Consider the following 63873-nt stretch of genomic DNA (forward strand, 5'->3'; position numbering starts at 1 on the left):
CCGCTACCCAATGGACCAATTTATCAGGGCTCCATTCTGGAGAACGATGAAATCAAGAGGCAGATTTAGGAGCTCGTGCAGAAGGGTCACATCCGTCTGAGTTCATCGCCTTTTGGGAGCCTGATCGTGTTGGTATAGAAGAAGGATGGGACTTGGAGACTCTGTATTGACTATCGAGTACTGAACAAGATCACTGTCCGTAATAGGTACCCGATCCCGCAGATTGATGACCTCCTGGACCAACTAAAGGGGCGAAATATTTCAGCAAGATCGATCTGAAATCAGGATATCACCAGGTACCAATCGAACCCTTTGATGTGTGGAAGACTGCCTTCAAAGCCAAGGAGGGCCTTTTCGAATGGTTGGTTATGCCTTTCAGATTGACGAATGCTTCTGCAACCTTCATGAGGCTAATGGATGACATCTTGCGGCCATTCACCAACACATTTGTAGTGGTATACTTGGATGACATTTTGATCTTCAGCCAGAGTTGGGAAGAGCACCTCCACCACATCCGACAGGTTCTCCAAACACTGCGGCAACACAAGATATGTGCCAATTTGGAGAAATGCACTTTTGGCATGACCCAGGTTCAGTATTTGGGATACATTATTGATGAACAGGGGGTGCATGTGGATCCAGCCAAGATCCAAGTCATTCGAGATTGGCCATCTCCAACCACTCTGGTAAAGTTCCACAGCTTTCTAGGTATTGCCAACTTCTATCGCAGGTTTGTGTTGGGGTTTTCTCATATCACTTGGCCCTTGAGTCAAGTCACCAAGGGAGGAGCGAAAGCAAAATTCTTTTGGTCTGAATCTCAACAAAAGGTATTCATAGAGTTGAAAGATCGCCTCTGCACGGAACTAGTGTTCGCGTTACCAGATTTACAACAACCATTTGAGGTCGAGACAGATGCCTCTGACTATGCTATTGGGGCAATCCTTACTCAACATGGGCATCCAGTGGCATATCACAGTGAAACACTTTTAGACACAGTCCAGAAGTATCCCACTTATGATAAAGATATGTATTCCATTGTGCATGCCTACCGACAATGGAAACATTACATTTTTGGGAAGGAAACGATCATCCACACAGACCACCGACCCCTACAGTTCATACAGACACAAGGGAAATTGCAAAATGATCGCCATCAGAAGTGGTCTACATACCTGCAACAATTCCACTTGAATATCAAGTATAAGAAGGGCAGCAGCAATAATGTTGCAGATTACCTCAGTCGACCACCGATCATGGAGTTAACCACCATGCTCAACTCTTGTGGGCACGAGACTTCTGATTGGCCACTTCTCTACAAAAGCGACCCAGAATTTGGCCACACATACCAAACACTCTTGGAGGGTCGACATGTTCCAGATTTTCACCTCTAAGATGCCCTGTTATGCCACCTGGGTCACCTTTGTGTTTCTTCAAGTGAGCGTGCCAAGATGATTTGGGAAGCACACTACAGTCGGGCTGCTAGGCATTTTGGGGTCGAGAAAACAATGGCAGTACTGCAAAAGTATTTCTATTGGCTGAATCTTCGACGGGATGTTGGGAAGTACATCAGATCATGTATTGCCTGTGACATTTCCAAACCGACCATCAAGAAGCAAGGCCTCTATGCCCCACTGTCTACCCCTATTCAACCTTGGGAATCCATCTCCATGGATTACATGTCAGACGTTCCTTCCACTAAGAATGGAAATGACTATGTTTTTGTGGTCGTCGACAGGTTCTCGAAGATGGCCATTATGGCAGCCTGCAAGAACAATATCACAGCAGAAGCCACTGCTAAACTCTTCTTTGAACGAGTTTGGGTGCACTTTTGGATCCCACGGTCTATCATCTCAAATCGGGATAGTTAGTTCCTCAGTACATTTTGGTCTAGTCTCTGGTCAATGTTGGACACCAAACTCACTAAGTCCAAAACCTTCCATCCTCAAATTGATGGCCAGACAGAGGTTGTCAATAGGATGATTGTGCACATTCTGCCCATGTAAAACTCAAAGCATCCATGCACATGGGACGAGAGCCTCCCCTATGTTCATCACAGCTATGACCGAGCTCTTCACAGCTTGACTAGCCACAGACCTTTTCAGGTGGGCTTGGGATTCCAACCACTATGCCCCATTGATGTGGCCATGCCACTTGCAACTACTCACATAGATTCGGCTCATGTCCAACCAGAAATAGACAAGGCTACTAGATTCATTGAGCACATCCAACATATTCGCTAGCAGGTCCATGACATTTTGGAGAAATCAAATGCCAAGTACAAGCAGCGACATGATCAACATCAGGTGCCACACAAGTTTCAGGTGGGTGACAAAGTTTGGTTGCATTTGCAAAAGGAACGCCTTACTGGAGCCTATCGGAAACTAAGACCACTCCAATATGGTCCTTACACCATTACTAAGGTTGTGGGAGATAATGCATTTGAGTTCAACATTCCCCCATTCCTTGGCCTACACCCAGTGTTCAATGTGGATCGCCTTCGGCCATACTTTCCACCAATGCCAAACACATCTGACATTGCAGAACAACTCACACCCATAGAATTAAATCCAGATTGCATGGAACAAGCTGCAACTGATCAGATCATGGACACACAGATCAAGAACACTCGCCAACATAATATGCAACTGTATCGAGTTGTCAAAGTAGGCCAACTCCTTCACCAGCGCAAGTGGCTCACCAGGGACCAAGTTCAACAAAAGTTTCTTCATCTCATGGAGGAACTCAACGCAATGGGGACCATTGCTTCCTAAGGGGGGAGGAATGATCCAGGTGGATCTTGGTGGCCACCTGCCAAGTCCACCTGGACCCCCACCATTGTTTCTCTCAGCGTTTTCAATTTCCTTAATTGTAGCACGACTTACTATTTTTAGAAGTTTTTCAGGTCCTGAACTTCCGGAGCCGTTTTGAGGCCATAAATGACGTTTTTTGGGAAATCTGGCTGCAACATGGGTCCATGGATTGATTTTTCCCTTCCCAAAGTGGTAGTGCTTAGATAGATCTTTCTAATGAGCTATTTTACGCTTCAAATGGAGATCGTATGCCAAAGTTACGACCCTGGGAAGTTGATGTACCAGTTTACCCAAATAGGGCCCACAATTTGGTGTTTCATCTTCTAGGGTTAGGTTTTGGAATGTGTTGAGGCCTCGAAAATCGGTGCAACAACATTGGGGGATAACCACCCAGTCCGGACCTTAAAAGCAGCTCCTTTTCCGTTTGCTGTGGTGGCTCCGACTGTTCATCTAGGTCCAGTTACCTTCTCCCTATTGCTATTGGTTTATAATGTATCTTTAACTACCAATAGACAGGGACATCAGATCACTTCTCCTTGCTGATCAGGCAAGAGAATGACCCTTAAGCTGATTTGGGCTCAGCCAAGCCACAACTAAAGTTTTGCCTCTTTGAGGAGAGGACTTAAAAGAATGTAAAATTACTCTAAATGCAAGCTTATTCTATGATGCAGGCAAAAGAAACTAATCTAAATCCTATCTTAATTAGGCAGATATAGATCTAACCCAACTAAGAGCAAGATAATTAAAATATTAGGATTTAAACATGTCTTGTTTATAATGAATATCAAGTTAATGAAGTAGTTCAATTAACTGATATTATGGTTACCAAAACACATTCTATCGAGACCTTAAAACTGAAATAATAAATCAACAACATTCAGGAAGTAGTTCTCAAAATGATATTGATTATTAAATCAATAAATCTAATAATTAAACAGTAATATGTGGAAATAGTTCACAACATATTACCACTCAATAAATCAGTTTTAATAAGGCAGATTTCTGAGTAAATAGTTACTCAGAAATCAGAAATTAATCCATAAGAACAGAGATACATAATAACAAGATTGAGACAAATTATCCATATTGACAATAGTGCACAAACATGAATAAAATGACACATTCATATCACCATAAAATTAAAATTGATATTTGAAACAGTAGTATTAGAAATACCAATTTATTGCATCCATTTCTCTGTCCTTGGTCTCCAACAGCCCTTTACATTGCTTGAACTTCTGTTTTCAAAACTAGAACCACAATAGTGCAAGCTTTGTTCTTCATGCATAATTCAATATACAAAGGGAAAATCCTCAATAATCCCCAGATCTGAGATTTTTCACTCCTCCCTCCTACAACTCTAAATTCCAATTACAATAGTGCTTTCAGCAGTCTAAAATTGCAGAGGAGAGCAGCCCCTATTCCATTTTGCAATTTGTTATTTATAATGTTGCCCAAGGAATTGTTGGAGAAGAGAGTTTGTTGAAGAGAAATCTGCCAAATATAATTTTAATTGCTCCTAATTCTGATCTTCAATTGCTAGAGCATTCTCATTGCCTGAAATCATTTTCTCCATATCTTTTCCACTGTTTTCCTGCAAAAGAAATCGAAATAAATTAAAATGCAATCAAAATATCATTTCTGGCAATTAAATCCAATCCAATCAAATTCTATTTAAATAAATAATTAAAAACAAAATATAAGCTCTGTATTGATGCTTGGAATGGTTCGATTGGTAAATGATATCATTGACCAATGGATCTGCAATTAGAAGAGGCTTTGGACAAATGAAATTCAAAACAATAACTCAGAAAATTGATTTTGTTTTCAAAATTCGGAGCCTGATCTTCTGCCTGATTTTTGGCCCAATAAATGATCAAATCTGTTGGTGAAACCTCCTTCAAAATGTTCTCCTTGATTTTCTCTTTCCAATGAGCCGTCCTGGGCCTCATTTGGCCAAGTAGAACTCAATTTATGAGCTTCCAAAGTTGATGGGTCAAATCTGATGTAAATCTGGAAATTCTGTTGCTGGGCTAAAAAAATGAGAATTTAAATTAAAAATTAAATCCTAAATTAGTCCCTAATTAATTCTAATTTAATTCCTAATTATAAACTAAACTATTTATTAATTTAACTAACTAATGATTTATAAACAAATCCATTCTTAATTAAAAACTAATCAATATTAATCTAATTAAAAACTAATTAATATTAATCTAACTGATATTTAAATTAATTAAATATTACATATAATTAATTAATTTAATTAATATAATATATTATAGATTAATTAATTTAATTAATACAATATAATATTATATATTATATAAACTAATTAATATATATTAACTAACCTACACCACTTCTTCATACGTATGAGTAGAAACTCAAAACAAACTTGAAAGATAACCTAAGTTAATGCCCCCTATGCTATTTGACTTTTTACAATCGGGAAATCGGATCAGCAAGGTGTCGGGGTTATGAAAATCATTACATTACAAAATCTCCGATCCGATATAGGGAGGAGTGTTTAACTTGATTTACATAAAGCTCCGATGCGATAGAGACCTATAACGAAACTTTATATTTTGGTGATCGGCAATCGGTATCGGGGATGGGAGGTTATCGGGGGTTAATAAACTTGCACATATGAAAACTTCCGATGCGATCAATGTTTCCGATGCGATCATAATTTATTTTTATTTATTTATTTTTTATATATTAAATTCCAATTTAATTAAATTAATTATATATTAATATAATTAAATTAAGATTTAATATCATTTTTTTTTATTTTGGTTTTATTTCTATGAAGTTAGTTATTTATAAACTACAGCCACTTTAAAAAATGAAAATTAAACTATAGCTATTTTGAAAATAAATGAAAAAATAAATTACAGCCACTTTGAAATTATGATTTTCGATATTAGTAATTTATTGGAGTAGATTACTAAAATCCCGCTGCTTAATGATTTGGCCGCATAACTAAAAATGAAAAAATGTTAGTAAAAACTCGCTATGGGTTAATATTTAAAATGACTGCCTTATTGAACTAATTTATTTACAAAATGCAATATTGTACATTTTATGCATTTTTAACCCAGGCTAGATAAATGATGAGACTTCAAAGGAGTGCCATTTTCAAACCGATTAACCAAATGAGGCGAAACAAGCGTCAATGGGAAGCTTATAAAAAATCGATTCTAACAAAGCAATCAAAACAAGAATCCAAAGAAAACTAAAAATTAACGAAAGCGTAGGGCAATCAATTAAAATAAAAATCAAAAAGGTGCCTAGCCCAAATTTTTATAAAAAGGGTCCCCATTATTCGAAGCGGACGCATCAAATAATGGGGGGTGTTGTGTTTTTACCACAACAATTGGCGACACACGGGAGAAGAACCAGTTATCTCTGTTATGAATGAGATTTTCTTAAAATTAAAGCAAAAATAATTAAAGAAGAGAAGATTATGCTTGAAATGCTTGACTTAGTTCATTAGTCTGAATAAAAACCAGAATCATCTAACTGTAATTTTTCTTAAAATTCCTCATAAATTAAAATATTTCGAAACTCTATATCAGTCATTAATTAGCTGAAGGGATAGAGCAGGGGTCACTTTACAGCTTAGCTTTCAAAATATACTCATTTGTCACAAGTAGAGCCATTGCTGCCCGCAAACATCTATAGTCTCGGCAGGGTTACTTTTTCAATCATCAATGATTCAGAATCCCATCTTTTCAAGAATTATAGACCTAGAGATAAATCCATTTATATATGTATTACTTTTTATTTTATTTTTTTATTATTTTTATTTTATTTTATTTTTTATTATTTTTTTTTATTAAATCTTAAAAGCCATTGTCCTAGTATGGTAGCCAGATAGTTGACAATGCCATTCACTGGTTAAAATTGGGCTGATCAAGCTGGCTCGTGATGAGACCCCTTGTTTTATAATTGTTTGCAATCATAAGCCATTACCCTGGTTTGTTTAGCAGTGTTGGTAATGTCAGCCTATTTTCCCCTATGATCATGGTAAGCAGGCTCACGATGAGACCTCTTATCTTTTAAGTTTAAATATATTTCTGGATTATTCTCTAGAAAAATAAGACTCTTTGAGACAGGGGAAATCATTGACTCCTTAAGAGTTAAGAATGACAATTTCAGAGTTAAAGGTGCTTTGCTGTAAAGTGTCTTTACTTGGTTAAAAATAAATTTTCTTGACTGATAATAGAACTCTGAAAGATCTTAATAAAATTTTGAAATCTCAAAATGATTACAATTTGGTGAAAAAGAAATTTTTCAGATTTTATGATACTTTGCCAACTTCTCTTGATTGGTAATCTCTTCCTTAAGTATGTCTACTTTTATAATAAGAAAATCAAACTTTACTAAGAGATTTAAGAAAAAGCTAATAGGTGACTATTAACAATTTTTCTCCATGTATGTTGACCATTGTTAGGTAACCAATAGGCCTTTCATATAAATCACAGCAAAGTCACCAAAATCAAAACCAAAAGAAAATAAGTCTTATGCTAAAATGGGAAAAGAAATCAGCGAGCAAAAATCAAAACCAAGAAATCTCTAAAAATGGAAAAGAAAATCCAAGTCTCGTAAGATAAACTCAAACAAGAATGTTTATACCAATGTCTCCAACAATATGAAGAAAAAGAAAATAAGCATGTAATCATTCCTTCTTATGTTGAGCTCTAAAAAAACATACCTTGCAGAGTTGTGAATGCTTTAGGCTTTAAGATAACAGTGATTGTAAAATTCAGCCACAATGAATACTTTCTGTCTGATATGAATCTTCTTGTTTCCAAGCATCAACTTAATCATTTTCTAAAAAAAAGGATTGCTTAGAGAAACAGATTAAAGGTTTAGAAACTTCCTGGTGTAGCTGTTTCGATGAAGATTATCGCTGCTTATTGAAATAAAGCCAGAAGAAGAGTATGGACTTTGAAAATATGATTCAGCAGAAGATTGAAAAATTTTGTGAAGAGCTGCAAAACAGAGTTTTGTATCAGCATAAAAAAAACAAAAGTTGAAACTAGAGTGATGAAATGAGAATTAATAAAAGTGGGCACATGAATCTTACCATTGGATAATTGTTTTTGATCTTACCTGAAAGGTGTCAATTTCTCCAAACTAACTGACTTCTTATTTTAATTAACATTAAAAACATGAAGAAGTCACACTAACCAAAATCTTGTAACCCAAAATCATTATTTATTTTATTTACACTAAAGCAAGCAGTAAAACGTAAAAATGAAATGCCTAGTGTTCAAGGGAGTTGAAATTAAAGCAAATGCATCAAAAATGAGAATGAGAATTTGCAGCAATGACTGTTTCTCAAAATATCACAAGTTTCATATAAATTCCATGATTTTATAAATAGTTCGGAATCAAGACCAAATCTACGATAATAAAATTTAAATATGAAGATAGAGAGGTCTTTGAATTCCATTTTTAATTATGGAATTATATATTTAAACTAAAATGTATGAGAAATTGAAATCGTTTGAATATGCTGCAAATTGGTCATTAACTGCTTTCTTACCATAGTGGTTACCCAAGCTCGCTTTTAAAATAACACGTTGCCGTATCGGATGATTCACATAACATGTTTCTTCACCATGCTTCAAATTTAATTTGCAGAACTTTACCTTTATTGCTATGCCATATTTCGATTAAATGTTAATGGCTCATAGGCATGCATTGGAAGCTATTGCATCGGAGATTGCAATGGCAAATTACCGATAAGAACATGTGCAATGAAATGAAGCGATCGCATCATTAAAGAAATATTATATCGGGGATCAGAGAATAAATTGCATCGTGCTTCCCATATTGCAAAATACACATTGTAGATTCAGAGAGGTGATGTGAGCGTAAGAATGTGATGAAATGATTGCAATATCGGCGATGCGATGGAAGTCGTAGCTAATCGGAAATCGGCAAATTTTGGGTACCCGATGTAACACAATATATTTTTTGCGATGCCGATATGCGATGAAGAGCGGACCCGATAACTTTTTATGATGGGATTTTAATAACATATCGGATCCGAGATATCGGCCATAAATAAAACTACAAGGAAGCGATTGCGATATCGGCGATACGATGGATGACGTAAATCGGCGATCGGCAATCTTAAGCACCCGATGTAACACAATATGATTGCTGCGATGCCGATATGCGATGAATGACGTGGCTAATCGGTGATCGCGATCGGCAATGTTATGCGCACGATTTAACAATTCTCAATACGCCGATATGTGATGAAGAATGGACCCGATAATTTTATGATGAAAATTTAATAACATATCGGATCCGGAACATCAGTCCTTTTAAAGTTATGTTCTTACCATTATTGCGATTGAACAGACGCGATATTTTATGAATTTGATTTGAGTTTCATATCGGGTCCGGAATTATGTAGTCATCGCAATATCGGTAAAGTCGATTATCGGAGATCGGCGATTCATATTCATGGAAGTATACTTCACTTAGAAAGCTCCGATATGCGAAATGCAATATGGCATATGAGTATGATAATACATCGGAGGTCTTCGATGAAAAATTTATCAAAAGAAATACTAAAAACTAATTTCAATGAAATCTTATGATGCGAATGGTCTTATGATATTTCTTGAAATTTCAATTGGGTTTTCTAATGAATGAAAGCAAAGCTACAAAAATGCTTGAATTCTAATAAATCAGAATTAAATTTCCCTGAACCTGTCTGCAAATTTGAAATGAGTTCACTGCTTACTTCAAGTTTTGAAAAGAAATAAAAACCTACAAATAAAACAGAACACAAATCAAAAATAAACTAAGGAAAAGAGAAACTAATAAGAGATGAGAACAAAGTTGTAAATGCGTACCTGGAAGGAATTTGTTTGTAAATTTTACCTGATAATCTTCAAATTCTTCCTTTGATTAAAATCATCTCATTATTTATTCTAAATCTAAGTGTGCAATCAGCCTAAATGAAATCAATCATTCATGTTCATGGAATATAAAATTTACCAGAAATAAATATGAAACTATGCTTCCCTTTCGAAGTGAAGTAACAATTTATTACCTCTGCTCATTCCGGATTAATCTTGAGAAAAATCTGAATTGTTATAGTGACTTTTTAATAATGTCTTTAGTAAATAAACATGATGCATTTTGCAGCATCAGATAATAAACTAAAGATTAGAATGAGATTAAGTCACTTAATTGTAGAAAAATATCAAAACAGATTTAAATGTGTGCACTTGGAAAAATGGGCATTCTTAAGATCAACTTTTGGCAAATTCCGAGGAAGATAATATGAACTTCATATGATTACCGTGACAGGTTAGACTGACTAATAATGATTAGAATTAGGCTTATCATAGTCAATCACACATCTCATGGGATAATGGGATCATGAAGTTTTTATATCCTCAAATCCTCACCATATAAATTTCAAGAGAAAATCTTAGAAGGAAAACCTGAAATGAAGAAAAGTAGCTTTGAGGCAATTGATACCAAGTGCAACTTTAATTGAATTTAATCAAGACATTATTCAAAATAGGCAGAGTAGAGATATCGCTATAAGAAGTTTCAAAAAGGAAAGCAAGAATTAAAATTTTCTGATAAGGAAAAATGTTCCCATTGATCATGTATGAGAAGGCTGATTGCTTTGTTTTATTTTTTAATCTACAGAGCTGTTGTAAATAAATTAATTACAGAAAACAAACTAACTAAATTAATTCTACTCCTATTCTAACCATATACATGAAAATGACTAGGTATAGTCATATTTCCAGTGTAGCCATTTTCTCATTTTTATTCCCGCGTTTATGTACAGTTCAAATGTTAGTAATAAAAATACAGATTTGAATAAACTAAGGAAAATAAATATGAAATCAGAATGTACAGTTATTGTTAGTAACTTAATTAAAATCTCTTTCTCTTGAAATTTCCTTTCCAATTGATAGTCAATTGGATCATAAAAATATGGATGGATTTCTATTAAGGATTGAGAAATATTCAAAAGAGGAGATGACAGGCCAGATTGTGAAGATGAGCTTTTGGATTCTTTGACCTGAAAAAGTTTGTTAGTGTTATGTACAAATGTTAAATCATTGACAATTTTACTTGAAGGAAAAATTTCCAAACAATTTTCAAATGAGTCAATGAAAAATGGATGGAAACCTTTCAAATAAAATGAGAATTTATTAATTAAATTGGATTGCTGGCAGATTTCTAAAAATACATTCTCTTGTCGATATTTCCTTTGAGAAGACAGAAGCTTTTGATAAGTAATGAGCATCAATTGACATTGATCTTTTAACGGCTCTTGATGTTCATGGTTATAATATGAAACTTCAATTTCCCAATAAGGCAATTCATCAATTGAGTGTTTGATAATAAAGTGTTTAATATGCCAGCAGAAAGTGTGAAAATTTTGCAAAATAAAATCAGAAAGTAAATCTAGATTTAAACAAAATAGCTGTAAAAGAAAAACTAACATGAAGTCACTATTTGTACAACTAATGTTACAGCACATTTGGGATCGATTTGAAATGATTTCATTTTCACAAGGATTGGCCAGAATTATGGAATTTGAAAAATTTGGAATTCCAACTTGTGAATTAAAAAACGAATTATGGTCATGAATAGGAATGGGAGTTTGATCCTCATATGAATCATAAATTGGATTGTTTTCAAGAATAATGAAATCATGAAGATAATTAGCTACTCTAAAATGAGGATTAGTTGGGATAATTCCTAAATTGAAGCGTTCCTCATTTTCAGATGTTATTTGAATTTTATTAAGAGGATTCTCTTGAGAAAAATTGAAATCAACATCCTCAATATCAGAGTAATCATCATAAATGACCTCACAAGATTCTCTAGAATTCCCTCCAATCTCATCCAATATATCAAAACAAGGAGGGACAAGAATTTCATGTTCATTAGTGGCAAAAGAATGATCAATTATTGTTTCTTTATCTTGATAAAAACTTAATGGTAATTCATTTAGATCAGCCTCTTTAATTTCTGGAATATCATTAACATCAAGAGGAAAATTGTTACCATTATTGAAAATATCAGGATAAAGGGAAAAGTGTGAACCTGAAACAATGCATTTAAAATTGTCTCTGTTTGAGAGCTCTTGTTCATTATGCTCATTGTAAATTTCAGATTGCAGATCATTCCTTTGCGTGCATATGCTTTCTTGAAGAACACTGCTTTGCTGCTCTGATTTCGGCATTTGTTCATCATGGAGAAATTCAGAAATTTGTACAGCAGTTTGCATTTTATTTGCTTTGATTGCTGCTTGTACTTGCTGATTTGCGATTTGATTTTCCGAATTTACTTCAAAGTAGCTTTCAGATTTCAAGGCGGCTTTTTCTCCAAAATTGCTATTGTTGTCTTCTTGCATTTGAATGGAAATATTTTCCAAGCTTTGTGAAACCGCTTCATCAGCATTTATTTGCACATCCGTGTTGGGATTTTCATTTATGTTGGAAGGGGATGAAACAAAACTTGAACTAATTTCATATGGATTGGGAATGGGTGGAAGAGAACAAATATATTTAAACCAATGTAATGATTCTTCTTCTGTAGGTTTATCTTCGTCCTTAAATCTTAAACAATTCAAGTGAAATCGAATATGAAAATCATTAACAGACTCATTTTTAAACCTTCGTAGATTTTCAATTTCTTCACATACCTGTTCATAATCGTAGCCGTCAAATTTACAAATGAAAATTGTCACAAATTGATCCCAGCTATGGATTGAGGCAACTGGAAGAGTTTTGCACCAGTTTCTGGCTTTTGCCGCAAATGTGAGAGTAAAAATTCTGCATAAAATGCCTTTATCAATTCCTTGAAAATCGTAATTTGAAACATTTTGAATAAATTGAAAGACATGATTAAAAGCAGAAGAATTCCCCTTACCATTAAACTTTACCTGAGACAAGAGTCTTACCACTTCGGGTGGAGTATTGGAGGATGCCCGTCCATGGATACAACTCCAAATTGGAAGTTTAAGAGGAGCCATCACAATAAATAAAATATTAAAATTGAAAAGACTCAAAAATCTCAGGCCCTCCTTCTAGCGCCATTTTGTTGAGGCCTCGAAAATCGCTGCAACAACATTGGGGGATAACCACCCAGTCCGGACCTTAAAAGCAGCTCCTTTTCCGTTTGGTGTGGTGGCTCCGACTGTTCATCTAGGTTCAGTTACCTTCTCCCTATTGCTATTGGTTTATAATGTATCTTTAACTACCAATAGACAGGGACATCAGATCACTTCTCCTTGCTGATCAGGCAAGAGAATGACCCTTAAGCTGATTTGGGCTCAGCCAAGCCACAACTAAAGTTTTGCCTCTTTGAGGAGAGGACTTAAAAGAATGTAAAATTACTCTAAATGCAAGCTTATTCTATGATGCAGGCAAAAGAAACTAATCTAAATCCTATCTTAATTAGGCAGATATAGATCTAACCCAACTAAGAGCAAGATAATTAAAATATTAGGATTTAAACATGTCTTGTTTATAATGAATATCAGGTTAATGAAGTAGTTCAATTAACTGATATTATGGTTACCAAAACACATTCTATTGAGACCTTAAAACTGAAATAATAAATCAACAACATTCAGGAAGTAGTTCTCAAAATGATATTGATTATTAAATCAATAAATCTAATAATTAAACAGTAATATGTGGAAATAGTTCACAACATATTACCACTCAATAAATCAGTTTTAATAAGGCAGATTTCTGAGTAAATAGTTACTCAGAAATCAGAAATTAATCCATAAGAACAGAGATACATAATAACAAGATTGAGACAAATTATCCATATTGACAATAGTGCACAAACATGAATAAAATGACACATTCATATCACCATAAAATTAAAACTGATATTTGAAACAGTAGTATTAGAAATACCAATTTATTGCATCCATTTCTCTGTCCTTGGTCTCCAACAGCCCTTTACATTGCTTGAACTTCTGCTTTCAAAACTAGAGCCACAATAGTGCAAGCTTTGTTCTTCATGCATAATTCAATATACAAAGGGAAAATCCTCAATAATCCCCAGATCTGAGATTTTTCACTCCTCCCTCCTACAACTCTAAATTCCAATTACAATAGTGCTTTTAGAAGCTCTAAAATTGCAGAGGAGAGCAGCCCCTATTCCATTTTGCAATTTGTTATTTATAATGTTGCCCAAGGAATTGTTGGAGAAGAGAGTTTGTTGAAGAGAAATCTGCCAAATATAATTTTAATTGCTCCTAATTCTGATCTTCAATTGCTGGAGCATTCTCATTGCTTGAAATCCTTTTCTCCATATCTTTTCCACTGTTTTCCTGCAAAAGAAATCAAAATAAATTAAAATGCAATCAAAATATCATTTCTGGCAATTAAATCCAATCCAATCAAATTCTATTTAAATAAATAATTAAAAACAAAATATAAGCTCTGTATTGATGCTTGGAATGGTTCGATTGGTAAATGATATCATTGACCAATGGATCTGCAATTAGAAGAGGCTTTGGACAAATGAAATTCAAAACAATAACTCAGAAAATTGATTTTGTTTTCAAAATTCGGAGCCTGATCTTCTGCCTGATTTTTGGCCCAATAAATGATCAAATCTGTTGGTGAAACCTCCTTCAAAATGTTCTCCTTGATTTTCTCTTTCCAATGAGCCGTCCTGGGCCTCATTTGGCCAAGTAGAACTCAATTTATGAGCTTCCAAAGTTGATGGGTCAAATCTGATGTAAATCTGGAAATTCTGTTGCTGGGCTAAAAAAATGAGAATTTAAATTAAAAATTAAATCCTAAATTAGCCCCTAATTAATTCTAATTTAATTCCTAATTATAAACTAAACTATTTATTAATTTAACTAACTAATGATTTATAAACAAATCCATTCTTAATTAAAAACTAATCAATATTAATCTAATTAAAAACTAATTAATATTAATCTAACTGATATTTAAATTAATTAAATATTACATATAATTAATTAATTTAATTAATATAATATATTACAGATTAATTAATTTAATTAATACAATATAATATTATATATTATATAAACTAATTAATATATATTAACTAACCTACACCACTTCTTCATACGTATGAGTTGAAACTCAAAACAAACTTGAAAGATAACCTAAGTTAATGCCCCCTATGCTATTTGACTTTTTACAATCGGGAAATCGGATCGGCAAGGTGTCGGGGTTATGAAAATCATTACATTACAAAATCTCCGATCCGATATAGGGAGGAGTGTTTAACTTGATTCACATAAAGCTCCGATGCGATAGAGACCTATAACGAAACTTTATATTTTGGTGATCGGCAATCGGTATCGGGGATGGGAGGTTATCGGGGGTTAATAAACTTGCACATATGAAAACTCCCGATGCGATCAATGTTTCCGATGCGATCATAATTTATTTTTATTTATTTATTTTTTATATATTAAATTCCAATTTAATTAAATTAATTATATATTAATATAATTAAATTAAGATTTAATATCATTTTTTTTTATTTTGGTTTTATTTCTATGAAGTTAGTTATTTATAAACTACAGCCACTTTAAAAAATGAAAATTAAACTATAGCTATTTTGAAAATAAATGAAAAAATAAATTACAGCCACTTTGAAATTATGATTTTCGATATTAGTAATTTATTGGAGTAGATTACTAAAATCCCGCTGCTTAATGATTTGACCGCATAATTAAAAATGAAAAAATGTTAGTAAAAACTCGCTATGGGTTAATATTTAAAATGACTGCCTTATTGAACTAATTTATTTACAAAATGCAATATTGTACATTTTATGCATTTTTAACCCAGGCTAGATAAATGATGAGACTTCAAAGGAGTGCCATTTTCAAACCGATTAACCAAATGAGGTGAAACAAGCGTCAATGGGAAGCTTATAAAAAATCGATTCTAACAAAGCAATCAAAACAAGAATCCAAAGAAAACTAAAAATTAACGAAAGCGTAGGGCAATCAATTAAAATAAAAATCAAAAAGGTGCCTAGCCCAAATTTTTATAAAAAGGGTCCCCATTATTCGAAGCGGACGCATCAATAATGGGGGGTGTTGTATTTTTACCACAACAGAATGTTAAGGGTTTTCCATTGTTTCTCAACAATAAATAGGCCTTCGAGCCTCATTGTAACACAGTCCAGAGGCATGTAGCGACCACATCTCTTCTCAGAGATAAGTTACCATTGCCCTAGCTGGTTTATTTCCATTACTATTTGTAAGAATGTTTCAGTATTTTACATTAATGAAATGAAGTATTATTTCTGCTGCATATCTGTGTTAATGGTTATCTCTGTAATTTGTTGTGTTCTTGTTTAAGTCTGGATCAATAACTATGTAATTAATTCTATAAATGTAAGTCTGCATATGATGATAGATAGGATAGAGAGGATAGGGAGAAGTAGCAATAGAGTAAAAGACAGAGATGGGTGTGAGGAAATGTGTGAGGGCCATTTTGATGCAGGAGCATCCAACTAGGGCATCATGACCGGGTGTTGGTCTCCGCCGAGGTGGAAGGTTTTAACAATGATTGGTTTCTTTATGTTTAAAAAGTCAAAGTAGGAGGTATGAATTTGTTTTTTTTTAATTTCAGTTTCAGTTAGGGTCACTGTCTTGTCTTTCTTTAATAAACAATAGTTATATCACTATTTCTTTCATTTTAGGAAAAACGACAAACATGTCAAGTATGAAATCTTGTAATGCAAATAGAACTGAATGCATAAGCAGTTGCATAACTAATAGAATATAAACTGAAAGTAACTACACACAGTTCAGGCAACTGTGAACAAATAGTATAAAGGGAAGATTGTAAATCATTCAAAAAGTTCAGCATACAAGTATCCATAATAAAAAGAGCAGACAACTTATTCATTCGAATCCATCTGTAACAGCCATAATATTTCTTTATTGTTTCCTATTCATTAAACAACCAGAATAGTCGATATGGTGCATGTAGACTATCTTGTTTATTTTCTTTTCTAAAGGAACTGAACTCAAACAACAAGGACTATACGCGAATTCCCAGAACGAGGGTTGGTAACCCATTAAGAGAAATCATGACCGAAATAGACAAGAACAATTGCAAGCAGTTCGAGCAAAATGAGCATATGCACACAGTCATAAAAGACAGAGAATACTTTCTAATTTTCGAATCCGTCCACCCGAACGAACACTGGTATGTCTACTATGCTTCCTAGTCATTGAAGTAACTACGAGTAATAACCACAGTGCAGGCACAGTGCTATCGTTTTCCTCTTTAAAATCATTAAAAACAGTCAAGGAAACTGCACAAGAATTCCTAGCACAAAAGCTGGCCCTTAAGGGACAAAAAACCATAATCAAAATAACCAGGCACAATTCGAGGGAGTTCAAACTAGAACGAGAGAAATAATAGTCGACCGACCACATTTCGAACAGAGGCAACTCAAAGCAAACAAATTCTCTACAAATTCTTTCAATTATAAAATGAAATGCCCGTATATACATAACAGTGTCCGAGCATAACCCTACAAGCAGTCACAAAGCCTAACGACCAACAAACCCTAGATGAGGGTTTTGGGATGGCTTCTATTATATATGAATTTATAGATAACAAGTAGCGAAACCCAAGAAATACTACATTAATTCAACCCAGGACACTTGACTATAGCAGAGGGACATCAACAAACAAGTATTGAGGAAACCGAACCATTAGAACCTACAAGCCCTAACTTTAAGAACAAAATTGATGACGGTGATAGAGCCTACCAAGCAAAAGCCAAGGTGACTATGCCAGGCATGCCCATTTGCAAACCCTCAACTTGCAAGAGAACGAGGACAAGATTGTGAGCATAGTTGTCAACCATGAAAGGAGAAAATAGCAAATAAGTGCAGACACAGAAATAGATTCTTTTCCTTACCTGGAGGGTTTGAAGCATAGACAGAGCGCAGGCCATTGAGCCACAAATCTCGGATACCGACTGAGACAAAGTAGCTAGTTCATTTAGAGACATAACAACAAAGGGAATGGAGTAAAACATGGACAGATGAAGTTACCTGAAGTGAAGTCGAAAACAGAAGAGTGCCACCGCTTTGCAACCTAGATGCATGCACAAAACCACTGAATTTAACCAGCAAAATGACCTCATAACGAACAATGACCATGGAATGAATACAAGTTAAGCAACTGCACGAGAATTATAAGCGTATACTCACATAGGCGACAGAACTACCATTTTGTGCACAAAGAGCCAAGACCACAAGTTACCCAGGTGAATGCAGATGCCAATCTCTCAGGCAGAGTAGCCAATGACCGGCGCGCACATAGTTTCAGCGTAGCATCATACACAGGCAGCATAAGAATTATCAAAACAAACCCTCAGCACCAAGAAACGAAGAGAAGAAATGACTGAGCAAAAATAGGAGGAAAGGTTTTGGCAAGAACCGAGGAGCGGGAAACGCAAACCAAGGCACCAGTACAAAGATAATAATTATAGTCATAATTGCCACCTTACCAAAGTCCAGAAATATCCAAAATTAAGTCACAAACCACAACTATTTAATCCACAACTTAACCATTGTTCAAATCATCTAATCATTGGTTAACATAATACTGTGTTAATTCAAATCTTTATTGTGCGGAGTGTTGGGCTAGTCCCATCACATTTCAAATGTAGAAATCGGGCCAAGTATTTTATGTATATAGTTTGATTAATGAAAGAAATTTTTCATTATGTTATTTCATCTTGGATGATTGTTGATTGATTGAATTCCTATTGAAGTCTTGGATAAGAGCTTAGCTCCTTTAATGTTTTGTGTTGAAGCAATTCTATCATTCTAAAATACCTTTGTAATAAGTTGAATCTTTGGATCTAAAAATATGCATTGAAGAAGCCTGTGATGCCGAGCTGAAGTTATCAATGTAGAAGGTATTTGCAGAGGTCATGAAATTTGACCAGATATTACGAGATCTCTTAGTGATTGGAGCAGCGTAAAGTGTTTTAAGAATTTAGAGTGCGTATGTGTAATTCTTTACAACATTTAAGGAGGTATCTTGCTTGTCCATGAAGATCGAGTCACATCCATGAAGGAGAACTTTGTTTTATGCAGAGTAAGAAGGTGAAATCAAGTTAGGAGTTTGACAATCAAATAAAGTATCATCTATGTATGACATGTCAATTTTCTGATTGGGTAAGGTTAGTAGATGAATCTGTGTCTATGTGAAGTTCAGTGTGAATCATTAGTCGAGAGTTCCATACAGGAATCCAGTGGAACGAGAGGGAGAAATCGTGATCATCATGATAATATGATTGAAGTTAAAGTATTTATGTGTATATTAAGTCATTGAATCCATTTGTTATAGTGATCTTTGAATCGGGAGGATCAAAGATTTGGATCTGATCAAGCTAGGAGAACTATGTCCCACACAATACGTAATTGGGTAAATTCGAACAAGAATGGAATACAGCTAACTATAGTATTAGGCCTGTAATTAACCCGCGTGCTAGTTTAAGACCCGTAGGTCGTAGATTTGATGACCATGTGTTATCCAACGGATATCAGCCATAAAGTGATCTAGCGTTAATTGCGATTGTTGTTCAATTCCCAATTGATGTTCAATTGTGATTGTTGTTCAATTGCGATTTTTGTTCAATTGCGATTGTTGTTCAATTGCGATTTGAGATCCGGTCTTGCATGCATTTAGGTGGGACCGGCGTTCGTCGGTGGATTATGTGTAGAAATGTTGTTTGGTGGTTGGTCGGGTTTTTGTTAAAACCCACCAATAGAAACGCTTCCAATTTGTATAGGTGGGCCCATAACCCATATGTTTACGTAAGGTGATTATGGAAACTAGGGAAATTGCCTTTAGGCGGTTTTTCATGCGTCAAAGTGGTATCAGAGCAAGGATGTTCTTGCTTATGGAGATTTATGATTACAAAGGTATGAAAGTTCGCAGCAATTTAATGAATGGAAAAGTTTGGAACAAGACTACAACAGTGAGACTATAGGAAGAACTTTTGGAAGTTCTTAGAGATTGTAGTAGAACCTCATTCCAGCTGAGGCTTGGAATAGACAGGGACAAAGGAGTCCTTAAGAGAAATGAGTGTAGCAACCAGAGAGAGATCAAGATTGCTCAGTGCAAGTTCTAAGGAAAAGAAGACTTGGAAACTAGGCATAGGAGAAGCTTGGTGAGAAGATCAATTTAGAAGGAAGTTGATTGGTTGCAAGTGTAGAAGCTCACACAGAAGAGAAGATGGCTATGGAAAGTCATATGGAAGGTTCAGAAGAAGGCTACAAGATGAACGAAAAGGGTGCTAAAACAATCCGCAGGAAATGGATGAGTAAAGCAGAGCTTGACAAGGAGATGGCTGAGATAAGAGAAGAACTCGATGTGTTAACAATGCTGCTAGAGGAAAACCAAAGACTAGGTTGGGTATTAAAGAAGAAGCCAGTGAAGTGGCATAAGTTAGAGAGAAGGCTATGACAGATACAAGTGAAGCGATTGATGGAAAACCTCAGAGAAGCAGAGTCAGAAATGAAAGTTTCCATTTGTGAACCGGAACAGGGTGAAATTTTGGGTGAAGAGGATAATGGGAGATCAGTTGAAGATCTCATGGACTAGGGGTGATTTTAGGGGCGAATGTTCGCCCTTTGGCAAAATTAAGGGGTTTTAAATTTTTAGTGGGCGATTATTTTGTATCATAGTACATTTTTACAAGTCACCTCAAATAGCCCACCTTCTTTTAAGGGAGAGGGTAAAAAAGGTAAATTTAGCCCTTGAAATTAGGAGTTACAACCTTCCATTCGCCCATTTTCAAGAATAGGTTTTATTTAAGTGAATCCTATGGGCCAAAGGCCCAAATACCATATTTATAAAAGAGGTATGGTAAATTAATAAAAATATAAATAAATGAGAAGTATGGTAAATAAATAAAACATTTTTTATATTTACTCCATAAGTCACCTTATATAGATGCAAGCGTGTAAACAAATAAAAATATAAGTAAAGTGGAGGTATGGTAAATAAATAAAACGTTTTTTTATACTTACTCAAAATGTATGGTAAATAAATATAAATATAAATAAACTAGACGCATGGTAAATAAATAAAAGCTCTTTTTATATTTAGTCCATAACCCTCGTTCTATTTATGAAGGCTCAAGAAAGAGGTTTTATTTAAGTGAATCCTATGGGCCAAATACCATATTTGTAAAAGAGGTATGGTAAATTAATAAAAATATAAATAAACGAGAGGTATGGTAAACAAATAAAACATTTTTTTATATTTACTCCATAAGTCACCTTATATTTACGAACACTCAAAAAATGCGTTATATTTAGGTGAAACCTATGGGAAAAATACTATGGGACAAATACCATGGACTAGATTGTTATTAATACCATGCAAAAAAACATTATTAACCCTAATATTAGTATTAATAAAAATAAAAATGGCACATGGTATTGACCCATGGTATTCACCAAAATGGCACATGGTATTGACCCATGGTAATCACCTGGAATGTAGCCTATTTAAATGGGGGAATTAAACCAGCATAGATCCATCTTTACTCTGGATCTACTAACCCCCGAGAGGTATCAAATATCGTGATATGCAAACTAGCATAGAGTGAAAAAATATTTGATCCGATCAAGAGTAAAAATGGATGTTGTAATTTAATGTATGTTAAACATTTTAGCTTGGTTAAAATAAAAATCAACTATTAATTTTATTAATTTTTATAAATTACTAATAGTAATTTTTAAGCTCCAGGTTTATGATAACCCATGGTATTGACCCATGGTAATACCATGGTATTCATGTGAGAATAGACTATTTAAAGGGGAAATTCTATCATCTTAGATCCATCTTAATTCTGGGTCTACCAAGTGCTCAGAGGGATAAATAGATTTCATCGCCCTAAGAGTGGTAGATGTGGAGTTAAGATGGATATAGGTTGGTTTTTATGATAATAAAGATATTAAATAGACTTAGGAAATTATATTGTAAAAACATCTTAAGGTGAATGGTTAAAGCATAGACATTGGACAAGTATATTTGTATGGATTGATTACACTAGTCATCCTTCTATAACTTTCCAACATATGCTGGAGTAAACAGATTGTGATTTGGGTAATTTTTCTAATTGCAAACAGGAACACACTTGTGTATTGGCAGGGTGGTTACGAGTTCCCTAGAAGTGATGAATTTGAATTTTTCTTGGTTTTATATATAGTATTAGGTTTTTTCTCATGCTTTCTGTGAATGGCACGGGTGAATTTTATCCTACACCTACTAGGTTATCGATATGTAATTTCGGTAATTTTGATTTCAAAAGATATTTTAAAGAAATGCAATGATTTCATTTGTGTATTCAATAAACACAAGATTTTATAATTGAGTAAAATATTCGTCATGCCTGGTGAGAGATTCGCCAAAAAATTATATATACATATCATATTATTGGTAAAATCACCTTCCATTTTTCCTATATACCATGGAGATTCACCCGTTTATTATACATGTAAATTTAGGGGGGGTTCTTAAAATTTTCCCTGTCATGGACTATTGGAATAGTTTAGAACAATTCAAAGATATGCTGACAAGGGAAGCATATAATGCTATGAAGCCTTGTGTTTTTAAATCTCATTGTTTGTATGTGTTTGCAAGATGTGTAGAGGATGATGGGAAGTCTGGTGAAACTATCACAAAGATGAATAAAGCTATTGAGGAAAAGTATTATGGAGAATTCCTTTTAGAGGAGAAAGGTGATGATTTATTGTAGCAGAAGAATTCATAGATGAATTTCTGTTTGGTGTAAGACAATCATTTGACATTGTTATGAACCAGAAGTATAATGAAAATTCTATAGTGGTATTCCAAGGAGGTAAACAATTGAATTTGTTTAATGAAATTGATGAAAGAATTTTGCAATGTGACGATACAGAAAATAGGATAACTCGGAAGGATTGCCAGAAGAAGAATGAAGCTGAGAATGAAGGTTGTGATGGAATGCTGGAAAGATTTCACATGGAAATAGAGTTCTTGTAAATATTGCTCAAGGAACCTGAAGGAGAAACGAAGCTTTCAGAACCTGATAAAGAAGAGATTGCGGTTACCATGCATGATAAGGATGAAATGTCTCTAACATTTATAGAGTTAAGTAAATGTTTTGACTCTTCAATTAATAATGTGGTTGTAGGTACACAGGACATCATTAATAAATATGATGTTGAAATTAGAGAAATTGAACAGAGATTATTTGAAGATGAGATGAAAGATTAGAAGCAGCAAGAAGTTATGTCCTTAGAGACATGAAGGAAACAGAGGTATTAATCCAGTAGGATAAAGATGGAAGAAACCAGCAATTTAAAAGAGATGATCAGCGACATGAGAGTAAATTTGAGAAAGGTAGTAGATTGTGGGAGTATAGCAATTGGTAGCGGAATGAAGAGTGTGAGATTAGTCTAGCAGTAATGAGAGTAAAAGTAGATATATTAACGAAGTGGCTACAAAGAAAGACAAATGAAGACCGAAGATACAAATGGAGAATGAAGAAACGGGTCAAGTGGAAGCTATTGCTACAAAAGTGGAATGGAAAGCTGATAAATGAGTTCAGAGAACTTGAACAAATTCATATTGATTTGTTAGAGAAGGAGAGACTCAAGGAATGGAGTCACAACAAAGAGGATCTGCTGAAATCTAGAAGGTCTATGATGGGAGATTGGTGTTTGAAGCATCAAAAGAGGACAAAAGGTCTTGTATTTTTAAAACTAGTAATTTGTTGATGAATGCAGGTACAATATCGGATGAGAAATTTGTTACTATAAGGACAGTGAATGACTATAGCTATGATCAAGAAGAAGTTCTTGATTATTCTTCATTACAGAAAGTTGAGTGTCCAGCGCAATTGGAGAAGGAAGCAGCAGACAAAGAGCCAGAGGCCGAAGAAGATAAGACCAGAGAAATTGCAATGGAAGGAGGAGAAGACACTACAGAAAACATCAATCGTATTGATGTAATTGACAAAGAGGAATTACTCTGAGGAATTGGCAGAAGTAATTGCTGTAAAAACCGACGAAATCCGGTTGACAGAGTGAGTGATGCTAGTGATGGTGAGCTTTCAGATTTAGCTCTTATTAATTTCAGTACTACCGAGTCAGTTGATAAAACTATAAGTGTTGATGTAGAGCTAGTTCGAAACCCATTCGAAATTCAAAGACCAGAAAAGTGGGCATTTGAGTTTCCACTTGTAGTTCACAAGCCTATATTTCCAAAGGTAAAGATGATGTGGCATGGAAAGTTGAGAATCGTGTTCAATAATTCTTTGAAAATACTATTCTGGGAATTCTGTGCAAAATTATAGAAAGGAGTTGATACTTTAAAGGATCGGTGGCAAAACAAAGTTTGGAATCTTGGAGGTAGCAAGTCACTGAGACTTGTGGCTATCACATTATTACAGAAAAGTGACTGACATCATAGGCACGAGTCTATGGAAACTTTTCTACATGGGGAGCCTGATGGAGGAGCATCCTACTCAAATGTCATTGTTTATTTGGTTGATTTAGGGGGTGATGTTTTTCTTAATTATTTTATAAATTATGTACATTTTAAGAGAAAAATCTGAGTGTGTGGTTTATTGTAAATATTCTCTTATAATTGAGAATATGAGAGGAGTTGGGTTGTATAGATATGTTAGGGATTATGAGCTCCTTGAATAGAAATTACTTGAGTCAAAAGAGGGATAAGATATTTTAGGGATTTAGTTGAGTGACCTATGGAGGAAATCATGGATGTAGAATAATCCATAACTATGTAATTAATTCTATAGATGTAAGTCTGCGTATGAGGATAGGCAGGATAGAGAGGATATGGAGAAGTAGTGATAGAGGAAAAGACAGAGATGGGTGTCAGGAAATGTGTGAGGGCCATTTCAAATGTAGAAATTGGGCCAAGTATTTTATGTATATAGTTTGATTAATGAAAGAAAGTTTTCATTACTTTATTTCATCTTGGATGTTTGTTGATTGATTGAATTCTTGTTGAAGTCTTGGATAAGAGCTTAGCTCCTTTAATGTTCTATGTTGAAGCAATTCTATCATTCTAAAATACCATTGTAATAAGTTGAATCTTTAGATATGAAAATATGCATTGAAGAAGCCTGTGATGTTGAGCTGAAGTTATGAACATAGAAGGTATTTGCAGAGTTCATGAAATTAGACTAGCTATTACGAGATCTCTTAGTGATTGGAGCAGCGTAAAGTGTTTTAAGAATTTGGAGTGTGTATGTGTAGTTTCTTTATAGCATTGAAGGAGGTATCTTGCTTGTCCACGAAGATCAAGTCACATCCAGGATGGAGAACTTTGTTTTATGCAGAGTAAGAAGCTGAAATCAAGTTAGGAGTTGGTTGGGTTTTTGTTAAAACCCACCAATAGAAACGCTTCCAATTTGTATAGGTGGGCCCATAACCCACGGGTTTACGTAAGGTGATTGTGGATACTAAGGAAATTTCCTTTTGGTGGTTTTTCCTACGTCACATAGTATTATAACAAAATCTATTTAGAAAATAAAAATCTTCATAATAAAGTGAGAGTAAATCTCCATGATTAATAATCTTGTTTCTTATTTTTTCAAATATATTTGTCTAACTTATACACTAAGACATATTTTATCATATATTTCATATTATATTTTTTTAACTTTAAATATGAAATATATGGAATAAATTTTTTTTAAATTTGTTGAGCTGAATTTGTAAATGAGTGAATTTCTCAATCACGTGGACCAAACCAAGGTAGTTAGAGAATCTTGGCTACCTCTTAAGTGAATATCGAATATAAATATGGCATTGATGTAATGAAAAAAGATTTTTTTGTGATATTATAATAAAGTGCTTATGGATGGTTTGTCTTACTTTGTATTCTCTATGTCTATTCTCTATGTGTGGGTATATTTTTGTATAATATTGTATATGGCTTTGTGTAAAGATAAAAGTAATAACATTTATTTTCAAATCTATAAATTACTATAAATCTTATCATTTAGAATTAGTTAATTATAATTGATTATAATTGACATATCAATATTTGCACCAACTATATTTGTATCATCAATATTTGATTACAGTGAACCTATCATCACTAATCATCAATTACAATGTAAACTCTAAGTAATGTTCTTCCAGATTTATACAAAACAAAAAAACCTATCTGATGGCACCTTGTCCAATTAAATGTTAACAACTGCAATTAAAATGAACAATAAATTCAAAATATCTAATCTTGTTATTTACATTGCATACAAATTCATTCCAAAGTGACTAATACACTGATATTATAGTATAATATTAGCTCCCATCAGATATAAAAGAAATCATGTAACACTAGCTTTTTTTTCCCTTCCCGTACCCCAAATAAAACCTAAAGCAACTAGTCTGCGTACACAAATAAAACATAAAGCAGATAGATGAATAGAGTAGATTTAGTAGTAGCATATCACAATTACAGACAGCACACCCCAAACATGTGAAACCCTTGCCAATTACAAACACCACACCCCAGACATGTGAAACCTTAGTTCAGCAAATGGTCCCATGCTTGGGTAAATCCGAAAGGAAGACTATTTGAAAATCATGAAGAATGTAGCACTCTAAACACCATAAATCAATTCAACGACCTTTCTCTAGATTTTCGATCTTGAACTGATCCAACACAGTCTTACCATGTAATGGCTTGTTCGAAAAAACGTTGAAGAACTCGCCATACTTTGAAGAGTTGGTTACTGCTCGATGCAAAACGCTCCTGAATCTCCCATTGCTCACAACCTGTTCATTTTACACAAACAATTAGAAGCTTTATTTATGAATACCATCAAGGTAGAAGCTTTATTAATGAATACCATGAAGGAATTAAATGAAGTATGATAGACTGTCTGACCTGCAGTTGATCTCCCAAATTGACAACAAAGGCGTTAGGTATGGGTTCTACAGCGACCCACTTTCCATCTTCTTTTAGGACTTGCAGGCCGTTCACATCCCCCTGCATCAGAACTGTGATTCCACCTGGATCTGAATGGCCTGCAATTCCAAGGGTAAGATCTGGGCTTGGGCATGGAGGATAGTAATTTATAACCAAGAGTTGGCTGCATTTTCCAAAAATTGTGTTCAAGGAATCAGAACCGAGCCCTAGAGCTTCAGAAATCGCTGCCAGTAGCTTGACGCATAGTGCTTTCAACTCTGTTGTGTATTTTCTTGCAATCTCCCTGTAACAAGTGAACGAGTTAGATTGTTGATACTTGTTTGGCCAATTATTGTACCAAAAAAACGCCAAGCGCTCGAAGCATGCCCTGAAATCAACTAGAGAATAAAAACATGTAATGACATCTTTAATGAGAGTAAGAACTCTGACCAAGATAGAACACACCAGACCCAAGATAGCAACACCAAACAGGGAGCAAAATGGCCCCCAAAATAGGAAACAGAAGAACCAAGAAGGAGGAGGGAATAAGTAGACAAACAAAAAAAAGAGGCAGGAAACCTAATGGGGAACACAGGAAGAAAATCATCAACGCTTATATGGAAGGAAATCCACCGGAAGTCAGAGCTCAGATTGCGAGTTGGGAGAGAGATTTAAACGCCAATTACAAATACCAAGATATCCCCATGGATGAATGGGAAAGCATGGTTCCAGACCTAAGTTCCACTCGAAGGAGGCACTCACTGTTCAAGTAAACCATGCAACAATACTATATTATGAAGAACGTGGTGGCTCGGGCCATGACCCTACGCCAAGAGCATGCAGTGGGAGAAGAAACAGAGGCACAGAATTAGAACAAAGAAAAGGACGCAGTCTGTACAGAACTATTACGGGAGATAGCGGCAATCCATATCCAGACATACAGGAACAATCTAGTACTGGGTAGAATTGAACAGACTTTGATAGACTTGAAATGGAGAATTGAGCAGCGACGTGAGATGCCAGGATCTAGTGCAAAGGCACCTGCACCAGTAACATCCTCTGATGAGGTGTGACACAGTGAACTAGTTGGATTCAAAAATGGTTTTGACTATGAACAATATAATTATGTTTATTTTGATAAGTAGAGTCAGTAGAATAGACAACGAATACAATGTTGCTAGATGGATAGCAATGAACTTATTTAAATTTTGGACAGGATTTAAAGTTGACAGGTGGATACCTGGTTTCCATCGGGAGGAAAATCACCTGCAACAGCAAATGGTTGTGAAAAATTCTTATGAAAATAGAAATAAATAGAGATATGCCAGTTTACAAAAAAAAAAAAAAATACAAACTATTAAAGTTGTAAGTAGGGTATAGCGGGCACTAGGAGAACACATAGGGACTATGCCACATGCAATGGAACAATGACTCCAAAGTGGCATCAAACTCAGGGCATGTCTTATCATTTTTTTTAAATGATTCGAAATATAAGGATGCAAGCTAGTAATTAATTCCATATGCAAACTAGTAAAACAATGACTCCAAAATGGCATCAAACACAGGGCATGTCTTATCATTTTTTTAAATGATGCCAAATATAAGGATGCACCCAAGTAATTAATTCCATATGCAAACTCATAAATACATATGCAAACATACAATATTGGTAGCGCAAATGGTGAGTAATGCTATCCGTACTGTCATACCAGTACTATGAAATCATTGCAAAATAAGAGCCTAACCAATAGATGACCAGAAAACTCAAAAAAAAAAATTCAAAACATAAAATAAAAAATGTTTTTATAAAGTTAACTTTGGACAAAGATTTCTAATTTTTGGTCAAATAGTTACTAATTGGATAATCATTGATTTATCCAATACATTATACCACTCTGAAATAATAATGAATAACTGAATATATAATATAAACATTATACTTAAAACAATATAATATTAAATAGAATCAAAATATTAAAAAGCAATTTTAAATATATAATATAAACATTTTACATCAAACAATATAAAATAAAAAACAAAATATATTATAATATATATTTTGAAATCATGTTTCATATTTACATTCATCATATTTTATATTCAATATTTCATTATCCCATATGTATGGATTAGAATGCATCTCTTCATAGTTTTGATTTGATAGGTTTTACAAAAATAAATAAATAAATATATATATATATATATATATATATATATATATATATTCACAAGTTCTCCATATCACATCAAAATGAAAAACCTCCACTATGTTTAAACCATTTTAATATTTACATTAGTTTATATTCAATAATAATATTTACATTTTCTATTATTTAATAATTAAATTACTTAATATTATCTAATAATTATACTACTTAACCTCTATATATATATATGAGAATTTAAAATAAGTGATTAAGATTTGGTATTTTACAATATTTTACTTTTAATGATATAAATTATTAAAATTTATTATATATATATATATATATATAATTTATTTACACACTATTTTATATAAAATAATATAACATTTATTAAGATAGTTATTCCAAACATAAATAATATATCTGGCATTAGATGCATGTCTAGTACCTTAAGGTCCATGAGATAAAGTCTAGAGTCCCACTGTACACTCCTCATAAACAAGCTTAGCTATAAGTCCTATATGGCTGGCAAATGGTCGTAATGGTGTACAATTAATTATGAGTCTTATGGCAATTTTTGGGTAAAATTGTATGCCAAGAAAATAAGAGGTAGATAATTTTTTTTTGGATAAACTATCTGTGCACAGAAAATGCAATGTCCATATGAAGACTTGAAACAACTAGTGTGTTTGAGATTAATAGGCTACCATGTACTATATATATATATATATATATATATATATATATATATATATATATATATAGGCATGTAGCCTAAATTTATGTGCTTGTTGGTGTGCTCCAGTATTGCAGCAATGATGTTGCAACTCCTGGGATTCCCTTCTTTACTTTTATCAACCCGGTTGTTCGTAACAAACTTGGAAGCAACGATGCTATATGCACAAGTACTAGCTCTTGCTGCAGGCTGTCACTTGATCAGCTGGCACAAGTCCGCTAGGAGCTTAAGCCAACTTCTATGAGCTCTTGGAAGAAGCTTTTAACTGTGATGGACGAAAGCTAACTCAAAGGAGGCTAGTCTACTTGTAGAAAGAAGCTAAAAGTGGAAAAGAAATGCAAACTCTAGAAAACCCTAGTTTTTACTAACTAGCCCTACTGGTGAAAGAAAAGATATGAAAGCGGTGGAAATGGATGCCATTGACTTTTAGAAAGGTAAAATGCATGTGACTATGCTACTTATGAAGTAAAATCTAGAAAAATCATCTTTTTGTATTTTTGAGTAAGTTGGCAGAATTATTATGCATGTGCTTTAACTGTTTTTTACTGTGCTGAGGTTGATTGGTGAAAGGAAATGGAGTGGGCACTTGCAGGAGGTTTGGAAGGTGAGAAGAGGGCCTAAGGGGTCCCTAGAACCCTTCCAGAGAGTTTCACAGTGATCAGATCTCGAAAAACTGCTCACGTGAACTTCTACAGGAAGTGTGCAGGGGTTCTACAGAATGTTCTACAAGAAGTTCTACAGGAAGATCTGAAAGAGGATTTTGGAGGGTTGATGGTGGAAAAACGGTGGGAAAGTGGAAATGGAGGATGGACGAGGATATTAAGGGGTCCAGGACCTGGTAAATGAAGCTAAGAAGTGATGAAGGTGGTTGAATTTGTTCAAGGATGGAGAGAGCAATGTGTTGGCATTATGAGACAAGTGTTGTCCTTGATGGCAACTCACACAGATGGTAGATCAAGTGCAGCAGATCAGTAGCAAAGAATTGATGATCAGACTACAAAGAATGAAGAAAGAAGAGTGTATACGCAGGTTCACTATATACCAAGTAGGGTATACACGCAGGTTCACTATATACCAAGTTGTGTATACACAGGTTCGCTATATACCAAGTAGGGTATACACACAGGTTCACTATATACCAAGTCGTGTATACGCAGGTTCGCTATATACCAAGTAGGGTATACACGCAGGTTCACTATATACCAAGTCGCGTATACGCAGGTTCGCTATATACCAAGTAGGGTATACACGCAGTTTCATGCACGGAAAAGCGCGTACATGTCGGAAAGCTTACTTTTGGTCCATGGTAGTTAGTCCTCGGTATTTGAACCTATGGTTTTGGACCATGGTATCTCGACAAGTGTGTTGATCCCAAGTATTGGGCTCTTGGTATTGATTTATTATGGTTTTGGACCATGGTATTGAGAAAGGCCTAAGACTATAAAAGGAGAAGAAGATCATTAGGCAAGAGCATCGGAAAAAGTCTTGAATATCTGAAGAAGTATGAGATCCAGTATGCAGGTTATGGGTTGATGATGCATTGCTTGATCTGAGCTAAGGAGGGATCTCACCGGTTGATGGAGAATAAGAACTAAGGAGAGGTCGAGATCAAATGGTTTGAAATGAACTATCTTTATATAGTTGACTATGCTTATTCTAGATCTGCATACTGACGCATGTATTGTTCTATAAGTGTTATGAATATGACTGATGTCTGCTATAGCTGCAAGTTATGAGAAAATATTTTTAGATGTGTATGCGGCTTGTCTTTGGCAAAAGCGCGTATGTATGCGGGTTTGATACATCATAGTGGCATATACCATTTGAGCTATGATGTCTGAAGTTACAGGTGGTTCTGACTGTTGATGAATTCTTATGACTGTTTAATGGTGTCAGTATTCTGCATATCTTGGTTGGATGATTGTGTATTGATGGATGAGAACTAATATGGATCAAGATCATAATGACTCATATTTATGTGATCCGATGGACTAGATCTGGGTGCTAGCACATATATTATCCTTGTATATGTAATGATCTGGTTATGTCTGAAGTCAGGAAGTGCAGAGAAGTTATGAATAAGTAATTAATGACATATACGCTGGTTCACCTTGATGAAGTTGCGTATATATGCAGAGTCAGCACTTCCAAGTAGCGTATGCACTCTGATGCATGTTTTTGACGATACAGTTGGTTCTGATTGATTTTACAGAGTTCTGTGACTGTGTTGATTGACAGGGTTTCAGTGTTTCAGTGATTCAGAGATTGATGATGCTAGTAGTGATTGTTTTGAGCTTCAATGATAGTTATGGGTCCAGTATGAAAATTTGATGAAATGTGGTCTTTCAGATTATGTTTTGTGCTTCAGGAGTATCCAGTCTGAAAATGTATGAAACGTGGTACCTGGAGAAGAGAAGATTGTAGGTCGGCGCCTACGTACTAGTATCTTAGCTAGTACAAGAGCAAAGGGGGTTGGAGCTCCCTTCCAAGAGAGTCTGGAGATCGAGAGAAGGTTGTAGCCTTCTGTAGGTTGTAGCCTGTGTGTTGGTAAAGGACTGCACCAGTACATTGTAAAATAAGTTTCTTAATAAAGGAAGATAGAAACGAATTGCAGCAGGTGGTTTTCACCCACATTGGGTTTCCACCTTATATCCTGGTGTTCATGTGTGTTGCTTATGTGTGTTGATCTATCTATTTTACTGCTACTGTTGACTGTTAATATGGCTAATAATGTTATGATGCATCCATTGAAGATCACATAACTAAATCATGAATTTTATGGTTATACGCTAGTTGCGATAGAAACAGTTGCGTATATACGCGGGTATACTTAACTGAAGTAGCGTATATGAATCTAAGTATGAAATTAAAAAATTTCAATTGATTAGATCATACTAATTCACCCCCCCCCCCCCCCCTCTCAGTATTATTTCCAACAGTTGGTATAAGAGTAGGTCCTTTGGTAGAAGCTTGATCGCTTGAAGGAGATCCGTGGAACTATGGGAAAGAAGCTTAAGAAGAAAGCACCTAAGAAGAAGAAGACATCTCAGAAGAACTATGACAGTGGGAGAATCGATTGGGGACTAGGTATAAGAAGCTCTTCAGATTCAGAATCATTTCAGAATGAAGATGAACTATCAGGTATGAATTTACTATCCTCTAATGTTCCAGCTATCTATCCATTTGGAAAAGATGAAAGTGATAGCAAAACAACTGAATTTTCTCTGATGGGTGAACAAGAAAGATATCAAATAGAGGCAGAATTTAAAATACTGACAAACAAAATTAGAACTTAAGAAGAAATTTTGAACATAAAGGATGGTGCCTTCAAAGAAGCTGTTAAGACTCAACGAGAGTTATTCAAGGACAAATATCAAAAGTTACAGGATGAAGTAACATCTCTAAGAAATGAAGTCATTGAAAAGAACACAACAATCAAGGAGCTTAGAGTTCGATCCAGTTATTATGAAAGTCTTGAAGCTACGACCCTCTCGCTAAAGGAAGAACTTGAAGAAACAAAGAAGCAGAATAAAGATCTACTCCAAGCTATTGAAAAACAGGTAAACGAAGATATCAACTTAAAATCTCAACTGGAATGTGCCTTCAGAATTCGTCAAATGTAGCAGGATCTGAATGAAGAACAAGAAAAGGAGATTCTCAAAATAAGGCATCAGTTGGAAGAAGGAAGGAAAGCTGAAGAAGACATGAAGAAGCAATGTCTAGAAACGGAGGAACAACTTCAAGTTGAGGTAAATATCTTGAAAGGTAAATTAGAAGAAAAGGATAAACTGTTGAGATTTCAAGATAGTACTAAAGCCTTGGATGATATTCTTAGTAGTCAAAGGTCTCCTGCTATCAAGACTGGTCTTGGTTTTCATGAATCTGTTGAAGGTGAATCTAGTTCACAAGGTGAGGCAAGGAACTCTAAAGAGAAATCTAAAATGATCAACAAGGAGATGAAAGGTCAACCCCATCAACAATCAAGGAAAGAGACTCCTCAAAGAAAACCTTTTACTCCTCCTATGAATAATGTTGAATGTTATAATCTTGGACATGTTGCAACTAGATATGGAAGAAGAAGGGTTCAAGACCATCATGTAGAAAGATCATCACATTCAAGGTACTTTAATGGATATTGCTTTGCTTGCAATGTGTTTGGTCACAAAGCTGCTGATTGCTACAGGAGGAATATGAAACATGTAAGATGTTATGCATGTAACAAGCTTGGACATATAGCAAAGGAATGGAGGAACAAAGGATGGACATCACACCAAAAGGAGAAAACATCATCACACTTGAAGATATGGAAGAAGAAGGAAGTACAGTCAGATAGATGTGGCACAGCACAATGTACTCAGATACAGCACAGCACAGACATAACAGACTTAGAGGGAGCTGAAAGTATAAAACTTCAGTATCCTGAATCTCATACGCAAGTTCCATAAATGGAAGTCGCGTATATACGCGAGTTAGACACTGCAAAGTTGCATATATGTCATTCTGAGGAAAAGCAGTGGGGACATGCTCAGAAAAAGGATCTGATATGATTCAGTCCATTATTTTCTCTATTGGTTGATAGTTACAGTCTGCTGAGGATGTGTGGTTTGATACTTGTAAGATGTCTAGAAGTGTTTTGATCCTAACTAGATGATGATGATGTCTTGATGCTTATTGCTGATATATGCATGATCAGATCTAACAGATGGCACAGGTTGAGGGGGAGCATATGCCTTTAATAATGCATTGTTGGCATTATGGTTAATAGTCCTTGGTGATGATGCTTATATGGCTAAATGATATATCTTGCTATAATATGGTTATGAGTTGTTCAGATGATTCTTGGATTTTTAGATCAGATCTGTGGTTGATTCTCTAATGGTGCTTACATGGTGATATTCATAAAGATAAGGAGAAGTACATAGCTTGAATTCACATCTTCTTTACTTGATGATGAGTCACTCATATGCTGTTGTCATGATATGCATAAGGATCATATTATTCTGGGCACATATATGGATGAGGATTGTTGGTTGGATACATGGATGATTATTCAAAATTGCATTATTGGAGACATGATGATGATGAGTTCTTACCTATATGATGATAGGTTGTACATATGTTGATTGATGCAGATATTCCCAATTGATGATACTTGGTTCATGCAGATCTGGATGGCCATGGTGTTTCTCACATATGATAAAATGTGAATGAGTCTGTATATGCAAAATTATGTTCAAAGGGATGAATTGATTATACCCTGTCATAGGACATTTACAAGTTGCTGATCTGAAATTGGATGTATGCGAGTTTAATAAGGAGTATCCGCGTATATACGCAAGTTTCTGTGGATACAGTCGCATATATGTTGGTTTGAATAAAATCAGTGGGCCAAACTCAGAATGTTCTGATATGGGTCTGACAGAGACCATCTGACACAGGTTCAGGGGGAGCAGATAATCTTCCAATGATGCATTGTTGGCATTATCTTAGAAGATTTTGGTTCTAGTTCACAATTGTTGTTGGTTTCAGGTGAAACAAAGGTAGAGGGAGAACAGAAGGATCTCTTGGTTGCTGATCTGAATGGCGATCGACAGATGCTGGCGATATCAGTTATTGGTGACTTTCATAAAGTCTTGCTCTAGATATTTCGGTCATATATCTCTTTTGTGATATCTATTTCATGGTGTCAAGGTCATTTAACGGCCTATATTGGCTTTCCCACTATGCCTGGGATGAAGATGTAATGTTCTTGCTTTATCATGTGTAAACTTTTGATGTATCCCCACTTGGTTGGGTGGATGAGTCAATTCTAGTATATCCCCACGTGGTTGAGAAATGGATGTATGTATTGAGTCTTTTGGTGATAGGAAGGTCTCTTATGACGTATAAGTCATGGTTCTTCTTGAAGAACATCTTTTTGCAGATCTTGCCTTCAGTCAAGAAGAGCATCAACAACACACTTCAGCAGTACAGAGACTTGGCATGGATAGATTGGTACACTTTGGCATATACAAAGGGGGAGCACATTTGGAGATTTCAGCAGGTACTCGGGGGGAGTATGGACAGCAGAATGTTTATCAAGGAAAGAGAATATCTTGGTCCACCCTTTGCCCTTGATGTCAAAGGGGGAGAGTGATTTGGTGTTGTTGCCATCAAGTCCAAAAGGGGAGATTGTTGGCATTATGATGCATGTGTTGTATTTGATGGCAACCCTCTCATAGAAGAACATCTCACTTACATATAACTGGATCAATCTACAGATGTGACTAAATGCATGGGATGCAGGTCAGCTCAAAGGAATAAGAAGATCAAGTTCTAAGTATGACAAGTTAGCTTTGCCATCAAGTCCAAAGGGGGAGATTGTTGGCATTATGAGACAAGTGTTGTCCTTGATGGCAACTCACACAGATGGTAGATCAAGTGCAGCAGATCAGTAGCAAAGAATTGATGATCAGACTACAAAGAATGAAGAAAGAAGAGTGTATACGTAGGTTCACTATATACCAAGTAGGGTATACACGCAGGTTCACTATATACCAAGTCGCGTATACGCAGGTTCGCTATATACCAAGTAGGGTATACACGCAGGTTCACTATATACCAAGTCGCGTATACGTAGGTTCTCTATATACCAAGTAGGGTATACACGCAGGTTCACTATATACCAAGTCGCGTATACGCAGGTTCGCTATATACCAAGTAGGGTATACACGCAGGTTCACTATATACCAAGTCGCGTATACGTAGGTTCTCTATATACCAAGTAGGGTATACACGCAGGTTCACTATATACCAAGTCGCGTATACGCAGGTTCGCTATATACCAAGTAGGGTATACACGCAGTTTCATGCACGAAAAAGCGCGTACATGTTGGAAAGCTTACTTTTGGTCCGTGGTAGTTAGTCCTCGGTATTTGAACCTATGGTTTTGGACCATGGTATCTCGACAAGTGTGTTGATCCCAAGTATTCGGCTCTTGGTATTGATTTATTATGGTTTTGGACCGTGGTATTGAGAAAGGCCTAAGACTATAAAAGGAGAAGAAGATCATTAGGCAAGAGCATTGGAAAAAGTCTTGAATATCTGAAGAAGTATGAGATCCAGCATGTAGGTTATGGGTTGATGATGCATTGCTTGATCTGAGCTAAGGAGGGATCTCACCAGTTGATGGAGAACAAGAACTAAGGAGAGATCGGGATCAAATGGTTTGAAATGAACTATCTTGATATAGTTGACTATGCTTATTCTAGATCTGCATACTGACGCATTTATTGTTCTATAAGTGTTATGAATATGACTGATGTCTAGTATAGCTGCAAGTTATGAGAAAATATTTTTAGATGTGTACGCGGCTTGTCTTTGGCAAAAGCGCGTATGTATGCGGGTTTGATACATCATAGTAGCGTATACCATTTGAGCTATGATGTCTGAAGTTACAAGTGGTTCTGACTGTTGATGAGTTCTGATGACTGTTTAATGGTGTCAGTATTTTGCATATCTTGGTTGGATGATTGTGTATTGATGGATGAGAACTAATATGGATCAAGATCATAATGACTCATATTTATGTGATCCGATGGACTAGATCTGGGTGCTAACACATATATTATCCTTGTATATGTAATGATCTGGTTATGTCTGAAGTCAGGAAGTGCAGAGAAGTTATGAATAAGTAATTAATGACATATACGCTGGTTCACCTTGATGAAGTTGCGTATATATGCAGAGTCAGCACTTCCAAGTAGCGTATGCACTCTGATGCATGTTTTTGACGATACATTTGGTTCTGATTGATTTTACAGAGTTCTGTGAGTGTGTTGATTGACAGGGTTTCAGTGTTTCAGTGACTCAGAGATTGACGATGCTAGTAGTGATTGTTTTGAGCTTCAATGATAGTTATGGGTCCAGTATGAAAATTTGATGAAACGTGGCCTTTCAGATTATGTTTTGTGCTTCAGGATTATCCAGTCTGAAAATGTATGAAACGTGGTACCTGCAGGAGAGAAGATTGTAGTCCGGCGCCTACGTACTAGTATCTTAGCTAGTACAAGAGCAAAGGGGGTTGGAGCTCCCTTCCAGGAGAGTCTGGAGATCGAGAGAAGGTTGTAGCCTGCGTGCTGGTAAAGGACTGCACCAGTACATTGTAAAAGAAGTTTCTTAATAAAGGAAGATAGAAACGAATTGCAGCAGGTGGTTTTCACCCACATTGGGTTTCCACCTTATATCCTAGTGTTCATGTGTGTTGCTTATGTGTGTTGATCTATCTGTTTTACTGCTACTGTTGACTGTTAATATGGCTAATAATGTTCTGATGCATCCATTGAAGATCACATAACTAAATCATGAATTTAATGGTTATACGCTAGTTGCGATAGACACAGTCGCGTATATATGCGGGTATACTTAACTGAAGTAGCGTATATGAATCTGAGTATGAAATTGAAAAAGTTCAATTGATTAGATCATACTGATTCACCCCCCCTTCTCAGTATTATTTCCAACACAATGTTGCGCAAGAATGTAGAAATTAGGACAAATTGGAAAAGTATGGCAAATGAAGGGAAGCAATCTTGGATTAAGGGTTGGAGCAGGTTTTATGATGGAGGAGGGATAGGCAGGGATGAATTACAAGTGCTTTGCACACTATTTTCCAAAACTGATCAAACAAAGACTAGAAAAACCAGCGATCTATCTATTTTGACCTAATCTGACCTAAAAACCAGAAACATGACAAACAGAAGTTTATTGACAGAAAATCATGCAAGATAACTAAGGAAACTAAGCAAGAACAGATCTAAACATGCAAGTACAACTGGTAGCAACTTTTCCAACAAAAAATCTAACACTAACAATTGCATTGAAAGGCAAAAACAGTGTTTTTGTGGCAGCAAGTATGCCTTGGACTCAGCTCGCGGTCCCAAGGAGGGAGAGATGAGATCAAGGATTGCTTGATGGCCTTTTTCAAGATCTTTTCCTTTACCAAACTGTCAAATCAACCTGAAGTATGAAAAGTTATCCTAATCATAAAAAACAACCTACGTAACAAAGCAAGATCTTAACCAAAATAACAAAAATTATTCTATGAATGTAGCAAAGACACATAAAAGTACACAAAGGAGGTACTGGGAACTTGGGTTGGGCCCAACCACAAGAGCTATAGCCTTCTAAGAAATATTAGAGCTGGTGCAAAGCTAGATTCATTTTTATTGATCAAGAAATAATAGTTACATCCCAAAAACTGTCTACAAGAAAAAGCTCGAAAATGTGCTCATACAGGGCTGCACTAAAGTGCGAAAATAGACTAACAAAATGACTAACCTACTGACTAAAATCTAACTACAATCTGACTAAAATCTGACTAACTCCTGACTGAGGCCCTAAGCCTTCTTATTTATACAAATTGAGGACCCCAACAGTCCTCCTAAACTTTAGGAACTCGGCTGCCAAAACTTGCAGTTAACAGCAACTTTACTAGCCCTGCTCGGCTGCCCTTGTGATCATCGATGTGGTGGCCCTTGAACTCTGAGCTACTGGTGGATAATTTGAGGTAAGGGCTCATAAATGAAGGGGACACCTTCCTACAAATCCTCTCCCTTTTTCTTCCATGAATTTGGCTGCCAAGTGCTCATTAAAACCTTTGATTTTGTCTCAAAATTGACCAAAAATCTGCATAAAGGACACATTAGACTTTTTGGCATAATGACTAACCCAATTCACTCTATTAGCATAAATATAATCAAAAACATGCAATAAACTAATGAGAATGGTGGATTAAGTCGAATTAGGAGGTAAAATGAGCCAATATAATTACCCATTTCTGGGGTTCATCATCACCCCCTACTGAAAGCGTTGCTCATCCTCTGAGAAACTAATCTATCTCTTCATATTTGATGGCCCTGGTGGCCTCCCTATCATCCCAAGCTTCTGACGTGGTCTACTCATGTGTGCCATAAAATTCTGCCTTCTTGTCCATGCCCTTCTAGTGCTCCTCCTATTCTGCTTGTTTGAATTCTTGTGCTTTTCCTGGCCTTAAAATACATGGAGGCCTGCATTTTTCTTTTTCCTTTTTGTTTTGTAGGTGTGCTTAATGTAGCAAGCACAGATTCTGCTTCCCTTGCCAACATTGGAGGGGATTTCTCTTTCTGTTGTTCTTTTCCTTCACTTCCCATAGAAATCTCTATGCCCCTTGTTTCTGCTTGTGTCCCTGATATCTCAGGGTGTGTCTCTTCTTCCTTTTCCCTCTTCTTTTGTCTTCTCTACCTCTGTTAGCTTTGCTTCCTCAAGCTCTGTTTTGGTTTTCTTCTCATGTTGTTTAGTTTATTCCTTCTCTGCTTTAGTCTTTTTTTTTTATGTTCTGGGTTTTCTTTCTCATCTTCTATTTTGATTTCCTCCTTTGTTTCAAGTTCTTCTTTCTCCATTTTGGTCTTTTCCTCTTTTTCTATTTTCTCCTCATCTTCCCCTGCCATATTTCTAAAAATCTCCCTATCATGATGTGTAGTGACTGCTGGAAATGTTCAGGTGAGGAGGGAGGAAACAAACTTTCAAAACTAGAAATAGAGAAATGGCTGAGGTTTGTCTTTCTGGAATTAGGAATTTCTCATTTTCTTCTTTTTCACAACATCCATTTGCAATTTTTTCTTCAAACTGTTTCCAACTTGAATTTGCTTCTCGGTTTATGAGAAAAAACAATACTTTTGATAGAACAAAGAATATTTATAACACAATGTTTTTTCTTCAGAGAGTGGATAGTCTTGCAAATTTGGTTTTTCACAGGTTGGCTTCTATGGTTGCATCCCCTTTTTCAGAAGAATGTGAGAAAGAAAAAGGCAGATTTTGGATGCAAAGCAGAAAAACGGAGAGACTGTGTAGAACTCAGAGAAGGAAAAAAAACAACAAGAATAATTTTAAGTTCCACTTTCCTTTCTTTCAACCCAATACTGTGTTTTTAATCCTCCACCTTATATAAATATATCCTATGCGGAGTAGTTTCCCGAGCTTACCTCTTTTCAAGATCGAATTTTGACAAAAATCTCAAATTTTCTAGCTGTAGAACTGCTCTCTACACTTCCTGTAGAGCCTAATAGGCGGGAGATTTCAAAAAAAGCAGGCAAGAATCTGGCGGAGGACGACTGGTTAGCTGCTCTGGAAGTGGTAGATGCGTACTCCAATCGAGAACGTCGTGAAGGCACAGTGAACAAAGAGTGGTGAATGCGTTAACTGTGCTGTCTTTTAACTGCTGGCGTGATTTGTGGTGAGGAGCTGAGGTGGGCGGATGTACGTTGGCTGCATGCAGACTGTAGTGCTGTTATGAAACTGTATGATGCTTGCTTGTAATCACTTCCATCAATTACGTTGGAGTTTAAACAGCCACCACTACCTATTTTCAGTTTTCTTCCCGAGATGGCTAAGCACACGTGCCGGTTGCACCCACTGAGTGTTGTTTGAACTAGATGAGGGTGGCTAGTTAGCTAGCCATCGATCTTGTTTAATCACAACCATCTCATTGTCCATGCAGTTCTTAAATTACATTCATGCAACAGAGGAACGGGTTTAGTCATGTACCTGGAAGTCGAATGTGTTTGCTGTGAGGTGTTGTGGCCTTTCCTTTTGCTGCATGCCTTTGTTTCTGTGGATGCATGCTGGTCTGGTTGCTGATACATGGATTTTTTCTTGTGCAGGGATCCTCTGGCTGGATCTAAGCTGCAGGAGTCTGTTTCAACGTTCAAATTTGCACCCTCATGCTGCTGATGCTAGATTTTTGCAGGACAACGACTTGTTTTGTCCATAGCTCCCAAACGATAGACCGGATTGACCTGAAACTTTTTGAGCATGTTTCTATCATCATTATGCACCTCCCATAGCAAAATTATGGTCAATGGATGCATAGATTTCGAGAAAAACTAAAAATGGATGAAGGTGACAGAGGTAAATTTCTCGAAAACCGTGCACTAGAATTGGCTGAAATTACTTGGGAAGATTACTATCACCCACATGCATCTCTCCATGAAACAGGTTTTTAAATGGATGCACGGATATGGAGAAAATGAAAAAATGGCTGAAGGTGATGGAGGTTGATTTCTTGGAAACCGTGCACTGGAATTGGCTAAAATTGCTTGGGCATGTTGCCATCATCCCTATACAACTCCCCATGAAATAGTTTTTTAAATGGATGCACGTTTTTCAAGTTAGGGAAAAAATAAATTTCTGCTCTATGTACTTTTGTATCAGAGCATTCTACAGTTTTTGAAAAAATGATCTTGGGCTATAATGTAGACTTGTGTCTCGGCTGATGATGAATCTAGATGGAGGGTAACAGGCATGGTGAGTGAAAAATTGCTGCCTAATTTGTCATTGTTGGAGAGGTAAATCCCCTTTGCGGACAGAGGCGATCCCACTAGCCCAAAATGGGTCTAGCAACAATCAATTAACACTACCATGCAAGTTCCTAGTTGCAAACTGAAAGTGGATTAAGAGAACCAACCTGGAGTCCAACGCTAGCGTCGTAGAAGAGTTGATACTCCCGTTCCTTTGCTCTGGCAGGTCACGATCCTCACGATCTCCGCGAATGGATACCTGCACATGCAAAGAACGAAGTGAATGCAAGCATAAAATCCACTAAATACAACCATATATTGGTCAGAAAAGATATAGATCAAACATTATCATAATGAACAATAAGATCGGAACCATAATGATAGTCGTTTATTAATGAATAATCAACAGAGAAAAATACAACCAAAGTTCTGACGTTGAATCTCTCCTCTGGCTGGGCGAACAGCTACATATGTCTTGCAATAAAGCTTTCTCTCTCTTTGATTATGACTACACAGCTCAGACTTCTGACAGCATAATCTCCCTATGCTCCAAGACTCTTACTATCACTCAAAACTAGCATTATCACTACTCCAAAAACTAGCTTGTCAAATGTATGAGGACAGACTTTTATAGATGGAGAAGGGGAGGAAGATACAATGCATCAAGACACCCATTATGGATTAGCATTATCTCCAAAAAGCCGTTGTGGATAGATGTAAGGGATAGATGATGAATCTCGACATCTAGAAGATTAGCTTTATCCTCAAAAGACTTCATGACTTGAAGGGAAAAAACATCCGGGCGCGCGTTTGTTAAAAATCTTTTCCAAACTCGGTTGGCGCGGGTGTTACTCTAAAACAGAGCGCCAATGGGCGTGCCTTCTTTTGAGGATATCCGTCATTGGTGCGGGTAGTACACTGTGGACCCGCGCTAAATGGAAAAAGGGCACTTTTCAAGGATATTTTGCAGGGGGTGTCTTTAGGGCACATGAAGTCCATACTTAGGGGAACATAATGCAAGTGTTTTTAAGTTATGTCACTGCTCACAGGTCCCGGAATGAGTCCTCCAAAGTACGGGAAAGGGGTAACAGGGACGGTGACCAATGGTGACAAATTACTGTGTAACAGATGCCCCCTAAAGCATGAGGCCCGAGAGGGAGAGGGGTGAAATGCTTTACAAGAACACATGTAGCTGCCGCCGAGAATCTGCATCGAGAGATACAACTGATAGCTCAAGTACATGATATATGTGGTATGGTCGCATCCATCCATAAGAGAGTACATAATAATTTAGATCCATAGTATGGGCGCAACCATCTGGTTAGGATCAATGAATAGACTCAGATATGGTCGCAGCCATCCAGTGAATGAGTCATGTAACAAGAATCACGCCTGGATTACAACAGACAAAATCCAGGGTCTTGCGCTCCTTCTCAACCCGAACAAAAGTACAAGTTCAAGCATGCGAATATATGAGCTGAAGTCGAACATGCATGAACATCATCTGATTACCAGTCAATAATGAAAACTGTTAACAGACGCGAGAGGTACCACCAATAATGACAATGGCCCTCAAGGTACTATAGGTACAATCTACGGCGTGTGAATTAGTGATCTGGCGTCGAACACCCGTAGAATTATTCGATCGGAGGCCAATGATGAAAACCTCACGTCGAACACGAAGAACCTGCCATTGAGGCATGCAGGCTCCAAGGCACCGGAAGGGAGTCTCTAGATCAGCTTCCTGGATAATGAGCTGAAGTCGACAGGAAGTGACCTTGATCGAAGGTGGGCCATGATGTCTCCCACATCATCGACACGAGACAAAGAGATAATGTTGTGAATCAGGATTATGTGAGCTATCAGAGGGAGGTTGTTTTTCTGCAGAGGTCAACTTCTCTTGAACATATCGGCGGCACGATAGTGGAATTGGCAGTATTTGACATCAATGGATCAGAGGTCATGGTGACGAGGCAATGAGCAGATGAGAGGTCAAACAGGATTATCCAAATCCACGGAGGCAAGTGAAAAATGAGATGAGATATCCCCACCCAAACACGAAAGCAGACAAGTGCCATGTTCAAGAGCGACATACTGCCGACATGACAATAATTATGGTTCCATTTTCCCCCGCCATTTCTGGCGAGTACCCCAATTATTTTTAACAAGCTTGATGGGGATAGCATATGCTTGTGAGGCATCATTTTGACGGAATCCGATGTCATCAGGTTTTAACGAGTCTGACAAAGGAAGAACTCGGCGTCTTTTCATGTTTAGAGAGTTTGAAAAGACAGCAGAAAAGGAAACTCCAGGGGTGTCCTTTTTCGTAGAGTTGTGTCTCGCGAGCCCGAAAAAGTATAAAACAATACTCGAAAGAACCGCCCGACCATTACGATCGAGGAGTACTTTTCATAAGTAGTGATTTCGACCTGAAAAAGTAAAAAAGCGATCGGAATCACGTCGATTCGAAACCGTTAACGAACCTGAAACGACAAAGGTCCGTCGATCTTTTCGTTTTTACACAGTCGGAAAAGAGTTTAAAGACGACTGCCTCTTATTTACGTTTAACGAGTCAAGAGGGAAAACTCGGCAATCTTTTCGTCTTTAAACAGTCGGAAAAGAGCTAAAAGCAGACCTCCATTTTTATTCTCTTTAACGAGTCAAAAAGGGAAAAAATACTCGGCTATCTTTTCATATTTTACGAGTCAGAAAAGAGCTTAAAAGGAGACTCGTCCTAGAGGAACGAGTGGTATAAAGGGTAGCAACTGGTTCTGATAATGGTGGAACTACTCAAAACATGTAATGGTCAAGAGGCTGGCTAATAAAACCACTCATCGCTGCGGTTCCTCAGGAAAGGATAAACAACCAAGTGAAAGCATATGATCGGCCAAAGAGATGGTGGCGATGGAATGAAACAACCAAGGCTCATCTAACAGAATTTAGCAGATAAAAGGCAATAACGAGATGTAAATCAGGTATGGGTTCATTTTTTTACAAGCTTGAACCATGGAGAACTCTGCTTGGATTCGGTTTCATGTTTACACAAGCTTGAAACGAAAAACTATGCTTGTTATAATTTCGCATGCCCCCCAACATAATAACGCAAATCGAGGTACATGCCCCCCAAGCTTCATTGCATTCAACAAAGTGGATGGAATGAAGGTTCACTTTCGAGATCTTGGAAAGACTCGACTTGGATTTTACGAGATCTTAATCAAAGACTCGATTTGGAAAGGGAGTTGTTTCATTTTTTAATGAGGTTGACACAGTAAAAGAACTATCCTCATAACCCTTATGTCATTTTTTAATGAGCTTGACACAAGATCAGGGACTATACTCCGCCAGACGTAGTTTCATTTTTTTAAGGAGCTTGACATAGGAAAATGAACTATGCTCCGCCCGAACTTCATCATAATGAATAGGAAGTCGGGGCTTCCAAGAGTGCCACTCTCGGTGGAAGGACCACATCTCGGAAGTCAGGACCTAATGCCCCCAGGACACTGTGCACGACGGCGGCATCGCTGGATACAGGCACGGGATAGGTGGCCACGTAGTTGATCTGCGGTGGGGTAGATGCAACTGGTGGACGAAATCCAGGAGGGGATGACGACTGCGCAAGAGGCACCCGGGGACGAACGAACGATAATTGATCTATAGTCACGATTCTTCCATCATGTGGAAAGCAAACCACACGGAAAAGTGAAGAGACCAGGGCCCCCATGGCATATACATAGTCACGGCCAAGGAGAAGACTGAAATCTAAAGCACCTTGGGTAACTGATATGTCTATATAGACGGTTTTGCCTCCCAAAGTAATAGGGAACTTTGGAAGGATCCCTAATGGTTGAGTAGTTCCTCCGTCAAAAGCTGTCAGATTCGGTGCGACTGGCTGAAGCTGTGGGGAACCCAAAGCTTGCCAAGTAGTGGCAGGCATAAGACTGACAGATGCACCCTCATCCAAAACAGTGCCAGGTATCACCTTATTATAGGCGTGTACCGTGATCCAGAAAGGCACATGGGATGGAAGGCGGGAGGTAGTCAAACAACTCCAGTCGAAGGAAACGACTGAACTACTTGGTGGGGGAATCGTATGATTGCCCCCTGCTCTAAAGGGAGCGAAGCAGGACTCTCGGGAACAGCTGGGATAGGAGAGTCATTTCCGGACTCAGGAGAATCCGAGGAGACGAGAAGAACATGGGTGTGATGCTTTTCTGAAACAGAGTGGTCGACGGGAGGTGAACTTGAGTCGACACTCTTTCCAACCAATGGTTGGTTTGGAACAGGCTGGGCACAGCCAGGTTCGGGAAAAGGGGCCTGGACAAGAGAAGAATGTGAATCAATCTCTTGGGCAGCAGGGGGACGATCTGCGACTGCAGAGAGACGTTGATAACCAACGGGAAGTTGGGGTGAGGGAGCTGTAAGACTTTCCAAGACAACGGAGGCTTTATCCACGAGTGGACAAAGGTGAAGGGGATGATTGCCTTCACAGAGTCTACAGGGGATTCGAATCTTCCCTTTTCCCTTACCATTTTCAGGTGATAAGGTAACATCGCCATGATCTCCAGAGGACGATGAGGGGTGGGCCGGATCGCGAGACCATACTTCTAAGACCTTGGGAATGCCAGGACAATCGCAAAGAAGATGGTCCTCCTTGCACAACTTACAAGGAAATTTGACCTTCCGCAGACGAGCAGAAGGTGGCTCGACTTGAGTTGTACTTTTAACTTCTCGCTTAGGAGTCTTCTTCTTCTTTGTCTTCTTCTTCTTCTTCTTAGCCACCTGGTTACTTGAATCCAGACTTTCGCCAGGCGAAGTAGAAGATGAGGACGCAGAAATAGGCGAAGAAGGGGAGAGGTCCACCTTGGAATCAACATGGTGTTGTTCGGGTGGAGGAGACGGTGGAACAGGAGTCATCACACTCGGGACTACCGAGGTTCAAAACAACCATACGGGAAAACCGATGGTTAACCCAGGCAAAGACAAAGTTGCCATATACGGAGCACCGACATTTCCAAAAGAAGGAAATGGACTAGGGTTTCCATCTGGGGGAACACCTTGGCCGGTAGACTCGGGGAAGGATGCCATTGAAAACGAGAAAGAACCCTACTCAAGCTAATGAAAACAAGATCTAGCTGGGTAAATGTGAATCGTGGCCGAATAAATTTTAAGACACACGGACTTAACTTGACCTTTTCATGTTTTAAGAGTCGAGAAAAGGACGAAAAGATGACTCTAGTCTCCTTCGAATATTTAGTGAGCCCGAAGTGACAAATGCTCAGGTGAACCTTTTCTTTTAGGGAGTCCGAAAAGGGTCAAAAGTGACTACTCTGGAGAACTAGGCAAAAGGTTTACCAAACAATCCGTAAAACTGCTTATACACCTTGGCAATCAGATGAAAACCAAGGACTTCCCGTACGGCAGTCAATCTTCCTGAATGCTGTGTTCAGTGCATTACGGCTTGTAAGGTGGCAGACACGGCTTCCTGTGGATAAAGGATGATAACATAGTGGGGTCTCCACATATACTCGACGGTACGTGGGAGCACAAATCCGTGCTAGACCACTATCGAGTCACAGAAGGAGGAATCACCCAACCATAATGTGAAACAACAGTGACTAGGTTTAAGGACGCCGGAACACGTCTCTAGCCTAGACCTCTAGAATGTATGCATTAAGTTCCAATGCGTTGTTAGATTCATTCAGTTCATTTTACAGTTGATCTTTGATTAGGTTTTGATTTTTCAGGCCTTACCGTATGTAATATCTCAAAATTTCCTAGAGGCAAACTATATGCCAAAATATATCATTTCATTCGATGAATGCTAACTACAGAAGAGTTGAGATCTTTCAAACAAACAAAATGATCATCAAACAAACAATGATAACTCTAATGCAGCTAATGGCAATAAAAGAAACTTTTCTTTAAAGTCATTAATCACTAACAACAACGAAAAACTTTAATTTCCATTAACTAATATAACGCAAAAGAGATTGTTCATTTTTCTTTTATTGGCAAAATGCACTAAGTAAATTTTGAGAAACAATAACAGAGAGCAAAAAAGAAAATTTCACTCAATGGACACAATCAAGTCTTTGAAAAGAAAGGCAATCCTTCAAACCAAGAAAAACTCCAAAATCTCAATGAGCCATGTGATCTAGGCTCAAAACGAAGCCATATGGAAATCAAGCAAAAAGAACTAAATTGCTCGAATAACCCAAAAACAAGCTTCAACAACCACCAAACAGATGCAAAAGAGTATCCAAAAAGTTGACTGGGTCAAGAGAAGACCGAAACAGAAACTGGCAAACACCCAAAGCATGCAAATGTAATCTATGCACACTTTTCATTCATATCCTGAAAATGAGAATTCTAATTATGCAAGTGTGATCTATGCAAGAGAATTCTCAAACACACGACGATTCTAATGTAATCTAAGAACCAATCAAGTGCAAACCAAGAAAAATGGGTGAGAGTTCCAAAGATCATAAACTAAAAACACTCAAAGGCGATTAACACTCATACACAATTTAGACAAACCTCCAAGTAATGATCAAAGGAAATCAAATTAATAATTTGCCAGGAAAAGACTCAAAACCAGTCAAAAAAGACTCTGATACATTCAGATGATTGAACAAAACAGGAAACCCAAGCTTGGAAGGTTGTAAACAAGCAAAATGAACAAGTTCACAGGGTTGGCGCGACTGTCAGGAAGAAAACTGCGCTAATTGAGCATTGGCGTGAGCTGTACACTGGAAAATGGTGCCAATTGGCGCGACTGTCAGGGAAAAAGCCGCGCTAATCAAATTTGCTAGCTTAAAAATAAAAAGAAGCAGTTCAGGGTCTGATCGACAGTATCCAGGCAGACTAAGCAACAAGAAATAACTTAAAAACTGACCCAGAAAGCTTATTTACACAAGCAAACAAGAGAAAACCAAAGTGCAAGACAAACTCCAAGCTGTTCGGTTCATAAACCAAACCGGAGATTGACTAAAGTGGCGTTGATCTACTTCGCTAATGCAAAGCAATCGCGTTTCGAAGGCTGCCTGGCCGTACTTCAGGCTCCGTCCAAGGTTTATGAATCAAACAACAAATAGCATCCCCAGTGGAGTCGCCAAATTGTTGGAGAGGTAAATCCCCTCTGCGGACAGAGGCGATCCCACTAGCCCAAAATGGGTCTAGCAACAATCAATTAACGCTACCATGCAAGTTCCTAGTTGCAAACTGAAAGTGGATTATGAGAACCAACCTGGAGTCCAACGCTAGCGTCGTAGAAGAGTTGATACTCCCGTTCCTTTGCTCCGGCAGGTCACGATCCTCACGATCTCCGCGAATGGATACCTGCACATGCAAAGAACGAAGCGAATGCAAGCATAAAATCCACTAAATACAACCATATATCGGTCAGAAAAGATATAGATCAAACATTATCATAATGAACAATAAGATCGGAACCATAATGATAGTCGTTTATTAATGAATAATCAACAGAGAAAAATACAACCAAAGTTCTGACGTTGAATCTCTCCTCTGGCTGGGCGAACAACTACATATGTCTTGCAATAAAGCTTTCTCTCTCTTTGATTATGACTACACAACTCAGACTTCTGACAGCATAATCTCCCTATGCTCCAAGACTCTTACTATCACTCAAAACTAGCATTATCACTACTCCAAAAACTAGCTTGTCAAATGTATGAGGACAGACTTTTATAGATGGAGAAGGGGAGGAAGATACAATGCATCAAGACACCCATTATGGATTGGCGTTATCTCCAAAAAGCCGCTGTGGATAGATGTAAGGGATAGATGATGAATCTCGACATCTAGAAGATTAGCTTTATCCTCAAAAGACTTCATGACTTGAAGGGAAAAAACATCCGGGCGCGCGTTTGTTAAAAATCTTTTCCAAACTCGGTTGGCGCGGGTGTTACTCTAAGACAGAGCGCCAATGGGTGCGCCTTCTTTTGAGGATCTCCCTCATTGGCGTGGGTAGTACACTGTGGACCCGCGCTAAATGGAAAAAGGGCACTTTTCAGGGATATTTTGCAGGGGGTGTCTTCAAGGCACATGAAGTCCATACTTAGGGGAACATAATGCAAGTGCTTTTAAGTTATCTCACTGCTCACAGGTCCCGAAATGAGTCCTCCAAAGTAAGGGAAAGGGGTAACAGGGATGGTGACCAATGGTGACAAATTACTGTGTAACAGTCATTAAGGAGTTTTTGCTGGCAGTATGAAGAAAACAGGATTTCTGTCTGTGACTGTGCAAGAACATAAAAAAATGAGTGCAATGGAGGTGTACGAAGATGGAAAAAGGTGACATATGGCGATGGATGGAAGCAAGGATGTGTTACAGGCCTCATAGACAGATTCGCAACCTTTGGGTCCTCCTTGAAGATCGATCTTGGCTTGTTTGTAGGCTCTACAGGATCTTTCTGTAGAAGACACAGAACTTCCTGTAGAAGGTGAAATCTCAGTCTGAATGAGATCAAATCTTGGGAAAGGGTAGTGGTCATGGAGGAATGGATTCTGAGGGATGCTTGCAGTATGGTTCTGACCTCTGTCTTTGTTTTGTGCGATCTTCCTAACCTGCAATGTCCTTCCTGCAACCTGTAATTATTCAACAGAAATTATGTTTATTTTTCTTTTTCCCTTTTCTTCTTTCTTTTTCTCTTTTTTTGAAAACAACTAGGGTGCCTCAAATAGGTTTTCACCATAATTGCCTGCCCTGGGCGCCTCCAAGGAGGTTTTCACCTAGGGATCTTATTCTCTTTTTATTTTCTCTTCATTCCAACCCATTGACCGCCTCATGGAGGTTTTCAATCAATGAGCCAATCTGAGGCGCCTCCGAGGAGGTTTTCACCTTAGATTTTTATTTTCCTCTTATTTTTATTTTTTCTTTTTTTCCTTTTTTTTTCTACCCTACCCTACTTGAAAAACAAAATCATTTTCAAGTATAGGAATACTTCCAATGGAGCCATGTGCACATCGAGATTAGAGACAAAATGATGTGGAGACTTGAAATGCATGCTTTGACAGGTATCCGGATTTCAGAGACCAAATGATTTGACTTTGAAGGGATCCAACATAGCTGAGGAAGAGAGTACTGTTGCAACTTAGTGACCGTCTAGAACCATATCTCAATATAGCTCTGATATCCTTGGTCCTTTTGCTGATATGGATCATTCTTCATGTCTTCTTCTACCATGACCTTTGTATCTTCCTCTTTTTGCTCATTTTTCTCTTGACTACATGGAGGATTTGATGGTAACCATGAGGGAGCTCTCTCGATCTCTGATTCTGTTGTCTTCTCTTTATCAAGTGCAGCCCATGGTTCTTTGCTCTTCTCTTTTGCATCTTCTTCTGCTGGATGTGGTCCTTCAATGATATCAATATAATCTATTTCCTGTAATACTCTTCCTGAGCTATGGTGAATATCATTGAGCTCGAAAGGAGTTGTTTGGAAATGTTGTGCCTTAACATTATAATTGGGTTGAGCTACTCCAATGTGCGGGTTTGGAAATGGTGGTACAGGTAGTTGAGTGGAGGTGTATATTTGAGATGGATGTGGATGGGGTTGTGGTTGGGAGGTGGTTTCCCACTAAATGCTTGCTGAGCCTGCCTGTTATTTGGGTTCAGGTTCGGTTGAGCAGGCATTTGGGGCTTCCTTGGTGGAGTAGGAGGCGATGGTTGCGGTTGAGTAGGTGGTGGAGGAAAAGGAGCGGGAGGAGTGTTGTATTGAGGCCTCCACCCCTGATGAGGTGCATTCCACTGAGGCTGTGGCTGAGCGTAGGGGTGAAATGGATGAGCAGCTGGTTGGGCATAATATGGAGATGTGAAGGACAAAGGAGGAGGTGTGGACCAGGGAGGATGAGCAGGGGGACCCCAAGAAGGCATTGAAGTGGCTTGATAGGGGTTGTAATAGGTATGGGATGTCCTTTGCATTCCCTGCTGGTAAAGTATGGGTCCATGTGGTCTCCTTTGGTTCATATAATAGAGTGGTTCAGTGGCTCCTTTGGCCCTCTGATATGCAGTTTTAATTCCAAGCAAGGAGGGGCACTGATTCGTAGGATGGTCTTTTTCATAGACAAAACACACTTCTATAGAGTGCAATGGACATTCGTTCCTAGGATGCTTTCTAGTGCACCTAGGACAAAAGATGGCCAAAGCCCTCTCTGCTTCCTCTCAATATCTTTTGATCCGCAAGGTATCCATTTGCATGGCAACCATTGTTGGACACGTAATCCTAAGTGGGTTAGTGTGGAAGTCGAATGGACAAAAGGAGTCCAAGAGACCTTGGGATCTGAAACCCAAGAGTCACATATTTGTACTATAAATGTATATCTATTGTTAATAAAAAATGAACTCACATGATTTATCTTTCATATCCCTTGTGCTGTCCATGTGTGTTTAACATGGTATCAGAGCCATTTGTTTTTCTGTGGCCTGTTATGTGCATGTCAGTCCTGGCCTTATGCCATATTCTTTTCCAGCGCTCCTGACACGCTGCCTCTGCCATATAACGCGTATGTCCACTACCCCTCCACAGTCGCTACCCATTAAACGATGCGCACTTATTGGAATTGGCGTTACTGCAGAGTGCGTTGGAAAAGGGGATGCCTTCGGCGGTCTGAGAGCTTTTGTGTGACTGTCGGTTAAACAAAAAAAAAAAGAAATCATCACCGTTCAGAGACTCAGCCAATCAGTTTGTGGAAAAAGCCCATTGAGCTTTCTGTGGGGGGAGCGTAACGAACGCACATCGCACCAAAGCTTGCTTGCAGAAAGGGCCACCCATTGTCCGGGCATCCCACAGTTTAGATAAACCCATTCTCTCGGCCGAAAATCAATGTAATCTACAATCCATCAATACCAATCTACTGGTTTTCTCTAACTTCGCAAGAAACTCTGAATATTAGGAGAAGGCTGCAGATGATACAATGCACCGACTACAATTAATCTCTCACCCCGATAATGATTCTATTGGTTTGTTGGAGTTATTTATTCAAGTTTTTGAGAATGATTGTCTGAGATAACTAATGGAGACATGCTGAAAACGATTGCAGCTACAGAGTCCTCATCGATTGCAGCTCTCACTTTTCTCGTGATTTCCTGGTGATGTTGTGTTGCGGGTTGAATGAAGCTTTCTATGTTGTGAATTGATATCTTTATTCTCTTTCACATGGTGATAGTGTAGTAGCACGCACTTTCAGTTTTGTGGTCCACAAAGATTGACCCGTCTCTCGAGATGGGGAACCTCGTTGGTGACCCGGAAAAGTCGATTCCCGATGCAGAGAAGAATGGAGGAGTTAACATTGAAGAGGCAACCAGTTGCAGCAAATCGCTTCTTTGTATTTGTTTATGTTATGGACGTAGATAGTTGATTGCATGTGCTTTGATTGGGTCTCTTGGTGCATGTTATACAGGCGTTCTGCTAATTAACTTGGCAGTGGCTTTATTTGCTTTAGTTGCTATAGAGAGTAGCAGTCAGAGTCTGGGTCGGACTTATGCAGTACTGCTGGCCTCTGCACTTGCTCTTGACATTGCCTGGTTTATTCTTTTCGCTAGTGAGATATGGAACATCGAGCCCCTTCAATTTGGAAAGTTTTCAGTATTTTCACTAAAGGTTGTATTTTGGATGCAAGCTATTGGGTTTTCTGTTCGATTGATATCCTCATTCATATGGTTCCAGATATATAGGTTGGGAGTATCTTCAGATATTTCTTCTGTTTATCAACCTGCCGACTTTGAGAACAGGCCTGGTTTTTCAAATCCACCAAGTCCTGCTCATGCTAGACAAATTTCAATTGAGGATAATGTATTAGGAGGTTCTATTTATGATCCAGCTTATTACGCCTCTCTTTTCCATGACAAACAAGATCTTGGACCTTCCTATGAGAGTACAAGGCTGTTGGAAGGACCTGAAAGTGTATGACATGTAAAGAACCGATTGATCCAGAGGATGTCCTATCTACTTTTCCCTAAAGTTGAAGATGTACAGTTGTACTATATTCATCTATTTGTATCTCTGAAATTGTTGCTCAATGTGAGTTTAACATCGTAATCAGCAATGGTAGGAGCTTTTGGAGGCCCGTATGCCTCTATGATATCTCTACATTGAATGTTCACTGAACCTACAATCATAATCATAAACAACCATTCGATTCAACAGTTTAGTTGAAGGGCCGTACGCTGGTGCGTTTTGTTCCTTTGCTGTGTGTTGTACGCTGGTGCATTTTGAACGTTCTTTGTGTTGAAACTGTGACTGGCTTCCGCGTATATTGGACACTGTTCTGGTGTATTACATTGGTGTATTACACTGTCTTCAATATCACTGCATCATACACTTCACGCTCAGCAATTGAACTCCTTGTTCTATTTTTATAAAGTCTACCTTCTCAGCTCTCAGTGGGAATTTATTTGTCAAACGTTTTTCACTGTATACGAAAAACATCTCTTTCTTTCTTGTAGTAAACTGTTGGATTTTATGCATTGTTGCTCACTGTGAGACTGTGCATAAGCTGGTCTGTGCGTTGATCTCCGTGCAGAAGACCAAATGACTTTGCCTTTGTAAACCGACTCTACTACAGGTTGAGCTCACTAAATTTCCAGCCATTCCGGCGAATAGATCGGACCAGCGAGAAGCAGAAATCTGGTATCTCCAATGCTGAAGCAAACTAGTGGCAAGATCAAGAAATATTTGTTCGTACCCTAGTCAAAGCATTTATATATGAGCATTCAAATTCTGTCCATGACAGTGTTATAATTGTTGAAGTTTTTTTAGCCATCATTTCTAATTCAAAAGGGAAGGAGTATTTGAAGGATCCAAGCAAGTTTGCAGTTGTTGCTGCCCCAGTTGTGGAACTGTATTTAGAACTCATTATAGTTTTTGTTCCTTGATTCATTTGCTACACATTTACAAAGGATTTTTCTGTGTCTTTGTACTGTACTGTGAGTGGGTGTTACTTTTACTCATTGAGTCATAGTTGTAATCAATCTTTTAAAGGGGTGTAATTTTGACAATAAAGAATATGCCTCGAATTACTGAAATATTAGAGTTATTAAAAACTCTGATATATTCCTCTAATCATGAAACATTCCAAATCAGCAAAGGCTCTCTCTCAGAAATTCAGACATGTCTACAAAATGCACAGGAAAAGATCGATTTTTTGCAGCTTGAATCACAGCTACAGCAAGAAGAGCTACATCAAAATAGACACCATTCTGAACCTGTTTTTGTTCAGAACATTGAGACAACCACCCATGAGCAGCATGTTAATAATGGTATAGTTCATTCAAATAAAGCAGCAGTTGTATATGTAGATGTAGAAACTCAGTCTGCACTTCCCAAGCCCATCATCAGACCTTGGGAACAACTTGTCCACAACAAGCACAGAACTGGTCTTGGATATGACAAGGACTTGTCCTTTCATATTCCAGACTATGCCAAGCCCATTCAGTTTCAGAGTGCTGGATTCATTGATGACAGTTCACCTGCTTCTCATGACAGTTCAGCTTCAGCTGTTCCAGAATCTGCCCCTCTTCCGCAACAACAACAACAACAGATCGTGAAATGCCAACACTGTGACCGAGTTGGCCATCTGAAAGATCACTGTTTTGATCTTCATCCATGTAAGCACTGTCATAAAACCAGCCATTCTTCACACAGATGCTTCAAAAACAAACGTCCTGCAAGAACAAAGATTCATCTTGGATGAATTGCTTCTTGGCAATGGGCATCAACAGCCAAGAAGATATTCCAAACACATGTCAGAACTTGTTCCAGAATATTGAACAGTCTTGCAGTTGAGTTTTCTCCATCTTCTCACCTTGTATCTGACAGGGGGGGAAATGATGGTCATCTACAAGCTTCAAAGTCACATCAAGCGAGCCTGAGCCACAACCTGCCACACCAGTTTCAGAGTTGTAGCCACCGACAAATATGCCCCTAAACATGCCTTCAGTTGGCAATCTGGGACACTTCCTCTAGCAGAATACTTCAGCTTCTTGCCAGTTTTGGAAGAGTTCCGGAACACAATTGAGAACACTTCCTCTAGTAGAAGACACTAGCTTCTTGCCAGTTTTGGAAGAGTTCCAGGAATTGCATTAAGCATTCCAGAGTTGTTGGTCATCCTTAAACCATCACAGATTGAGAACACTTCCTCTAGCAGAAGACTCCAGCTTCTTGCCAGTTTTGGAAGAGTTCCGGGAACTGCACTAAGCGTTCCAGTGTTGGTGGTCATCCTTAAACCACCGCCCTTTTTTACCAACATTTCATAGAGCACATTCAGCCTAGTGCTGCCATGCATTTTTTGCACATTTTGTATTACAGCTCTTTTCTTGGACTCATACATAACCCTTCGGATTAAGGGGGGGAATGTTGGACACCTAATCCTAAGTGGGTTAGTGTGGAAGTCGAATGGACAAAAGGAGTCCAATAGACCTTGGGATCTGAAACCCAAGAGTCACATATTTGTACTATAAATGTATATCTATTGTTAATAAAAAATGAACTCACATGATTTATCTTTCATATCCCTTGTGTTGTCCATGTGTGTTTAACAACCATCTACCTTATCTCGCTCTTGCAATCTTCTCACATGTTTCCATTTTCACCTTCAATGGATGAGTTGGAAAAAAAGGTATTGCTCCCAACATTTTCGTTTACAGCCATTTGCTCTAGAGGAATGTTTTCTTCTTCTTCTCCCCTAGAGGTTCTTCAAATATGTCTTGCTATCCACCTAGGGGTTCTTCTTAATCACAACCATTGAAGAAGAGAGAAGGTTGGCTGTGTGAAACAGTGGGGGTGTTGTGCAAACATTTTTTTGACTTATCTCTACTCCTACAAGGAATGAAAGGAAATCTTCTTCTTCTTCTTCTTTTTCTTCTTTCTTCGTTTTTCTTTTTTCTTTTTTCTTTTTTTTTTTTTTTTTTTTCTTGCTTGTACCTGCAAAACTGAAATAGATTGAACTGCAACTAACTAAAATCTTTCTTTCTGAAATGAAAATGCAAAATTGAAATGAAAGCAGGAAAGGACTAATCTATGTTGCTGAAATGAAATGAAAGCAGGAAATGTCTAATCTACTTTTGCGGAAATGAAATTGTAGAATGGAAATGAAACAACTACTCTACTCTTGCTGAAATAAACTACTTAGCAGAAGGTTGCAGTAGAAAATAGAAGAAAAGCAACAATCACAAATACTCTGACGCTTCCCCGGTAACAGCGCCAAAAATATGGTGGGCTCCAGTATTGCAGAAATGATGCTGCAACTCCTGGGACTCCCTTCTTTACTTTTATCAACCCAGTTGTTCGTAACAAACTTGGAAGTGACGGTGCTATATGCACAAGTACTAGCTCTTGCTGCAGGCTGTCACTCGATCAGCTGGTACAAGTCTGCTAGGAGCTTAAGCCAACTTCTATGAGCTCTTGGAAGAAGCTTTTAATTGTGATGGACAAAAGCTAACTCAAAGGAGGCTAGTCTACTTGCAGAAAGAAGCTGAAAGTGGAAAAGAAATGCAAACCCTAGTTTTTACCGACTAGCCCTACTGGTGCAAGAAAAGAGATGAAAGCAGTGGAAATGGATGCCATTGACTTTTAGAAAGGTAAAATGCATGTGACAATGCTACTTCTGAAGTAAAATCTAGAAAAAGCATCTTTTTGTATTTTTGAGTAAGTTGGCAGAATTATTATACATGTACTTTAACTATTTTTGATTGTGCAGAGGTTGATTAGCAAAAGGAAATGGAGTGGGCACTTGCAGGAGGTTAGGAAGGTGAGAAGAGGGCCTAAGGGGTCCCTAGCACCCTTCCAAAGAGTTTCACAGTGATCAGATCTCAAAAAACTGCTCACGTGAACTTCTACAGGAAGTCTACAGGGGTTCTACAGGATGTTCTACAGGAAGATCTGAAAGAGGATTTTGGAGGGTTGATGGTGGAAAAACGGTGGGAAAGTGGAAATGGAGGATGGATGAGGATGTTAAGGGGTCCAGGACCTGGTAAATGAAGCTAAGGAGTGATGAAAGTGGTTGAATTTGTTCAAGGATGGAGGGAGCAATGTTGCACAAGAATGTAGAAATTAGGGCAAATTGGAAAAGTGTGGCAAATGAAGGGAAGGAATCTTGGATTAGGGGTTGGAAAAGGTTGTATGATGGAGGAGGGATAGGCAAGGATGAATTATAGGTGCTCTGCACACTATTTTCCAAAACTGATCAAACAAAGACTAGAAAAACCAGCGATCTATCTATTTTGACCTAATCTGACCTAAAAACCAGAAACATGACTAACAGAAGTTTATTGATAGAAAATCATGCAAGATAACTAAGGAAACTAAGCAAGAACAGATCTAAACATGCAAGTACTCTGGTAGCAACTTTTCCAACTAAAAATCTAACACTAGCAATTGCATTGAAAGGCAAAAACAGTGTTTTTGTGGCAGCAAGTATGCCTTGGTCTCAGCTCACGGTCCCAAGGAGGGAGAGATGAGATCAAGGATTTCTTGATGGCCTTTTTGCAGTTCTTTTCCTTTACCAAACTATCAAATCAACCTGAAGTATGAAAAGCTATCTTAATCATAAAAAACAACCTAAGTAACAAAGTAAGATCTTAACCGAAATAACAGAAATTATTCTATGAATGCATCAAAGACACATAAAAGTGCACAAAGGAGGTACTAGGCACTTGGGTTGGGCCCAACCCCAAGAGCTACAGCCTCCTAAGAAAGATTAGAGCTGGTGCAAAGTTGGATTCATATTTATTGATCAAGAAATAATAGTTACATCCAAAAAACTGTTTACAAGAAAAAGCTCGAAAATGTGCTCATACAGGGCTGCACTAAAGTGTGAAAATAGACTAACAAAATGACTAACCTATTGACTAAAATCTAACTACAATCTGACTAAAATCTGACTAACTCCTGACTGAGGCCCTAAGCCTTCTTATTTATACAAATTGAGGACCCCAACAGTCCTCCTAAAGTTTAGAAACTCGACTGCCAAAACTTGCAGTTAACAGCAACTTCACTAGCCCTGTTGGGCTGCCCTTGTGATCATCGATGTGGTGGCCCTTGAACTCTGAGCTGCTGGTGGAGAATTCAACTAGAGAATAAAAACATGTAATGACATCTTTCCAGCTATTAGAAGCCTCTGCCCCTAATGAAATCCTAGTAAAGCTATTAAAAGCCTCTGCCTCTAGTGAAACCCTAGTAAAGCCTTTGCTCCTTTAGAAATCATGGTAGAAGTAGATCTTCCCTTGTTGATGGAGAAGCCATTTATATGGATAAAAGAACTGATGTAAATTGACAATTATACTGTTATTCCCCATAGACTCTAGAAAAAGTGATTTGATACCCTGTTTTGAAGGGATCTAGTACTGTCAGACAAGATTAATATATGTGGGATCTTTTTAATTCCGCTGGAAAAAAATTCAATTCTGTACTTTTAAACAAATAGATGTGTGATAGTAAAAACATTGGAATATATACACTTGTATAAACTTTAGCAATCAACTCGCAGACACTGGTCTTTCCTCCCACAAACAAATTCAATCACACCTTATAATTAGAATCTGTGGAATACATTACCTATATGCTCCCACAAACAAATTTAATGACAACTTACAATTAGAATTTGTGGAATACATTACCTATATGCTGCAGGTTTTTCAGGCCAAGAGCTGATGACTTCTTCCAGCGGTTGACAGGGTTGTGTCAAACAGTCCCTCCAGTTGAAGACCTTATCTTTGCTAGTATTGAAGCTTGTACAAAGCCAAGTGCGTTGCTTGGGGTCATCTAAGTAGTAGCATGCTCGGTCTTCCACAGGCATCTCAAAGAATTCTTTGGCAACCTCTATCATGTTTTCCATCACTGTTTCAGCCACTCCATGGTTCATTATCTATATATAATACAAAGTCAAAAACAAAATTACGCATTAAAGGGCCCAGATTATTTATTGACCTCACATTTTTAAAAATATGTGAGATTACACACTTCAAAGGTATGGCAGGCTCACTTGGAAAAGCCATCCTGCTCACATGCACGTAGGATTTGTTGGATTACAGTGCTTCTGTCGGGGCCTTCGAGGCCTTTGAGATCCACCACCGGAATTTCCTGAGAGAAAGACAGCTGAGACATATGGGGGCGTTCATGGAGAGGTAGAATATATTTATCCTGCACTTCAAGATGGTTCACTCCATTGCTGAGAAGCTTTTCAATACCACTGAGCTCATGGGTACTCTGCACATTTTCCATTGTCGACAATTTCCCTCTTTCTTCAGAGTTCTGTATGGGTTGAATTGAGGCTACGCACCACCTAGTGTCGTGCATAACATGTTCGTGTGGACAGTTGAAAAAAAAATTATTAAAAAAATTATATATATTTAATTTTTTTGTTTTATATATGTATTTTGTTGAACAATTTTTTTATAAATTTTTTTAAATATATCATTTTTTATAATATAAATATATATAGTATACTAAATAATTCATTATAGTGGGTTTGGGTGCCAATTCATTCATTCATTTAATTGGCCGTGAATTCTTATCACATGTTTCACTACACCAGTTCATACATAGGGTTTGATATGACTATTTTATAAGCCACGTGGTAGATTTTTAATGATAGTGTGTAAAATTTTGTGAACGATAGTGGCAGCTCAATGTGTTGAGAAGATAGCGTTTGAAATTTTGTTGGTGTTTGTGGTGGTTTGATTAGTGTTTTATTATGAAGATTGTGTAGTTTGAGTTGTAAAAAAAATTTGGTGTGTAGAAAAAAAAAAGTGTTTTTACAAAAATAATATTGTATAGTTAGTGTTTGTTGCGATTTAGTTAAGATTATTGAATTTTGAAATTAGTAAAATAGATGTTTTTTTAATGTGTACAATTTTTTTTATGTTACTTTGCTATATCGTGTTGGAACTTAAAATTCCTACTTTTATAACTATGAATACTCAATGATTTGGAGTTTAAAATGAACTTTTTGTTTAAATCACCAATGAGGTATTTCTATGTAATAATATTGTTTCTATGGAATTATGACTTCTAATTAATAACAAGTTTTACTAAAAGTCTTAAATAAATTAATTCACATTATTCATCAAATTTATAAACAAACCACATCTACCACTAGATTTTATCTTTTTCTACCTAATTACTTAAAAAAATATTAACTAAATAGACAAACCATTTCACTACATTCCAAATTCTGAAATAATGATATATGCAACTAAGGTAAAAAAAGTTACATTTTAACCTTTTTTACCTTTGTTGTGAATAAATATACTAAAATTAACAAATAAAAACGGTTAAGTTAATTAATATATAGAATATAATCAAAAAAATGTATTTCCAAAATGAAAATAAAATATAATTAAATAATTTATTAATATTTTAATTTAATTGATATCTACTCTCTTGGTGAGATCACAAATCGATTTTAAAAACCTGCTTAAAGTATACTTGTTTTTTATGGCCATTATGCCTTCAAGAAGAATGTCTATTCCTCCCAAAGTGGGTAATTTTAGTAAGGAAAGCTTGGAAAATTGATACGTTATGGAATGATACACCAAGGAAAATGATAAAATGATTGGTGGCATGAATCACAATACACAATGACATGAAGTATCGTTAATGTGAATTTATGGGTTTTTCATTGATCCAAAATGTTTATACTAGCAACTTGTATTCCATAATAAAATACAAACTGGGCAGGACAGAGAACAAAGAGGCAGGCAGAGGAAGGACACCAAGTGGCAGAATGAGGTCAAAAGTGACATGGCAAGAACAGCTGGGAGAAGGTGGGAATTAATGAAGAACATCAGGAGAAAGGATAGGAGGGCAGCATCCCGAGACAAGCTCTAAAGGATCCATGCCAGTAACCAAGGCATCCAAATGCCGGTAAGGGTTAAGGGTCGGAGTAAGAGAGAGATTAAAACCAAAGAAAACTTGCAAACATCTCTTTGCATGCAGACAAAGACGAGGAAAGGTGGTGAGAAGGGAGGTGGCAATAGAGTGAAGACGCAGACAGCAACAGGAAGAAGCAGTCGCGCGACAAGTAGGTATGTAGCCCCTTCACCCCCCAACTTGAAAGCATCATGAGTCTCTGTAGCAAGAAGATTGATAATCAGCTTAGCTTCCGGTTTAAGATAGGAAAAAGCAAGGGAAAGCCTCCAGAATTCCCAGAGAAGTTGACAGCATTCCTATAGACCATAGGCAATTCCTGAGTAGAGAAAAAGGGAGGCAAGAGCTAACACCCAGAAAGGGAGAGGGCCATCCTGCAAAATCAACCAACAGTATCCCACGAAGGCTCTCGATCCAGGCCAGGCTTGTAGGAATGGAGGGGATTGTGATAGTAGCTATTAGGGAAGAAACCTAGGAAGGGAAAAGCCTAAGGACCAGAGGAATGCCGAAATTTAGGCGTCCTAAGGGGGAAGAGAGGAGCTGCACCAGGAACCCTATAGATACGTTTGAGAAACCGTGGGGAAGGTGGGAAATGAAAATTACCTTAATCCCATCTGAGGAGGAAAACTCAGGACTGAGGAGAAAGTAATGGAAGGGCTTAGAAAGTTGTAAAGGAGGGGGTTAAGGGAAGAAAACCTAAGAGAAACTTGACCCTAAAAAAGAAATTAACAGTCACAAAACCCAAACCCCCTCGAAACAAGGAGGTAGATGGTACACAAACCCTGTATGGAAACCAGAAGATAGAAGGCACAAACAAAGGAAAGAAAAAGAGAAATTGGGGAATTGAATTCTGTCAAAACCATAAAGCTAATGAATGCATCGATTTTGTGATAGGTAATCCAATACACCAGAGTAAGAACTCTGACCAAGATAGAACACACCAGACGCAAGACAGCAACACCCAAATAGGGAGAAAAATGGCCCCCAAAAGAGGAAACAGAAGAACCAAGAAGGAGGAGGGAATAAGCGAACAACCAAAAAAAAGAGGCAAGAAACCTGATGGGGAACACATGAAGAAAATCATCGACGCCTACATGGAAGGAAATCTGCCAGAAGTCAGAGCTCAGATTGCGAGTTGGGAGAGAGATTTAAACGCCAATTACAAATGCCAAGATATCCCCATGGATGAATGGGAAAGCATGGTGCCAGACCTAAGGTCCACTCGAGGGAGGCACTCACTGTTCAAGCAAACCCTACAACAATACTGGATTATGAAGAACGTGGTGGCTCGGGCCATGACCCTATGCCAAGAGCATGCAGCGGGAGAAGAAACAAAGGCACAAAATTAGAACAAAGAAAAGGACCCAGTCCGTACAGAACTACTACGGGAGATAGCGGCAATCCAGATCCAGACATACAGGAACAATCTAGTACTGGGTAGAATTGAACAGACTTTGACAGACCTGAAATGGAGAATTGAGCAGCAAAGTGAGATGCCAGGATCCAATGCAAAGGCACCTGCACCAGTAACATCCTCTGATGAGGAGTGACATAGTGAACTAGTTGGATTCAAAAATGGTTTTGACTATGAACAGTATAATTATGTTTATTTTGATAAGTAGAGTTAGTAGAATAGACAACGAATACAATGATGCTAGATGGATAGCAATGAACTTATTTAAATTTTGGATAGGATCTAAAGTTGACAGGTGGATACCTGGTTTCCTTCGGGAGAAAAATCACTTGCAGCAGCGAATGGTAGTGAAAAGTTCTTATGAAAATAGAAATAAATAGAGATATGCCAGTTTACAAAAAAAAAATTAAAAAAATACAAACTATTAAAGTTGTAAGCAGGCTATGGCGGAACACATAGGGACTATGCCACATGCAATGGAATAATGACTCCAAGTGGCATCAAACTCAGGGCATGTCGTATCATTTTTTTAAATGATCCGAAATATAAGGATGCAAGCT

The 63873-nt window shown here is 37.4% G+C and overlaps 2 protein-coding genes across 2 annotated transcripts; one reads left to right on the forward strand and one right to left on the reverse strand.

The window, feature by feature from the left end:
- Nucleotides 1–26526: 26526 nt before the first annotated feature.
- LOC149147101 (protein DMR6-LIKE OXYGENASE 1-like) lies at nt 26527–52839 on the reverse strand. The gene is made up of 4 exons (XM_089441713.1): nt 52777–52839; nt 52568–52659; nt 26795–27119; nt 26527–26682 (listed from the first exon to the last, which is right to left on the reverse strand). The coding sequence occupies exons 1-4, from the start codon at nt 52837–52839 to the stop codon at nt 26527–26529; spliced, it is 636 nt and encodes a 211-aa protein (XP_089297839.1).
- Nucleotides 52840–53256: 417 nt separating this feature from the next.
- On the forward strand, nt 53257–53966 carry LOC149147102 (uncharacterized). Its single transcript, XM_089441714.1, has 2 exons — nt 53257–53331; nt 53389–53966. Exons 1-2 carry the CDS (start codon nt 53257–53259, stop codon nt 53941–53943), a joined length of 630 nt encoding a protein of 209 aa, XP_089297840.1. The 3' UTR covers nt 53944–53966.
- Nucleotides 53967–63873: the final 9907 nt, after the last annotated feature.

The sequence above is a fragment of the Pinus tabuliformis genome, chromosome 9 (assembly GCF_031772625.1).
Source record: "Pinus tabuliformis cultivar Carrire ecotype Pingquan chromosome 9, CPIR1, whole genome shotgun sequence".
Classification (NCBI taxonomy): Eukaryota; Viridiplantae; Streptophyta; class Pinopsida; order Pinales; family Pinaceae; genus Pinus; species Pinus tabuliformis.

What these genes read in the sequence shown, in the direction of transcription:
- LOC149147101 (XM_089441713.1), bottom strand. Translation starts at nt 52,839, where the DNA reads ATGGGTTTATCTAAACTGTGGGATGCCCGGACAATGGGTGGCCCTTTC. An exon ending in CTTTCTGCAAGCAAGCTTTG is followed by an intron (nt 52,660 to 52,776) that starts GTGCGATGTGCG and finishes TTTAACCGACAG; the next exon opens with TCACACAAAAGCTCTCAGAC. An exon ending in AAGTGCGCATCGTTTAATGG is followed by an intron (nt 27,120 to 52,567) that starts GTAGCGACTGTG and finishes CACTTGTTACAG; the next exon opens with GGAGATTGCAAGAAAATACA.
- LOC149147102 (XM_089441714.1), top strand. Translation starts at nt 53,257, where the DNA reads ATGGGGAACCTCGTTGGTGACCCGGAAAAGTCGATTCCCGATGCAGAG. An exon ending in GAGGAGTTAACATTGAAGAG is followed by an intron (nt 53,332 to 53,388) that starts GCAACCAGTTGC and finishes GGACGTAGATAG; the next exon opens with TTGATTGCATGTGCTTTGAT.